Source organism: Chiloscyllium punctatum, chromosome 31, assembly GCF_047496795.1.
Source record: "Chiloscyllium punctatum isolate Juve2018m chromosome 31, sChiPun1.3, whole genome shotgun sequence".
NCBI classification, from domain to species: Eukaryota; Metazoa; Chordata; class Chondrichthyes; order Orectolobiformes; family Hemiscylliidae; genus Chiloscyllium; species Chiloscyllium punctatum.
Window position 1 is genome coordinate 33,012,599 of NC_092769.1, and position 72,089 is coordinate 33,084,687.

Genomic DNA, 72,089 nt, shown 5'->3' on the forward strand with positions numbered 1-72,089 from the left:
GTTTCAACCATCCATCCATCCCTTCTTCCAACTACCTCAATGATCTATCTCCCCTTCCTCTGTGGAATAGTGAAGTCCCGACGGTAACTCCCCTCTGTGAGAAGGAAACACACCGCAACTATACACCATGACCTATTGACATCAACAAAATATATAAAACCCAGGTGACTGGCCCTGACAACAAGGCAGTGTTTAACTGAGGATGGTATCAAGTAACCTGAAGAAAATTGAACATAATGGAAATGAAGGGTAACCTCCCCACAGATGGAGTGATTCAGCACAAAGAAGATGGTTGTGGTTCTTCGACATGTCCCACCTCAGTCTCGGGACATCTCTGCGGGAGATCCACAGCACAACCATCCTCATTTGCGCCTCGGTGTCTTCCCCCCATCAGAATCTCAGAAGTGGAGATGGTGACTGAAAATCATGTAAGGTTTAGAACAATGTGCACCCCCCTCACCTCCTGAAGCAGCCTGTGTCCATGTGCAGGAAGACCCGGACAACATTGAAATGTCGGTAACATTCATGTAACCGTCCTGCTGGATACTGTGCGTTACCAGATTAAAGAGAGGTGCTCATTCAGCACCTCAAGCTCACTTCACAGGAATGTGAGGAGGTCATTCTGCCCATCAATGTTATTGGATAAGAATAGGGATAGCCCATTCATTCTCTCCTGACTATTACACAGGAAGAGAAGGAGCCCAGTAAAATACATGAGCTGTTGAACAGAAAACACAGTTTGCCCAGTCAGGTTCTTGAGCGTCTCCCATGCCATCGGGGGTGGCCATTCAGCCGCTCAAGCCCATTGTTCAGAAATCAGACGATGTTATCTATGACCAAACAAGACAAACCAATGAAACAGAGACTGCACGGATAACCTGCTCTATGTCGTTCCTCCTGGCTCCATTGCTAATAGTACACAGTAGATACATTAATATGGTTCGTTGACGGGGAGGAGGGTGGACATCTCCGAGAAGGCAGACCGGTATTCCCAGTAGAGGTAGGAAGCTGTTGGGAACAATAAACATTTTAGGCATTGCAGCTGCTGATAGATTTGTGAACAATGTGACTTTCAGTGCAGGGTCACACACCAACTGCACATTGAGGCAATGAGAGTTCATTCAGAGCCTGAAGCTCTCTCCCAACCAACATAGGAGCTTCACAGAGGTACATAAACTAAAAAGAAGCATGTATCATGGGCAAAATGTAAGTTCCCATGCCATCAATGTTTTTCTCTGGACGTTTTGTGTGTTTGTTCATAATCTTCAAGGTTCAATGCAGTCAACTCTTATTCTCTCACGGTGCTGCAAATTAAACATCAATTTCCTTCACACTCTCTTCATGTTACCATCATCCCAGAGATTATTCTGATAAAACAACTTTGCACTGCCTCTGTGACAAGGAGATCACCGATTTATAAAGGTCAGAAAATCTGTCTACAATCACCTCAACAACTCTCCACAACTCCTACATATGATTCATTTTGTAAGAAGGCTGACATTTCATTTCCTGGATGCCCTGCATGAATTCTGTCCATGACGCGTGATCAAGGACGTTATGGTCCTTTTTGGCAAAAGCACTTCCCAACCTCGCACCTTCTAATAAATACAACATGAAAAGGAAAGTATATGTTAATAAAAAAAACAAAGAAAATGTACAGCCCAGGAACAGGCCCTTCGGACCTCCAAGCATGAGCCGATCCAAATGTACTGTCTAAATCTGTCGGTCAATTCCTAAGCATCTGTATCCCTCTGCTCTCCATCTACTGCATCTGTCCATACGCATCTTAAATGAATCTACCATACCTGCCTCTACCACCTCAGCTGGCAACGCATTCCAAACGGCCACCACCCTCTGTGTGAAGTACTTGCCACATGTATCCCCCTTAATCTTTCCACGTCTCACCTTGAAAGCGTGACCTCTCGTTATTGAATACTTCACACTGGGAAAAAGCTTGTCTCTATCTACCCTGTCTAAACCCTTCACGATTTTTTAAACCTCAATCAGGTGCCCCCTCAATCTCCTTTTTATTAATGAAAATAACCCTAACCTACTCAACCTTTCTTCATAGCTAGCACCTTCCATCCTCGTAAACCTTCTTTGCACCATCCAAAAGGCGTCTATATCCTTTTGACAATGTGGCGACCAGAAGTGTATACAGTATTCTAAGTGTGGCTGAACCAATGTCTTGTACAATTTTAATATGACCTGCCAGCTCGTATACTCAATACGCCGTCCAATGGAGGCAAGCAAACCATATACCTTCTTGACTACTCTATCCATCTGTGCAGCAACCTTCAGAGTACCATGGACCTGCACTCCCCGATCTCTCTGCCTAACAACTTTTCTCAAGGCTCTTCCGTTCATTGTATAATTCGCTCTAGAATTAGTCTTGCCTACATGCATTACCTCACATTTGTCTGGATTGAAAACCATCTGCCACTTTCCGCCCAAATCTCCAGTCCCTCTATATCCTCCTGAATTCTCTGACAGTCCCTTATGCTTTCTGCTACTCCAACAATCTTCGTGTCACCTGCAAACTTGCTGATCATACCAACAGTGTCCTCTTCCAGATCATTTATTTATATTACAAACAACAGTTGCCCCAACACTGACCCCTGTGGATCACCACTGGTCACCTTTCACCATTTCGAGAAACTCCCTTCAAATACTCCTCTCTGCCTCCTGTTTCTTAACCAGTTCTTTATCCACCTAGCGAGAATACCCTGCACACCATATGACTTTAATTTCTCCATTAGTCTACCATGGGGAATCTGATCAAACGCCTTACTAAAATCCATGTATATGACATGTACAGCCCTTCTTTCATCTAGCAAATTGCTCACTTCCTCAAAGAACTCAATTAAGTTGGTAAGGCACGATCTCCCCTGCACAAAACCATTTTGCCTATCACTGTAAACCCATTCTTTTCCCCTCTTGCCTCCCTCAGCAACGTGGGATAGATCCCATCCGGTCCTGGGGATTTATCCACCTTAATAACCACTAGCCTACCCAACACATCTTCGCTTCTTATGTCAGCGTTTTCAAGACTAATCAAACTTCTATCTCTAATCTCAACATTCATCATGTTCCTCTCCTCAGTGAACACTGATACAAAGTAATCATTCAGAATCTCACCCATTCTCTCAGGTTTGACACACAGCCTTCCTTCATCATCCTTTAGTGGACCAATCCTTTCTCTAGTTACTCTCTTGCTTCTTGTATAAGAATAAAATGCTTAGTGATTCTCCTTAATTCTGCTCGCTAAAAATATTCCATAACCCATTTAAGCCCACTTGATTCCTCATTTAAGACTTGTCCTACTTTTCCGATATTCTTCCAGGGCCCATTCTGTTCTTAGCTGCCTAGGCCTTATGTACACTTCCTTTTTCCTCTTTGCTAGTCGAAGAATTTCTCCTGTAACCCACGGTTCACGAATGTTGCCCTTCCTATCTTTTGCCTTCAACGGGACATGCCTATCTTGCACTATCTTTAACCTATCTTTCAAAGCCTCCCACGTCTCAAATGTGGACTTCCCTTCAAATAGCCGTGTCCATTCCACATTTCTGAGCTTCTGCCGAATTTTGATTTAATTGGTCTTGGCTCAGTTTAGTACTCTTCCCTTAGGATCACTCTCTTCTTTATCCATAATTATTCTAAAACTTACAGAATTGTGGTCACTGTTCCCAAAGAAATCCCACACCGCAACTTCTACCACCTGTCCTTGTTCCCCAGTACCAGGCACAATATGGCCTCTTCCATCGTCGGACTATTGACATACTGCAGTAGAAAACTCTCCTGGACATTTCTTACAAATTCTACCCCATCCAGACCTCTGACGCTAAGTATATCCCAGTCAATGTTGGGAAAATTAAAATCTCCCATCACCACTACCCTATGGCCTCGACATATTTCCATAATCTGTTTACCTATTTGTTCTTCTACCACATGCTCACTGTTGGGAGGCCTGTAATACAGCCCCAACAGTGTAACTGCACCCTTCTAATTTCTCTGCTCCACCCATAATGCTTCACTACCCAAGACTTCCATAGTGTGCTCCTTTAGCACAGCCGTGATATCGTCCTTGACCAGCAAAGCAACTCCACCCCTCCCCCTTTTACTTCCCTCCCTGTTCTGTTTGAAGCATCTATTTCCAGGGATGTTTACTTGCCAATCTTCATGCCCTTCCTTCAACCAACCGTCTGTGATTGCAACGACATGATGCTCCCAGACACCAATCCAAGCCCTAAGTTCATCTGCCTTTCACACTATACTCCTTGCATTAAATGACTATATGCATTTTAGGCTACCAATTTTTTTGTGCTCTGTCGACTCTTCCCTTTATGAATGCAATCTTCATAATTCTTACAGTCTGCACATCACTGCCTACTTGTTTTCTCTTCTGGTTCCCAGTCTCCTGCCACATTAGTTTAAATATTCCCAAATGCAGTAGCAAAAAACCCACTAAGGACATTGGTTCCAGTCTGGTTCAGATGTACGCCATCCATTTTGTAATAGTCCCACCTGCCCCAGAACTGGTCCCAATATCCAACAAATTGAGCCCCTCCTTTTTACACCATCTCTCAAGCCATGTGTTCAACCTGTCTTTTTTTTAAATTTCTACGCTGGTTAGCACGTGGCAATGGTAGTAATCCCGAGATCACTATCTTTGAGGTCCTCCTATTTAATTTCCCTCCTAGCTCCCTGAATTCTTCTTTGAGGACCTCATCGCATTTCCTACATATATCGTTGGTGTCCATAAGCACCAAGACAACTGACTGTTCACCCTCCCCTTTTAGAACGCTCTGCAGCTGATCGGTGGCATACCTGACCTGAGCACCTGTGAGGCAACATACCATCCAGAAGTCCCATTCCGGCCACAGAACCGCCTATCTACTCCCTTCACAAGAGAATTCCCTGTGACAATGGTCCTACAAGTCATTTTACCGCCCTTCTGAACAGCAGTGCCTGCCACGATGCCATGAACCATGCAACTGCTGTCCTCCCCTGGTAAGTAATCTGCCCCAACAGCATGCAAAATGGGATACCTGTATTGGAGGGAGATGATGGCAGGGGACACCTGCACTGTCTTCTTACTCTTTTTCTGTTTTTTGGTCACCCATTCACTGTCTCCCTCAGCAATTCGAAACTGTGTTGTGACCAGCTCACTAAATGTGCTATCCATGGCATCCTCAGCATTACCGATGCTCCACAGTGAGTCTATCCCCAGCTCCAGAGTCGTCATGCGGTCAAACAAGAGCTGCAGCTGGACACACTTCTTGCAAGTGTAAGAGTCAGGAGCGTCAGCCACATTCCTAAGCTCCCACATCAAGCAAGAGGCACAGGTCACGGGTCGGAGTCAACCATTGTTGTTTTGCAAAAAACGTTGACATAGTACAGTGGAAGTTTATAGTATCCATTTGCCTTACAGACATCTTCCATTTCATGATTTTCACATATCCATGGTGTGTGTCTGTGTGTGTGTGTGTGTGACAGAGAGAGGGGGGCTGACAAGAATCCTATTGTTATTTTGGTATACTCTGATTATATTCAGAGGTTCAGCCTTTTTTACATGAATGTTCATGACTTCGGTGTTTGGAACTGAGAATTAACCGGAGTTCACAATGGTTACGATCATATAACGTGAGCAGCTATTTAAAACAAATCTGAATCTGCTCAAATCTTCCAAGTATTGACTCACAGTCCATGACTCACGAAGGAATTAATATAAAGCTGACATGACAAAAGAAAGGTTAAAAAATAACTTCAGAGGACATTGGAGTGCTTTCGAGAAATGTAGGGTAAGTGAGTAGTCAAAGGCCTGACAAATAGAGTTTTACGTGGATAAAAGTGAAGTTGTCCATTTTGACTGGAAGAAAAGCATTTTTTTTAAATCGAGGGAGATTCCATAGCTGTGAGATGCAGTGGGATCAGAGTGTAACATTACCTGAATCACAAAGTGCTAGCAGTACGTAATTAGGAAAGCGAATAAATGTTTTCCTTTTATCGTGGGGCAATTTAAAGACAAAAGTAGAGAGCACTGTTGAGCTTGTATCTTGAATGCTCTAATTCTTATCGGTCACCCTGTTTACGGAAGGAAGTAAATTCATTGGAGGCAATTCGGAGAATGCTTACCAGAATAATACTTACAGAATGACTTGTCATACAAAGGGAATTCGGATAGGCTAGGCTTTTGTCAGTTTGTGGTGAGGAGAGGAAGAGACAAATTAATTGAAACAAGGTGTTTCCTCTTACAGAAGCGTAGAGAATGAAGGATTGCTGTCTAAATGTCAGTGGTTGCCCATTTGAAACACATCGAGATGATTTGTTTTCTCTCAAAATGTGGAAACTCTGACACGTTATTAAAGCAGAGCTATGGAATATTTTAAAGGTATAGATAAATAGTTTATTGTTAACAGAGGGGTGGTGAAAAATTTTCAGGGTAGGCAGGAATGTGGATTTAACGTTACAATTAATGAGACATACTCATGTTGAATATCGAACTCATCCCTGTTTGTATGGGATGTGGCAGGGTGATTAAACTGACAAATTGGAGTTTCAATGTAAAGATCCAACAAAGTTTATAATGCTGAAATCCTCCATCTTCAGAGCTTTTTCAATGGTTGAATTTTTCAAGTGTTTGTTTAAAATCACCTAATTTGTGCTGTAACACTAATTGCCGATATGGAAACTGTGAAGAGATTCCAGTAATGAATGCAGTGATCACAAAGAAAGTTTTAGTCCAATGTGTGACTTAATTAAGATTCATCTGAAACACAACAATGTGAAAGAAAATTAGTGTCACTTCCCAGAAGTTCTATGGAGGGGCTTCTGTCTGAGAACATGCCACAGCAATGCAACAAACGCCAGCTTATGTCAGTCACATTAACAAAGTTGCTTTAATATGTCTATAATGATTGCATTTTTCTGAGAGATTCGAGATTTTGTTTGCTTAAAAAATAGTTGCATCAATAAAAAACCTTCAAAAGTGGTCAGTGGAAAATTGCTTGCCCATTCAATATTCAGATCTCAATTTGTATTCGAATATTTAGATGGCTGAACTAGGAAGAAAGAATAAATATATTGAACGATTAGGGTTCCTATATCCTCTGCTCCCCTCATTCTGCCTGTGGTGTCTTTCAAAGCCCCTATGAAAGTTTTTAAGAAAAAACCTACTGTTTTCCATTGTCCCACTACCTCTGGATGTTGATCTACTTAATAAATCCAGTTGATCAAAGAATATAATACTGAATCCCTGAGCATCCAGCAATTTTATACCAGCCATCAGCCAATTGTGCATACAAGACCTAGCTTAAGATGTCTTCTTTCATGACTAATTTCAGCTGCGTATACTGTGAAGAACCAGGAAATCTATATTCTCCAGGGACAGTTGCAGAAAATAAGTTTGCTCCAGTTTGTGTATAAATGATATTTGATTCAGAATTCAAAGACGTGAAAGGATATTGCTGGATGCTGTTGTTTAGATTGTTCAGGGGCTGCCTATTGAAAGCATGTGACAGCAGTGCAACAAACACCTTTGCAGACCAGACCACAGCAATCGCACTAAATTTGCATCCCTAATGCTTACTTTGTTCCTACAGACTGAAGCTCTTATTTAACTAGAACAACAGAATCCATCCAAAGAAAACCCGAAAGAACTGTGAATGTTGTAAAACAGAAAGAAAAACAGAGTTGCTGGAAAAGCCATTGCTTTAAAATATCCAAATCTCTTCAGTGAAATGTTTCCCCTTCATCAGCCCGGTCCTGAACGCTCTCCCTCCCATTGAACTCTCTGGTCTATACTGCAGGGAAAATCCCTTCTCCCCGACATTCTCTGCCTCTTCCCCTACCTGTGCTCTGCTTTCTTGCAAACTAGTTATGTAAATTTGCCAAAAAAAAATCACCAAACCATGCAGTCATCCTTCTGCAGTGTGAACAGTTTTTAAAAAGCAGCTGAATAAGAGCTGCAATACTGAATCCAGATTTTTCAGCCATTCCAGCAGCTGGCACACCCTTGTAGATGGAGGCAAATGCTGATTTCAGTGACTAAACTTGTCTGTTCAGTTGCTAGCCTGGTAAACGTGACAGCCTAAACTGTGATGGAGATGGAAAACCATGCCTTCCAAATCGAAAGGGGTCATGACAAAGTATGTTTGATGCAATATGTGACCATGATTTTGCTTCATTCAGAGTACAAGAAAATGAAAGTAAATTGCTGGTGAACTGACAGTTACAGTAAGATAACATACAGACTCCTCATGAAAACAGCACACAGCAATGCAGAGAATACCATTCCCGACCATAGCAATCACATACTGCCTCTCCATTATCGACATTATTCTTCGGGTCGGAGAGTTTATTACAAAACAGACAGTTTTAGGAGAGGACATCAAGGAAGCTTGAATTCAAAATTACTTGCAAATTTGAGTTACTTATCCCTGATCATTTTAGTCTCTTAAAATGAATATATTCAGGAAATACGTATCCCACTCTCACCCTTATCACCAGCTATAATGTTCATCAAACCTGTGAAAGGGGTTGAAGAATGAAATCAGTATTGATTGCAGTATCCATCTGGATTGTAAGAAGTTGAACAAAAGCAGCTGAACGCAAGCTGCAGGACTGTATCCAGAGTCTTCAGCCATTCAAGCAGCTGGCACTCAATAGTAGCTGGAGGCAAATGCTAACTTCAGGATTTAATTTATCTTGTCTGACCAGTTACAGGCATCGTAAGGTTGACAATCCAAACTGCAAGGGATATGTAAAGTATAATTCTCCAAGATTGTTTGCATTAACTGGAAACTATGTTTGATCTTTTGTGTAATTCGTACTTCATTTGATATTATATTTTCCAAGGCAAATGCTGGAGAAGAAGCAGTTCCTGTGAAGTTATGTAGATATTTCCTTCTGCATCCAGGAACCATGTAGCAGGCCCTAGTTACCACAGTCAGCTTTAAACCCCAAAAGATGTATTACATCCAGAAGTTGGAAGATAGTGTTCTTTCTTCCAGGAGACTTTTGCAGTCATCATTTTATGAATTCTGGTGAAGCCCTGCTGGTTGAACTGAGAGCTTGAGTCAAACGTGATGGTTGGCAGTGCCAAGGGTGGCATGGTACTGACAGTAGGTAGTACAGAAGATGCTGCCTCGTCACAAACCATTATTGAAATGACATGATCCCAGGAGCTAACAGCAACAACAGAGTGAAGACAGAGCAGTGACCTGTCCTTTGCTCCCAGTAGTGGTGGATATTGCTGATCCTGTACTCAAGAGATTTGCAGGCCACGGCCCACTGCGGGAGTTGAGGAGCTCTCCTATTCACTACTCAGACAGACACGAGTGGTCCTCAATTGTTGACTTCATTTGCCCCCGCACGGACAGGATAATATAATGGGGCAGAAGGGAGTTGGGCTTTGCTCCTGACATCCCCTCCGCTTGGCCTAACTCATGAGAATCTTGGCAAATGCCAGTTGACCTGGAAAATGCAACCCTGCATGTGGAGACAGTACTAAAGGTCTTCATTGGAGATATTGCAAAATTGGTTGCCTAGTCTCCATTTGGGCCTGGAGCTCTTCCGCTGAGATATTTTGAGACGCTGCAACAAGTATAAAGTTTTGAAGAAATGAATTGGTTGCATCGTATCTCCCTTTCTTTGCTTCCACACTCCAACCTCATTAGCTTATCTTGCCAACAGTTAATGAGGGTTTTGAGGTAATAAATCTTGAACCAGTTTTATAAAACTAGCTGTCAATCGCTTGAAATATTTACTCAATTCTTCAGGTTTATTATGATGATTTTATTTTGGATGTAGATGTACGCTTAAAATGACTCAATAGCACTTTTCTGACTATTTGCAGATCACCTGACAGTCCAAAGTACAAGGTCGATGAAAAACTGTACACTCCAAAATCTATCATGAAAAAAGTAAGTTTGAAAACAATATGTGATTAATGTTTTGCTTCATTCAGAGGACACAAAATAGAAAGTAAATCACTTTCTGTGGACTTTTCAAGAAACATCACACAGCAGTGCAGGGAACACCACTGCAGGCAAGAGCATTTGCATTACTGTCTCTCTGTTATCTGCATTAGAATTAGGGATTCAGAATTTTGTTTCAAAAATATTGTATCAGGAGAGAACATCGAAGACACTTCATTGTAAGTTTGCTTACATTTTATTATTGATGTTTCTAAACTCTTAATATCAATACATTCAAGAACTTGCTCTCCCCTTTTTGTCTCTAATCATTATCACCAGCAAGAAAGGTTTTGAAGAACACATTCATCATTTATTGCTAAACATCACACAACACCAGGTTATAGTCCAACAGGTTTATTTGGAAAAGCACACTAGCTTTCGCAGTGTCGCTCCTTCATCAGGTGATAGCGGAGGGCTCAATCCTAACACACAGAATTAAAAGCAAACATTTACAGTGTGATGTAGCTGAATCATGAACATTTATTGCAGTCACCCATCTGGAGTATGGCCAGTTTCACTCATACGGCTGAATGCAGGCTGCAGTCCTGAATCCCGAATCTTCAGTCTTCCAAACAGCTGGCACACAATTGTGGGATGGAGGCAAATGCTCATTTAAATAACTTCATGTATCTTTTATCATCAATTGCAGGCATAGCAAGTGTAACAATCCAAACTGCAATGGAAATGAAACCTATAGTTGTCAGGAACAACTGAAGAAATTAAAGTGTCAGTTTGATCCAATGTGCAATTTAACTCCTGAATAATATTGTATTTGGAATAAAGGCTATTGCTGCAGAACCAGCAATTCTTGTGAAGTTATGTAGGTATTTCCTTCTGTATACATGCAAGTACAATGTCAAATATGCTGTTCCAGGCCACAGTTAGCACATTGTGGAAACAGCTGGGCTCTGCCTCCCAAGTGTGTATTTTTCCGAGAAGTTAGATTGTGGTGTTTTTTTATTTAAACAAGACTTTTGCAATAATAATGTTGTGAATTGTGGTGGAGTCCTGCTGCTTGGACTGAGAGCTGGAGCCAGCGCTGCTGTAGTGGATGACACCACCAAGGGCAGCATGCTGCTGATGTGGCCTGACCAAGAAGATATTGCTGGGTCACTATCCCAAGAATGAAATGGCCCAATCCAAAGAGCTGATGGTGAAATCGGAACGATAACAGAGTGGCAAATCTTTCTGTGCCACCAGTAATGTTTGCAATTGCTGAGCCAATACCCATTGATGAGAAAAAGTCAATTCTGTATTAGAACCAGTATCCAAAGCTCTTCACTGGAGAACTTGGGCAGTTAGTTGCCCTTCTATAATTGCCCCTAAGCTCTTTATTTGAGACTTTTCTGGACTGTGCAACTGTGAAGAAATAGGTTTGTAACGTTATTCATTTCCATGTTCCAGCCTGCCTGCCAGTGGCTTGAAATCCTGACACTCCGATTCAAGTTTCTAAAAATGTTTTTATTCTGAATGTAAATGTTTGCTAAAATTGACTTAATGGCACTTGATGACCATTTGCAGCACTGAAAACATCAACTGCTGAAAGTACAAGGAAGCTGGTGATTCTGGTTCTCCAGAAACTAAGAAGGTCATTGAAAAATAAGCTGAATACAATGTGTGACTGTCTACTAATAGCTAGCAGGTCTAGCTGCATCTGTGGAGTGAAAGCAGAGTTAATGTTTTTAGTTGAATGACTCATGTTCAGAACTTCAGACCTCTCTGAAGAAGGGTCACTTGACTCAAGGTGAACTCTGCTTTCTCTCCACAGATGCTTCAAAATATGTTGAGTTTCTTCAGCAACTTTTATATTTTTTTCAGATTGTCAACTTCCACAGTTTGTTTTCTTACATTAAAGAAATTATTGACTGGCGTATAATCTTTGCTCTATCGTTAATCTTGTAAAAAGACATTTTAGGTGGAAGCTTGCAGTGAATGCTGCAGACCTAATGCTGGGACTGAAACCTAGAGTTTTGGCGTATGCTAAGGATGGTATATTGCCAGCAGTGACCAATGAAGAGATTCTTCATTAATGAAGGGCCTTTGCCCGAAACAGCGATTTTCCTGCTCCTCAGATGCTGCCTGACCTGCTGTGCTTTTCCAGCTCCATTCTAATCTAAAATGAAGAGATTCCTGCCAGGGTTACTCATCAGTTGACAGTGCAGCTTAGTTTCAAGAGTTGCTACTCCAGTAAGAGGGACACATTTCTGAGCCCTACTGTTCATACTGATCATTGCTGAGGCTGCAACGGTGGGTACAATCAGGGATATGAGGGCGGCAGGACTGAGAGATCATGCAGAGTCAAGATGTCAAAGAGAACTGGTCTATGTCAGCATGGCTTAGCAATGAGAAGGTGCCAGACTCCCTACTGCCATTTTCCAAATTCGACCACCTCCCAGTTAAAAGCTAGTGAATAATTGAGTGAATAATGCATTAATACAAAGTCTTTCAATAATCATTTCCAGCCCTTCAATGTTCAGGCGTTCAGTTGTTCACTTCAAAGCACTGGACTGTACAATGAGGCTAAATATTTTGAAAACACATTGACTACCTAACTCTCTGCTTCCAGATACTATTACATTGGCCACCTCCCCTCACCCCATCTCTTCAAAAAGAACAGACTAAGGTGTCCTGCAAACCTCTGTGGAAGTTGAAAAAAGTCAGCATATATTGCAGTCATATCTTTTGAAAGTGGCCTTTTTTAACAGAATATAATAGAACATAGAACAATACAGCACAGAACAGGCCCTTTGGCCCACGATGTTGTGCCGAACATTTGCCCTAGCTTAAGTACCTATCCATGTACCTATCCAATTGCTGCTTAAAGGTCACCAATGATTCTGACTCTGCCACTCCCACAGGCAGCGCACTCCATGCCCCACCACTGTCTGGGTAAAGAACCTACCCCTGACATCCCCCCATAACTTCCACCATTCACCTTAAATTTATGTCTTTTGCATCCGGGGAAAAAGTCTCTGACTGCCTACACTATCTATTCTAATGTAAACAGGAATTTCTGGAGAGCATTAATTTCTGTAAGATTTATGGAGGAACTTCCTCTTGACAACATCTCTCAGTGTTATAGCAAACCCCACCATTCCAGACCACAGCCCCTCCCAATATTTGCATTACTCCCGGTTATTAGAGTGATTCCTCTCTTTTTTAAAAATATGCTGTATCAGCTCAATAGAGCCTTTTGATCTTCAGGGTTTATTTTCAAATGTTTGCAAGTCATTGATAAGTGTAAATCCTTTGTTTAATTTGTGCTTCACGATGACTTGTGGCTGGGGCCATTTTGACAGACCAGATTATCAGGAAGATGGGAATCAAAGTTTGCCAGAAATGAGGAAGCAAGTTTGATTTGATCTGATTTTGATGTGGTTTAATTATGCTTCATTTGGAATACAAGAATGTGAAAAGGGAACGTTGAAGAACCATTGATTCCTTCAAAATGTTTTGTGCAATGCAACGGATGCCAGTTCAGACAACAGCAGCTCCATTAAAGAGGCTGCTAGACTGCCTCCCAAGGAATTTAAGGTGAGTGACAGAGTTGTCTTAAACAGTAGTACCACCACCCTAAATGCTGAGATGGGAAATTGCTTGCTGATCAATATTGAGGTTCTGTTTCTGGACATCGGAGCTATAGTGAAAACACTGAAGAATTGTGTTCCTTTCCTTCACCCCACCTCATCGCTTCTTTTTGTTTCTCTTTCCTGCTCATCCTCACTCCCCCACCCCCGATTCCACACTAACTCCAAAATCATCGCAATGGTCTCCAGAGTTCGGTGACATTTGATGAAATATGGCTGCATATTTGAAGAAATATGGCTATGGATTGGGACCAGCTCCTGGTCTCCTCACCTTGGTCTATCTCCCATACAATGTCGCCATTGAATGCTTCGCACTTTTTATAATTTAAGTTGGCCAGAGGCACCTTCCCTAGTAATAGTTATTTGTTTGAATCAAGCTTATAAAGTGCTTTCATGGTGAATTCAATACAGGCAGCATCACATCCATACCGTTTCACTGACATCATCAACTAATAGAAGACTAAATACTGAGGGCAGTACAGTGCTCTGGGTCAGAGATCTGTAATTACTCCCGGGTTTATTATGGTCAGGTCTTTCAGTAAACTCTAAACGGATGAAGGAGCAGGAAAGGAAAAGGAATAAAATTCTCTTTTCAACAAAACAGCCAATACTGACTAATATGACATGAACATTCAGTGAATTTGAATAATGAGAAATTACTATATTCGGATTCTGAATCAAACATTGAGCTACAAATTGTGCTTGTAAGGGTTAAATTAGCCATAGTGTATAAAGGGCTTGAGTTACTTTTTCAGAGATAAAGAAGTTAAACTTGAATCCTTGCATTTGGGATGTTGTCCCTCTGTTCAAGTGCAGACAAGTCTTTATTTGACCTCTTTACTCCCCACCCACCAACTCCTACCCTCACAACCAAAACTTTCGATGTTAATAAGAAGTGCCAAACATTAATTTTGTGATCATGCACATATTTAAAATGATTTAACTGGTAATTTATAACCAGTTGCAGCTGTGAAAATGTTGACACCTCACATTGTGAATTAGGTGGAAACCTATGTTTGTCAGAAACTAAAGGGTACAAATTGGCAAGTAAGTTTGGTCTAATGTCAGATTTAAATCTGCTATATTAGGGATCCAATAATGTGAAAAGGAAGTGCTGGCAGTTGTTGTAAGATTATGTCAGGATTGCCTCACGAAGGCATCCCATGGCAGTGTGGTGAACACCAACACAGATGAGAACAATCACAGAAAACAGCTGCTTGACTGGTTCAGAAATGCTTGGCTTATTTCGAAAGACCAATCTTGAATCAGCCTAAAATATCCAAAGTTTTTCAATGGTCGGTTGAATTTTGCTTGTCTTTCAGTATGAAGGTCTTGCATAGACCAGAAATAGCTATAAACAATGGTGACATACTAAATAAATGGTTTTCTCTTCTTTTCACTCTGTACTGTCTCTTCCACACCCCAACCCCAGCATTCCCTCATTGTATTGTACTGTAGAGATCCTGTGAAAGTCAAAAGAACCCCATAACAACAGGACCAAGATGGTTTATGATGCATCTTGAAAACAAATAAAGTCCCAGCACCATTTTTTAGATCATAGAACAGCATTGTCAACACACTCCAGGGGGATGGGTGGTGAAGGCAGCAATAACTAGTTACATTAGCAAGATTACAAGACTGGGATTCAAGATATTCTGGTCTGTCATTACCCCCTCATTAACTTCACCATTACAAGGCTAAAATCGGGAGCATTGGAATCTTTACTGCTCACCTGGTGATTGGTTTATTTGCAATCATAGTCAAGAAGCTCAATATGATCAAAAAGAGAGCAGTTTGATTGACTGGCAAAAGAACTAATGAACCTAATCTCCACTCCCTTCACCATCACTGAGCTACGATGTTGGGCTACCTAGTACTTACACTCTACGGAATGAACTGCAGCAACTTATTAGCCTTACACCGAAAGAACCTTTCCTGTCTATAATCTCTATTTCTGAACAGAACAACGATCAGCTAAAGGTCTGTTACACCAGATTCTGACTTTGTATGGATATCTCTGTTCTGTTATTATCGCTATGGCAAAATAATGTGATTTATTAAAATTGCAGTCATTAACTAACTTAAGAAAACTAATCGATCAGGCTTGGAATATTGAATCGCAAGTCTGCGGTTTTTTTTGTTTAAATTGCTTTGGAATAAATTCTGCACAAGTTTACTGATACCAAATTACTTAATTTGTGCTCTTCGATGAATTGCAGTTCTGGAAACATTGTCAGTGCAAACAGTGAGGAAAATGGGAATGTAGGTTCTCCTGGATCAAGTGAAGTAATTGCAAAGTCAGTTTAGTTTCATGCATGACTGACGAAGTCGTTATTTCAGAATATGACCAACCATTAGGAAATAACTGGTGAGCTGGGAGTTTGTGCAATGTTATACAACGATCAGTGGTAACAACTCGGAGGCAATGATTTGATGAGCTCTCAAAGAGGAACTTGCCTGTGTTCACTCCCAAGTCCTTTTAGTATGTGATACTGCAAAACCTCTCCGTATGAAAATCGGAGATTCCCTTTGAAGACCTCAGTTGAAGCTGCCTCCACCACTACACTATTAGGCAGAACATTCCAGTTTCCGAACTATGCTTTTTTTTTTAAAAAGCATTCCTTGTAACCTTTGTTTTATTTTGCTGATCATCTTAAATCGGTGTCCTTTTCTTCTCAAGCCTTTTTCAAATAGAATCCGTACAGTATAGAAACAGGTCACTTGGCCCAACAAGTCGACACCAACCCTCCACAGAGTAACCAATCCAAATGTATTCTCCTCCCCTTTTACTCTACTCTATCCAAATCCCTCATGATTTTGAACACATGTAAAATGTCTTCTTCATCTTCTGTTCTCCATAAAGAGCAGCCCGAGCTTCTTCAAACTATCCACATAGTTCTCCAGTTGCTCATCTCTGGTACCATTTTTGTGTACCTTTTGTGCACATTCTCAAATCCCTTCCTGAAGCATGCTGCATAAATACTAAACATGTGGGAAAAGCAGGACTGTTTATAACTATTTGTCATAATTTCCTTATTTTGCATGCGACGGTCCTATTTCTAATGTTCAGAATCCTAATGATATCTTCAATCTGCACTGCCAACTTCATAATTTGTGTGCATACACACAATATGCATAAAATGCATTAAATATTATACCGGGATCATTTAAGAAAGCATTGATCATTGTATCAAAAGATTTTAGCTTGTTTATAAAATGAACAAAGAACAATCCAGAATAATTCTGAGTTGGCGGAGGGCTGAGTGCAATGGGGCAAGAGGGCATTTGTGCAAGGACATTTGAGCACAAATCTGGGCAACGTTCAGCTTCAGCTGTACAGTACAGCTTAACATTTCCACAAGCAGGAAATGGTGGCAAAAACAGTACTCTAATTCCCTGCATGATGTTGCAAAGGATATGGATTATTGTTAACTCCAGTGAGGACCATGCTAAATATAGACTGTTCAGAGGGGAAATAAAGAGTAAGGGAGACTGGCAGCTAACTTCAAAAGGGAATCCAAAAGTCATCATTAGTCACAAACAGTGAAAGGGTAGCAAAGGAATGAGTGGGGCCAATTATCATTCATCTCCTGTTTAAACGTCATAGGGGCAGGGGCCTGGCTGAGGTATTATGAAGAGGAAGTTGATGTCCAGTTCATGGTGAAACAAAATGTAGTTGAGACTTGGATGAGATGAAGTTTGACAGAATTTTAGAAAGGCTAAAATAAAACAAAATTGTAGATGCTGGAACTCTGAAACAAAAATGAAACTGCTGGAGAATCTCAGCAGGTTTGGCAGCATCTGTGGCGGGAAAGCAGAGTTTTAGTTTTCGAGTCCTGTGACCCATTGAGTATATCCAGCTCTTTCTTTTTCAATGAGAAAGGCTGATCATCATTGAGTGTTGTAACTGATAACAGCGAAATTGGAGATACCTGAGGATACAGAGGAAAGGAACATTCAAGCTGCAGTGGGAATATCCACAACAACCGAATCCTGTTCAAATAGAGGCATGGAATCAGAGACAGGAGAATCACAACATTTAAAATACTTTTGTTCAAAATTGTCTGGATAAATCCAGCAACCAGATTCATCTTAGTGGTAGGAAAGTTTCTAATGAAGTGTAATCACAGCTCAAGCAACAATACTTGGAGATCATATGGACTAAATTTATATGCTGACTAAAAATCTAATATGTAACCTGTTTACCTAAATCAACTGATGAAGGCTCATAATTCTGAATCTTCAGTTTTCTTGGAAATTTAATCCACTTTAGAAACATAGAAAATAGGGCAGGAGCAGGCCATGCAATCCTTCGAGCCTGCCCTGTCATTCATCATGATCATGGCTGATTGGAGTATGACCTTGTTTCATTAAATTCGTTGATCAAAGCTTGAAATGCAGCATTGTGAGACTTCTGCTTTTTTAATGCCTGGCAATAAATTATAGACCCAGACACCATTTTAGTTTGCTTTTAATTTTGATCAATTGCAATTTAACAGACAGAGCATTCAAAAAAATTATAGACTCAATTCTACAGAAAAAAAAGTGACGAAAAAGTAAGTTTGATTTGTCATGTGGCTAAATTGTATTTTTAATGTGGAATCGAACAACATGAGAGAAATTGCTGGAGAGAGTGGGCGGCACGGTGGCACAGTGGTTAGCACTGCTGCCTCCCACAGCGCCAGAGACCCGGGTTCAATTCCCGCCTGAGGCGACTGACTGTGTGGAGTTTGCACATTCTCCCCGTGTCTGCGTGGGTTTCCTCCGGGTGCTCCGGTTTCCTCCCACAGTCCAAAAATGTGCAGGTTAGGTGAATTGGCCACGCTAAATTGCCCGTAGTGTTAGATGTAGGGGTAAATGTAGGGGAAGGGGTATGGGTGGGTGCGCTTTGGCGGGTCGGTGTGGACTTGTTGGGCCAAAGGGCCTGTTTCCACACTGTAAGTAATCTAATCTAATATCCTGCAAAATAATGTAGAGACTTTCTCATGAAGACATGCCCCGAAAACCAGTCTACATTGTTTGTCCTTGAATTTTTCCAAAAAACTTTCAAGGATTATGATCAATATGTATGGTTGTCTCAGATACATTACTGGCAAATGTTGTAACGCCAATACCAAACTCAAGGTCTCTTTCTCAACTTTAAACGTTCCTCGGAGAAATTGAGGATGGCAGAGTCTGGAGATCAGAGATGAAAAATGTGTTGCTGCAAAAGCACAGCAGGTCAGGCAGCATCCAAGGAGCAGGGGAATCAATGTTTCGGGCATAAGCAATAGTCAGTAATTTCTATCAGTGTCCACCGTTACAGCTACAAAAAATCCTCTAATATCTCTCCTCAATGGGTCATTCTTCCCCTTTTAATGTGGGCAGTGAGCACTCAGCTCTATCTTTTTTTTTGGCAGCAAACGGCTACCTTCCTTCCAGCCTGCTCTCAACAAGAGGTTAACTTGCACTGTCAAAGTGTGGCAACACTGAGAACAATCCTCCCCATACATGACCCATGCTATGATCACAAGAGAGGGGCTTATGTCCAAAACGTCGACTCTCCTGCTCCTTGGATGTTGCCTGACCTGTCAAATATTCCTGTTGATGAATGTTTAGCTTCCTAAGAAACAACTGATAAGTCTTTTTATCTTCTTGATGCTTTCTGTAAGAGTATAGCACCAACACTTCTATCACTTGCATCGATAACTACATTGAATAGCTTTGGGTTATTAGTTGTCGCTAATATTGTGGCAGTAGTTAACACAACTTTCAGGCTGACAAATGCCTTCTGACAGTTTTCCATCCATTGAAACTTCCTGCATTTCTACGTAATTCAGTGAGTGAAGCAGCCACACTGCTAAGACTCCCTACAACTTTCTGATAAAACCCACTTGTAGTACTACCAAATGCAGAACAACCTCTGTTATATGAACGTCAATTATCCAAATTTCAGATTATCCGAACAAGACCTCAAGGTCCTTTGTTTGCAATCTGATCAGTTATCCGAGCAATGCGTTATCTGAACAATTAGTTATCCGAACAATTAGTTATCCCCACCCGTCCAATGTAGATAATCAAGATTGTTTTGTAATCGTACTGCTCTTTTGGTCGATGAGGACACCTGTCCATGTTCAATAACATAGTCCAGGAGAGTGATTTGTGTTTTCTTGAGTTCGCTGTCAGCCAGGTTTATCACCAAGCCTGCCTCTCAAAGTCGAGTGAATAATTTTGAAAAATTCTGCAAATTTTCCATCCATGTGTGACTAAAAACCAGGTCATCAATGTGTACCACGCAATTGGGGAACGAAGAAATTGCGTCATTGGTTAGTCTTTAAAATGTAGCTGGCACATTCTTCATACCACATGACATGGCTGTAAACTGTACAATGCATTTTGGTGTCACGAAAGCCGAAATTGTCTTCACCTTTTTGAATAGAAGTAGCTGAAGGGATCCTTTGAGTAAGTCGTAGAGAGAAATATAAATTACTAGTCCCATCTTCTCAATATGGTCTTCCAAACTTGATTTAGGACATGTATCAGATTTAGTAACTGCATGGATTATGCATAGGTCCACACATAATCATTGGATATTATCTGACTTTGGTACCACTGATGTAGGTGAACTCTATTCACTACGACAGATTTTGATTATATTGTCTTTCAGCAAGTGTTCAGTCTCTTTCTGAACCTGTGCCAAACTTCAAAGGTTAAATCTGTAGGATGTTATTTGATTGGAACAGCATTTCCTCAATCAATATTATGTGTAGTGAGATTAGTAATTCCCAGGTTATTCCCACATATCTCCCCATATGATTATACTATTTATTTTGGGTCATTTCGATTTTCATCTGCAAGGGAACTCAGCAGTTTATCCCAGTTTCCCAGAACTTCCTCATTGTTCAATTTAATTTGAGGAGACCAATTCACAATCATCTGAAATTATTTCGTCACTCTGTGTTGTAACCAGTACCACATTCTCTTTTGTTTTCCTATCAAAATAGCTTTTGAACAAAACACATCTCTTCAAGCCACAGAATGGTCACAGAAATAAGTGGAGCAGTAAGCCATTCAGCCCCTTAAGCATACACTGCTGTTCAAAATGACGGTGGCTGATTATTCAACTCAGTACCCTGTTCCATCATTCTTTCTGTAAGCTTTGATCCCTTTAGCCCGAAAAAAAACTATTACGTTTTGGACTCAATCAATTTCTATGACAGTGAATTCCCAAAAGTCACCACTGTCAGGGTGAAGAAAGGTTTCCTCATCTCAGTCCAAAATGCCCGAGCCAGTATCCTTAGACCGTGAGCCCTGGTTCTGGACTCCCCAGCCGTGCAGAACATCCTTCCCGATTATCTAATTCTGGACATAAACACAGACTTGTGCTACATCTTGTGATCTTAGCCTGGGTCAATATGGGGAGGGTTGTTCTCAGTATTGCCACACTTTGACAGTGCAAGTTAACCTCTTGCTGATAGCAGGCTGGAAGCAAGGTAGCCATTTGTTGCTAAGGAAGAGATAGGACTGAGTGCTCACTGCCCATATTCAAAAGGGAAGAATGACCTATTCAGGAGAGATATTAGAGGACTTTTTGTAGCTGTAACGGTGGACAGTGACAGAAATTACTGACTTCCGTAGAACTCACAGGGAATCAGCAAAGGTGACCCAAAGTGCTGATTCCTAATTACACATGTTGTACTTTCCAAATGACAACAGCCCATTGGTTGAAGAAGTTTTCCTTTATTTAAAATTAAAATGCCCATCGATGTATGATACACTTCTGGAGTAGGTGGGACAGGAAGATAAGCCTACTCAGTCTAACCTGGGAACTTAAGCTACTGATCGAGGGTAGGGAGACTACCATTCGACGATAAGAGGCCTGTTTGGCATCTCATACAGAATCGATGCAATTGCCCTTAATTGCTTCATTAATCCCTGGGGATGTAAGTAATAAGCCACTTGTCAGAGTGTTGTGTTTTGCTCAGGTGTCACTGAGTAGTGTGCTGATCTTTAAGTCTGAACGTTCAGGGTTCAAGATCTACCCTCGGGGTTAGACTAGACTAATTGATACTGCCACAGCAGTGCTGTCCTGAGATAATCCTACACATCAGACGTATATGAGGCATTAAACCAAAGCCACTCTGCCCGCTAAAGGGACCCTTATTATTTTGAACTAACGTGAGGAGATTATACTTGGTGTCCCGGCCAATATTTATTGCTCAATCCCGATGAGCAGATTATCCAGTCATTCATCTCCTTCTTGGTTTTCTCATGGCATACAAATTAAATATCACTTTTCTGACATGTGACTACATGATCAAAAGTACTTCGGTTGTTGTCTTGAATATCTCTGATTGAAAATTGATTTGTCAGAACCAGGATGTATTGTTACTCAACTTTGCTGTTCATTTTTTATTCTCTTCACTCTATGCTGTAAGAAAAAAATCCTTTCCAACTTCCACCAAAGGAGAATGAGACAAAGCTCAGTGCTATAATATTTCACTTTGTACGAACATCTGGATGAAACTAAAATACCATTCAATGCAAATATAAAACGAATTGAAACAGTTTTAAACATTTAAAACAAATTATATATTTCACCAAAGGAGTGTATTGAAATATTTCAATAGTTCTCATTGTGTCAAGTACCAGCAAACAGTGGAGTCTGTTCCAATCTATTTTATCTTGTCGAAAGAATAGGCTGGGGAAAAGAGCAGTGCATTATGGTCTCCTTCAATTTGAGAATGAGGAAAGGAGTAAAGTGTGGATCAGTGATTAACAGCAGGAACAGTATTCTCCAGGTTAGAATAGATGTGCAGTGGAATATACTAAAATGATAGAATGAGAGAAGCTGAAGTGGGATATTGTCAGCTGAATGTTTTATAAGCCTGTTCAAATCGGGTCAGTCAGGATCTTATTGAATGGTGGAGCAGGCTCGAAGGGCCAAGTGACCTATCCTCGTTCATTGTTCATACATCGAAACAATAATGTTAGTTACTCAAGTGGAAGTATTAAACACACATTTTAAACTGTTACATGGGTACATGCTGATATTTCCATCTATGACTCCCTGGGTTTGATAACATGTAATTGACAGTGGCCCCAGGGGTTCTGCACTTGTTTCAGAGGTCTGGAAATAGATGTATAGGATACTCTGAGGTTGCATTAAGATGTTATATAAATGCACAACTTTTCTACTTGTCTTCCTGCGAGGGTAGAGAGGGTTTTGCTCTTCATCAAACCTGTGCATCATTTGACTTCAATCTGCTTTTCTTTTTTGCATTATTGTGTGGAGTTTATTCTCTGAAGTCAATAGCCTGAGTTTTGCCCAAGGTTTAAGAGGTTTTTACTCACATTGGGGAGTTTCTGTATCCCATGAGGTAGATTCATTGCAATCAGTAATGGAAAATAGAGCAGATCAAATATATTGTTGTTAACTGTTATTAGGTCATTTAACAGGGATAACTATGTGCTGTTCTATGCCCCTCAGGATTTAAAAGCCTTTTCAGTGAGGCCATTGCTGATTTACCCAAGGCGCTATACTGGTGAAGGCACTGAGACTGAAACCTTTATAATCTGGGACAATGATGAAATACAAACTGACTGGAACTGCAACTTATCAGAAAAACTAGGGAACAGGGAGAGATTGGGGCCGAAGCTCAGAACACAGAGGCACTGTAAACCCAAGCACGCATTGACACAGCTTCTCGAGATGAGTTATGATGTGGTTCTGCACTATTCGCGTCTGATCTCTGATCAGAACCAATGCTTCTCTGTCAAACCTATGTGGTTTGTGGAAACAAATAATGTCTGCTAGGAGGCAACTACAAAGCTCTCCTGCAATAATGTGACACAGAATCAAGTGAAATTTGGAGTATCCCATTTTGGGGCTTCTTGCATCCTTTCAAGCTGAATTTGTTGATCAGGTATCAGTTACCATTGAATTGGATGAAATCTTGTTAGTGGTTCATTTATTTACATTTCCCTATCTCTGAGGTTTGCCCCATTTCTTTTTTAAAGAGCCAATGTGTGTTAGATCTCTTTAGTGCTGTCCATAGCAGAGCCGTGCTCCTGCCACTGTGCAACTTCATATTGATATCTGCCTTTAGAAACAATCTGAAACTATGGTCACATACTGGTGTCAGAACTGAGTAGGGCTCATAATAGAATGACCAACTCGACAACTGCTACAAACCAATGTGGGCTAGATTTTCCAACTGTCATTATCACAAGGGTCCTTTTGGTGCCACATTCACTATTCAGAATAACAACTGGTTTTTCTGCTCGTGCAGAATTTCTCTCTATTACTTTAAATAATAGTGTACGGTGTGTGGTTTGTTTCTGTTTATTTCTGTTCCTCAATGACTTTGAAATTCTTACTGTAAAAGGATCGAAGGCAAAGTAATGCCATTCTACTCTCTCCAGAAGTACATTGTTGCTGGTTTTCCTCTGAGGCCAGTGCAGAAGTCTACCAGTTCACTGTAGGCCCGATACATTATAGTTAAGTTTCACCTCTGCCAGCTGGAACAACGTGGAAATTTGAGTATTGATGAAAATAAAGATTTTTTTAAAATTTAAGTCTTTAGTATTGTACTTATCAGGACACAATCAAGAATACCAATGGGAAGGGAGAAGACATTTAATCTGTCTGGGTAATGAGCACTGATTGGTAAAGGCATGGAGAATGGACCAGGTGATGATTGGCAGTTAACTGCCAATGCTTGTTGTGATTCGACTAAATTGGTGATGGCCATTCTCTGATTCATTTGTCAGGGCAACACCTTGACCACTCAGGCAACCTGCCAATTGAAAACTTAACAAAGTTTAGCTGTTAACTGTCCGTCACCATCTGACCAGTCCATTTCCGTTGGGGCCATCTCGATCAATCATTGTGCACTTTCCAAAGCAGCAGAACTCTTTTCCTGTTCAGTGTAAACTGTTATTTCCCTTTACATCAAAATCCTTGCAGCTATGCTGATGCATGCAAGACAAAAAAAAGTATGTCCTATTTTACAGCAATACCCAATTTCTGTATTTGCAAACAACTGTTTGAAAATGGGAACTTTTTGCAAACGGAGGATCCAATATCCGGCTGATATGATTAAAATGGAGGAGAAAGTGAGGACTGCAGATGCTGGAAATCAGAGCTGAAAATGTGTTGCTGGAAAAGCGCAGCAGGTCAGGCAGCATCCAAGGAACAGGAGAATCGACTTTTCGGGCATAAGCCCTTCTTCAGAAGGGCTTATGCCCGAAACGTCGATTCCCATGTTTAAATGGAATCTAGTTTTCAAATTTGAAATAATTTAACCCCCTGACAAGCCCACTTTGTACATGCAGATCCTCTTTGAATATTGTATCAGTCTGGCTGTTGAAAGACAGCTTTGGAAAGTTGTTTATTTATGTTAACTTCAATTTAATGAATTGCTGAACCGGTGGAAAATACATTCTATTGCATTTACGAAACTAAGACATCTTGTGAAATCAGGAGATGTGCACAATGCAAATGAACATCCCATTTACTGCTGGCCTGGCATTTTTATGGCCTTTGGAACCTGTGGTGAAATTGTTAGTGACTGATGTAATTGTCTGAAATTTAAACTGGCGCTTATAGAGAAAAGACTGAGAACTTAACTGGCTCATTATCATCTAATGTATTGAGTTTAAACTTATGTCTGTCTGTAAATTCTTCAAGGCCTTGATCCATGCTGTCTCTTGTACATTTTATATACACACTCTGTTCTTTTGGTTCTCTGATTGCTTTATATCTTTTTGTCCACGAGTATGGTCAAGTCCCCTTAATTAGCTGTACTTTACTTATAAACTTCCTCAGATGCCCTCTTTACTCATTCTCTCTTTGAAAGCTTACTTAAAAGGCAGTTTCATGTTTCTGGTCATTGGTCCAAACTCTACTGATACATGCCAACCACCTTCTCCTGTTTGGCTTTCAGTGCATCCTTTTCCAGTTTGGAAGGTCGAACTCAAATACTGAATATAGGGTTAAATACAGGATTCTTGGCAGTGTGGATGAACAGAGGGATCTGGGTGTGCAAGTACATAGATCCCTCAAAGTTGCCACCCAAATGGATAGGGTTGTTAAGAAAGCATATGATGTTTAGGCTTTCATTTACAGGGAAATCGAGTTTGAGAGCCTCGAGGTTTTGCTTCAGCTCTACATGTCCCTGGTGAGACCACGATTGGAATATTGTGTCCAGTTCTGGTCACCCTGCTACAAGAAGTATATACAGGCTTTGGAGAGGGTGCAAAGAAGGCTTACCAGGATGCTGCCTGGACTGGAGGGCTTGCCTTATGAAGAAAGGTTGAATAAGCTCAGACTTTTCTCTCAGGAGAGAAGGAGGAAGCGAGGAGACCTGATTGAGGTGTCCAAAATAATGAGAGGAATAGATAAAATCAAAGCCAGAGAATTTTCCGCAGGGCAGAATTGACAGGTATAAGAGGGTCATAGTTTTAAGATATTAGGAGAAAGGTATAGAGGAGAGGTTCGAGTAGGTTCTTTACACAGAGAGGTGTGAATGCATGGAATACATTGCCAGCGGTGGTGGCGGAAGCAGAGTCATTAGGGACATTTAAGTGACTGCTGGACATGCACATGGTTAGCAGGGAGTTGAGGGATGTGTAGGTTGTTATTATATTTTACATTAGGATTAAAACTCGGCACACTGTCGTGGGTCTGAGGGCCTGTTCTGCGCTGTACTTTTCTATGTTCTACGTTAAAGCATCTCATAAATGTGAGTAATAATGTCCACTTTTGGCAGATTTAATTGGAATGTATCTGCCAAACCTTTAGCAAAACTGAATCCGCAAACAGCTTCAAACTGTGCGCACATCCATCACATCACATTGCTGCTCCTCGTTAACTCTTCAAATACACTGCTCCATTCCAAATAGCGGACCATCCCGTTCCCATTCAGAGAAATTTGTTCCTGATGGATGGAAGCGGTTGTTTCTGTACTTCTGCCATTTTTATTGAACTCATCTCAAGCTACACTTTAGAATTTGACAGTCAGGTCAAAACTGTTTGTGTTAAGCTTTATCAATTTTGACCAGTTTTCCAGCTCTTCATGTTCTTGAATATTGGAATGGGACTGGGGTCTATCAGGCCTCAAGGGACAGGCAGCAAGGTCATTAGGTAGATAATACAGTGGAAGATGACAAGGGAAGGAAGGAGTTTCAGTGGCTCTCATATTTCCACCTCCGTAGTATTTTATTGATCCCAAATTAGGGAAAAGATGACCACTCAGGTGGTCAATGTAGAGTCTGTTCCCGCCAGTACTGGCAGTTTATTAGCAGTAGGTGGGTCCTCTATTGCGTGGGAGACCTCCTCCTGCATCCTAGAGACACGCCTGCAGGATGTCCCTCCTAATGAAGTACCTCATGGCTCACAACAGGGTATCCCATCTGCATACTGGAACAGTCTCCTGTCCATGGTAGCGATCATTACGGGAACTGGAAATCAGAGTATGTGAGTGAAAGAAGCCGTGAGGGCTAGAGTGTTCACAACATTCCCAGGACCAGGTTGGCAGGTCCTACTGAAGCCATGAAAAAGTCATTAAGAACCCCCAATTGGTGCATGAACAATGGGTTCCTCCTACTCCTAGTACGAGTATTGTGATTAATGCTTTTTAGTGCTATTAAGCAAATAGTGAAGTGTGGCCATGTGATAAACTCATTTACATTCACTGCTGAATACTCGAGACTTTTTTGTGAGAAACTTTATAATTTTTCTAGCTGTTCTGAATACACTTTTTGTTTCATACAATGGAAATTTTATACATAGGGTTACAGAGGAAAAACAGACCATTTGGCACAATCAGTCCATGCCAGTGCTTATGTTCCACTCAAGGTGTTTCACATCTTTCCTCATCTAAATCGCCCATTGTAATTCTCTATTCCCATCCCTTCCAAGTGCTCGCCTAGTTTCCTTAAAATACATCTAAACTATTGATTTCAACTATTCCGTCTGGTCACATATTCCCCGTTCTCATCATTCTTTCAGTGAAGAGGTTTCTTCTGAATTCCCTTTTGGATTTCTTGAGGTACCGCCTTATATTGACAGCCTCTAGTTATGTTCTATCCCAAAGTGAAATGTTTTCTCTGTATCTTCTCCTTCAAAACCTTTCATAATTTTAGAACTGTCAGCCTTCTTTTCAAGAGAGAAGTGAACAGCACAACAATTCTTCCTTGATATGCACAGCCAGAAACTTGTGCAGCATTTTTATAAATCTTCTCTTCACTCTTTCTCATACATTCTTTAATATGTCAACTGGAACTGCAGGCAATACTCTTAATTATAGTCAACCAAATTTTTATAGGGACCCTACTTTCAAATCTATCCCTTTCGAGATAAAATTTAGAGATTTGTTTGCATTTTTATGGCCTTTGGAACCTGTGGTGAAATTGTTAGTGACTGATGTAATTGTCTGAAATCCCTTTGTTTGTCTCCCTCACTTAGATGTGCATCTTTGAATAAATGACCTGCACATTATTCCTACCACGATGTAACACCTTACGTTTATCTGTGTGGATCTTCATTTGCTAATTATTTGAACATACCGTAAATTAATTAATGATCGCTTGCAACCTCTTGTAGGCCTCAGAATTGGCTACATTTCAACATTCCTTTCCAATTTGGTATCATTGAATTGCTAACTTTTTTGTCGTAATTAGATACAATATTTAATTTGCAGTTTTACTTTATTTTGTTTTGAATTTTTAGAGACGTGCAGTAATCCACACGGTAACTATAACAACTAAATGTGGAATGACAGATAGATGAAAATTATTACAAACACAGGACTAATTAATAGACTCTATTAACTGCAAGGTCAAAACAGGGAATTATTTTTTACACGAATGATATGGTGAGATTATCCGTAGTGCAATAACTTTTTCTCCATTTTTTTTGTTGCAGTTTATTTCCTCAGGTCTTTCTGTGCTACTGGTATGAAATTGAAAAGGCACCCATCCTCCATTTTAAGCTAAATGATCATTTAAAAAAACAGCATTTATATAAAATGTAACATGATTTATGAAGTCATCCCTCTAGGCTTATACATATTCACAGCCATGTAGAGTTATATAGGGAGAGGCTGAATAGGCTGGAGCTGATTTCTCTGGAGCGTTGGAGACTGAGGCGTGACTTTATAAATGTTTATAAAATCATCAGAGGCATGGATACGGTGAATAGACAAGGTTTTTTCCCTGAGGTGGGTGGAGTCTCACCTAAACCTATACTCGTGAGTATAGGTTTAGAGTGAGAGGGGAAAAAGTTGAAAGTACCTAAGGAGTAACATGTTCATGCTGAGGATGGTGTGTAAAGAATGAACTGCCAGAGGAAGCGGTGGAGGCTGGTGCAATTTCAACATATAAAAGGCATCTGAATGTGTATACGAATAGGAAGGGTTTAGAGGGATATCGGACAAGTACTGGCAAATGGGACTAGATTAGTTTAGAATATCTGGTCAGCATGGGCAAGTGAGACTGAAAGACCTGTTTCCAAGTTGTAAATCTCTATGACTCTATGATCTACCCCTTTGCTCTTAATGTACTAGTCGAATCTCTTTGGATTATCTTTAACATTATCTCCCAAGGCTATCTCATTTTCCTTTCTTGCCCTCCTCATTTCCCTCTTTAGAATGTCCCTGCACCTCTTGGACTCTTCGAGATTCACTTGATCTCATTTATCTATATCTAATATATGATTCATTCTTAATCTGAACCAGAGCCTCAATATCTTTATTCCTCAAGTGTTCCCTCCTCTTACCAGCCTTATCTTCACACTAACAGGAAAATCACGCCTCTGAACTCTCGTTATCTTACTTCTGAAAGCTTCACTCTTGCCAGCCGTCCCTTGAGCTGCAAACAGTCTACTCCAACCAACCCTTGAAAGTTTTTTGTCTCATACTATCAAAATTTGCCCTAGTCCAATTCAGAATTTTAACTTATATATAATGCCAATCCTTTCCATAGATATTTTACAACTAATCGAATTATGACCCCGGCCCCAAAAAGCTCCCCTACTAACCATTCAGTCACTTGCCCTGCCTTGTATCACAAGAGTAGGTCAGGTTTGCTCCTTCTGTGATAGTTACATCTGCATATTAATGAAAAACATTTACTTTAGCACTTACCAAATTCCTCACCATCCAAGCTCTTAAGACCATGGCTGTCCCATGGTATGTTTGGAAGTTTATAATTTGCGATTGTTACAATCCTATTATTTTTACATATAAATAAGATCTTTCAACATATTTGTTGCTCAATTTCACTCTGACTACTGGGGGGACTATTACAATTGCATCTAAGTAATCATGCCCTTCTTATTTATGAGTTCTATCCACATAGCTTCACTGGACCATCCCTCAGAAATACCTTGTGTTAGAACAGCACTTATATTTCACCACAAGAAAAATTGACTCCAATCTCCTTCTAGCTCTTCCTATTTCTGCCGAACCTTTGATGGTGGGAGGGGCTTTGAACATAAATTATTCAATTTACAGGTGATGGTTCGTAGCTGAAAATAAAGATACCATGGGTGATTTGGGTGATGGGAAATAAAAGGTTACATTGTGTGGAAGGAACATTCTGGATATAAACAAGAATTTTACAAACCGATCTCCATTCTGTCTGCCCAGTTCTTGCCTACACCGCTGTACCTCCAGAGGACTTTCCTTTTATTTTGATGAGTTCAAGTTAATCTCAGCCACTGTTTTGTACTTGTCAACTATTTGTTAACGGGGGTTTGCCGTTTCAGAATGTAGGTTGCCTTATTGTGTACGTTCTCAGAGTTCAGTGTTTGGGGTCCTTGTTGGTTCACCCTGTGCTTTGGTATATAATGCAAAATTACAGAAAAATATTAATAGCAATTTAAGATAAAATGTTAGGATATTGGAAGAACAGCTAAGAGCATCAAGTTTGACAGAGGGTTGTGGGACAGGACATGGAAAGCAGCAGGGTTTCCAAAACTTCTCATCTCTGCCTTCCCTGATCGAAATCAACCTGTGATTTATCATTTTTGAGGATTGTTATTCATTAACATCGGTGTGTCAGATTGATCTCAGTCTCAGGGAGGTGTGACGTGCTTCTTTGTTTAGTGATGAACTCAGAGGAACATACAACAGTAAGGGTGTAAACCCAAAGGGGTGAAGGAGCAGAGGATCCCCCGTGTGTATGTGCACAAATCAGGGAACACGTGGACAGAAGAGCAAATAATCCCTACTTCATCAATAACGCCGTAGAGAACAAACACAAAGCAATTATATGAAACTCAAATAAAACAGTCTCTTGTCTCACCTGGGATGTTGCATCTTGTTTCCGGTGCCACGTTTTTGAAAAGATGCGAAGTTATGAGATTGAGTGCGTGACTGATTCACAACACTATTCCCGGGATGATACACCTCACCAACTCTGAGAAATTGGGACTGTTCTCCTCTGCTGATAGTTTCCAGACTCTGTAAACATTTGCTCTGATTGGTTCTCAATTCCGTCTTGCGTCACATAGATCCCAATGGCTGAATATTTCAAGTACTCACGAGCTCTGACTTGCCTGATCAACATTGACCTCTGATTTATTATTTGTGAGGGTTGCTGTTCAGTAATATCCCTGTGTCAGATAGATCTCAGTCTCATTCCCTGGGATTTGACAGGTGTGGTGTGTCAAATAGACCCCAGGAATTGTGCTCCATGAGATTTAGGTGTGAGAAAAACTCCAGTCCTGAGAATCTGCCCTTGGATTGTGGACGTTTTTTGTCTGAATACCGAACTGAACGTTGACATTTTCGGCTGATGAATGTTTCGTTGGGCGCTTTAGGTGGCGATTTCTGCATTACTAACCCAGGCTGTCCCCACATTGGGAGCACTTTTAGTTTAGACGGTGTAGAGTAAAGTTTCAAACTCCTTTGCCTGCCTTTTATAGGTTTCTGGTGGAGCAAAGCTCCTCATTTGTATCATTCGATGACGCGCGGTCGTGACCCTTTGTGCATAAGAGGAAATGTTCTCTAATCATTCTGCCTCTGGAGTGTTCCATCAGGCATATCGTGTGATAGATGTATTTACATTAGTGGGCTGCATGGTAGCGCATCATTAAACTAAATGACTGAATGAAACACAACCAAACAGAACAAGTGAAAGCATTTGGCTGGGAAAGGAGTAGGATGTGGGAAAATGTATTATTACTGACTGGCCTTGAAGAAAGAATTAAGTAAACTCAAGGTTAGTGCATATTCATTCGAGATTTATTAACAATTTCAGAAAGCATTTTTATCCAAAAAGTTGATGTAAAAGCTAACATAAGTGAATATAATGGCTGGATGCCACATTGAGATGAGAACACATGCGCTGTGAGCTGGGAATTTTCTGTACATCAGTAACAGTCACAAGAAAGAGAGTACAAAGGCTCATCAGAAAGGGTTACACCAGTAACAGTCACAAGAAAGGGAATACAAAGGCTCATCAGAAAGGGTTACATCAGTAACAGTCACAAGAAAGGGAGTACAAAGGCTCATCAGAAAGGGTTACATCAGTAACAGTCACAAGAAAGGGAGTACAAAGGCCCATCAGAAAGGTTAGACAACCATTCTGAGTAAGGAACTAATAAAACCAAAACAAATGGGCTTCAAACAACTGGGAAGCTACTATTTCTTCCAACCACAACCATCTCAAAGATATCAAAGTAAAAAGGAAAATCCATCAATAATTGTCTCAGTTACACGCTGATAAACTGAAGTAATCTCACTGTTAGAGTCAGCAACAGGACAGATTGTAGATTGGGAATTCAGAGACCTTGATAAGCAGATTAGGAAAATCAAGGGGGTCCACAATTCATTCACTTAACCTGGAAAAGAGAGATAAAGCAATGACGCAGATATTTATGATCAGAGACTTTCAGACTTAATGTTTATTCAATGGCACACTTAGAGATTTCACAAAACATATTGGGCTGCTTGTCGTGAGAAAGATGTGATTATTCTCACCTTCACCAGAGTCACGGCAGCGCTGTAGAAAATACTCAGGAAGAACAAGGTAATGAATGTGGAAGCAGTTGTCCAGATGTTGCTGTTATCATCCTCATAGTCTTCAATCCAAGTGCGATCTATTGAATCTATGAATATAAAGCCAAGAGAACGCATTTAGATTGTTTATTGATCCAGATCGATCTATCTGCATCCAAGTCATGTAATTAGAGACCATTACATCTTCATAAAGCAATCAGGTATTTCTCAAGGGCTCTTATCTGTATCTATTAGTGCATTATTGACTCTCAGCAAGAAATTACAAATACTAACTGCACATGTTCTTTCTTCACTGTCCATGTCAGAACGTTTTAAATTATTTTTCTTTCAATCTATTATTTAAGGATATTATTATTTGAGGAATGCTTATTATGAATGATTATTTTAATTATATCATTATATTTTAAATATAGGCTGTGACAGCATTTTGGTTGAAAATTGTGGCCATCACTGATTAAAAGTTCAAATGTGATTCTCATCTTTATGTATTGGTGACCAATTACTTGGCAAATCATGAATATAAGTGACATCACAGTCAGGACATTGCTTCATATTTTTGTTTGTAGGATCTGTACATTTAGGAATAAGTGTTTGTACATGTGACCCTTAATTTATTTGATGTACTGCTTGGTGTGTTTGGTTTTCCTTTAATGTTTGTGTATGTGGTTATGAGAGTCTCTTACTTCACTCTTGCCCATGTTGGAGTCTGTGCATGAATAAACATATTCCTGTTCCTTTACTGCTGGTGTGCTCATGTGTTTGTGTACCTAAATTTTGGTCTTTTCACATTGTGTAAGCATCATCATGCTAATATGCCACTTCGTTGCTGCCTATGCTTATCTTGCAATGTCTTTGTGAGTGTTCACTTTTCATTAGTGCTATCTAAAATGTGTGCTTATGTGTCTGTTTCAGATCCTACCTACATTAGGTTATTTTCATGTTTATGCTTAATAAATGTTAGCATGCAATGTTATATTTTGATGGATGTTTATATTTATATGATGATGTTTGCTTGTGTGGCAATCTTTCCCAAACCATCTCCTGATAAGCTTGTTTGTGTTATTGTTTGTGGATGCTTGCTGATGCTTGTGCCCATTATTCTTACTTAATAAACACCCCTCTATTTGTTGATCTATGCACTTGTGTGTCTGCATGTGAGACTCTGAATTTGTGTGTACGTGTGATATTGTATCCATGCTGATCAATGTGGTTTAAAAATAACTAATTAAGCTGCCTCTGTCATTGTATGTTTGTGATTCTGAAAATGGGAAAGTTATGATATTAATATTTATCTCTGTGCACTTAAATGCCTGTGTGAGTTGACAAGTGGGAGGACATTTTTCGGAATTTGTATCTGTGTTCATGCTTGTATGTCTGTACGCATTGTGCTGTATGAATGTAAATGTATTTGTGTGTTACCGTGTGTCTATGTTTCTCATGGTTATGTGTGAGTACCCCTGTTCATTTGTGCAAATGATTTTCATTCGGTGTATGTGAGGTTTTGTATGAGCTTAGAGAGTGTTCAAGTGCCACTTGCACGTGTGTCTCTGTGTGAGTATGCATGTGTGACATCTTATCTACATGCACATTTGAGTGTGCACATAAATATGTGCCTTCAGGTGAGAGCTCGGAAATGTGTCATTACGAGTGTATTTGTGATCATCTCTCTGTATCTGTTCTTATACCAGACTGCAATTTTTATTATTCTAAATTATTGTTCGAATTTTAATGGATTGCCCATAATTAGATCTGACCTTGGTGTTGTAGGAAACATTTCCCATCGTCATGGAGAGATAAGTGTTTCATGAGCAACACTTCTGTTGCAATGATAGAATTTCTGTCTCTGAGAGAAAAGTCTTGAGTTCAAATCCCCACTGCCCCAGAGATAACATTTCTGAATATATTTATTAGAAAATGTCTACTTGTGTTCTGTATGTGAAACAAAATGATATCAGGTATTCGAATACCAGAATTGATCCCATGTGCTCCAGAAAACTGAGACAAACCTATGGAATACAAACCGGGATGATGCAAACACCCGTTTTGGATTATGGGAATCAATGTTAATCATTTGTTAACAGAGCCAAGCATGTCCAACATGCTTCAAAGGTATTATTTTGCATGGAAATGTTAAATCTTTGGACAGTAAGCAAGAAGCTGACTGTTCCTGTTAGTAACTGGGTTACATTACAAAGGACATCTTCCATGAAAACTCTTCACAGGGAGCAAGAGGACAGACCATTCATCGTTCCCCTCCCCTCTGCTTTACGATAACTTATCTGTTGATTCTCTTTGGTGTGAAAGTGAAGATACATTCTGTTAACTCATGCGCTGGTGCAAGATCCCTGGCAGTTCCCCAGAAACAAAGGTTACATTCAAACTGTTCTGCACTATTTACGATTGGTATGTTCCTATCAAATTTAATTTTATCGTGTCTTAAATTTACATTTCCAATTGGTGCAATGTGGCACTTTAAAACTGATATGAATTTTGTAAGAGTGTCCACTCGGGGGAATCAAGAACACCAAGTTCAAAACTCGTGCTCTACCCTTGACATAAAATGGACATTGTCAGATTTTGTCACAGAGGGATTTACGATGGATAAGGTATTTGGCGGAATCCTGCAATGAGTGAGCTTTACTCTGTCTCTAACCCAGGGTGTATCTGAGCAGAGAACATTAACTGCACAAGACACTTGTCCTAGACCTGTTAATAATCCACTTTAACTACACAGATGGAATGGAAGTCATGGTGGGAAACAATTAATTTCGTATTTAACTCACAACTGGAGGGAAAAAAAACAATTCGATTACTTCTGTTGAATTTTTATTGACATGAGTTAACAGTGTCCATCAGTGCAAGCGAAATGTTTACAAAACTCGGTTTACCGCTGGATTTATCGACTGTTCTGTTGATGATCTTCAGTGGAATCGCTTCATGTCCCACCACACAGGAGTAAGAAGCACCGCTGGCCCACTCCTCCGCTGTAATGGATAACAGGCTGTACATGAAGAAGGAGATGTTGTCACTCTCCGCCATCACCTCGGTGTTCTTGTAGTTACTGGGATTCACCGGCTTGTCATTGTTTGTCCACTTCACGAAGATCTCTCGGGGGGAGAAACCTCTCACTAAACAGGTGAGGGAGAGAAACCTCTGAGCGGAGATTTCTTCTGTTGGTGGCAGGAGGACCGACACTGATGGCTCCAGCGGATTAATCACTGCAGAATATTTGAGACAAATATAAATCAACCAAAAAATCCTGAACCAATATCACAATTTCACTAAATATTAAAATATGCCATGTTTAATTTGGGATTTATTCACTTCCGTTTACTAAAGGAGCAGAATGGTACACATTCTGTCCATTAAAAAAAGTCGAGTTTAATGTGAAAGTTGCCTCCATGTTTCCAGCCCACAACAAGGACATTCTGTCCAACTGTCATTGCTGATGGTGACGTCACAACCCAGGCTTCTTCCCACTTTATCTGACTGAATCAGAATACAATATCCTTTGGTCCATCTTTTTCTTAATCAGCTACCTAGCTATCCTGCCTTCAGATGCATCATTAATACTCCCAATGGTGTTTGTTCATTACCAATCAAAGCCTGACATTGATGTAACTGGATCTGGATTACACATGGGATCCTTTGTGCTTTAATCTCACCACTCACCTTTCTCCTTGTGGATGGAGTCTCTCCGCGGAGTCGGTAGATTCTGATGGTACACCACACATTCAAAAGTAACGCCACTCAGCCAGGCTTCAGTAGAAATGTCTAATTTGCTGATCACGCTGTCGGTATTCTGTCCAGGCTGGTCAGCAATCTCTGTTTTCAGAGGCTTCTTTTCTTGTTTCCAGGTCACGTTGACTCCAGAAGGAAAATTGGACACAACACAGGTTAACGTCACCGTCGCCTCCAGTAAGACTTGTTCTACTGGCGGTGGGAGGATTTTAACGGTGTTAGGCTGGCACTTGGTATGTTCTATGAAACAAAAATCAAAGTCAATGAAAAATGCCCCTTTATGATACAAACAGCCAATCTTCAGATTACATCTTCACAGGGTGAAGACACCACCTTCAAAATGACAACTCCAACTATTGCTGAAACGATGCTTAATATTGTTGATGTATTTTGATTTGTGAAAGCATTTGTGATTACCTATAACATACCCTGTGTAATTACTCCTAAAGAACACTGGCTTTGAAACAAGTGAAACCTGAAAAAAAATAAAATAATCGAAGATACCATCATGTAACTCATGGAATTACCTTTCTTTCAGAGTCTGTCTCTCACTTAACACCATCTATAGATACTTGTGACAAGAGTAATCTCAATATAATGAGTTCATTTCCATGTTCATAATCCTTAGGTGCAAATGCTGCTGGTCATGCTGACTGCCAAATCACATCCTACATTTTAGACAAATGATAATAAATAATAATCATTCTCTTTGCAGAGTTCTAAAGTGTTACAGGAGCGGTGAACAGCCATGGAAATTCTGTTCATTATATTTAACGTGATCAAAAATACTTTGCGTTATTGGTGTGATGTCATTCTCTAATTTATGTCATTGTTCCTCGTGAGCTGTGTTTGGAGGAGATCAGAAAACAAGACATTGAGTACAGCATTGGATATCGAGAAGGACACCCATCTCCTTAAGTCTTTCCCTCCATTCAGTTTGTTCGTAACTGGTCTGTACTTTCACTTTATTTACGAAGGTGCGTTTTTTAATTTCTTCATAGAGTAGGGGAGAAAAAAAAACAAACAAAAGCGTCTTAAATTAATCTACAAACGCGATGGAAATGTGCACTAATTTTATAGACATCCATTACTCACTGTGTAAACATCGCTACCCCAAACCAGGCTAAATCAACCTGTCTCGAGTTCCTAGTTCATTCATCACTATTGGACCGTTCTTACCAGAATTTATTCTCCTGCCTCATCCACTAATTACAGAGAGCATCTTAAAGAAGCTCAGTGAGATCACGTTTATCCCAGTTGATGTGATACCCACTTGGTCTGGGGTCTGATCGCATAAATGAAGTTAAAGAGCTCAGTACCAGATAAAAATCGATGTTGTACAATGTCCAATGCCAACAGGTCATTCCTGAGCAGGGAATGAAGCATTGAACGCATTTTGATTTATTTTCAAGTAAGGGTCACTGCATATTTTAACCACGTGTTTTTAAGACCACAACATCATAAGATAGAGGATCAGAATAAGGCTGTACGGCCAATCCAGAGTTTAGATCAGAATGATGCTGGAAAAGCACAGCAGGTCAGGCAGCATCCGACGAGCAGGAAAATCGACGTTTCGGGCTACAGCCATTCTACTGTCTTCTCTAAACAAGACCCGATCTATCTCTGGCTTGAATACACACAATGGCCTGGCCTCCACAGCCCTCTGCAGCAACAAGTTCCACAGCCCCATCACCCTCTGGCTGAAGACATTTCTCCCCACATCTCAGTTCTAAACGGTGCCCCTTTAACCCTGAGCCTGTGCCGTTGGGTCCTCGTCTGGCCGACCAGTCAAAACATCTATTCCACGTTCACCCGACCTCAGTCTCTCAGTATTTTGTCTGTTTCAATCAGATATCTCTCCAATATCCCCCCTCCATCCCCAAACTTATCCTTGAAGCGGCCCTCTGAACGCCTCTCCAAGCATGGTCAGGCAATAAACTATTTAACAAAGCTCACTGTCTATATATCTATCTTCAAAAGAGAGGAAACATGCTTTTCTGACTTGCCAAAATGTTGAGTCATGAGCGATGCTAATGTAACACTCAAACTGAAATGCGATACGTGGCATGTTGGGAAACGAGAAGCTGTACCGTACTGTTTACTCCGCCTGATAAATGAGCGTGTTTGATTCACATCAGAGTTTAGAATGATTTGTAGCTCTCTCAGTGTGTGTCTCTTACCCTGGAGTGCGGTGATGTTTTTACTTTGAATGTTCTCTCCATGAGTGACCTGGCAGGTATAGACTGCGCTGTTGAACCATTCACCATAAGGGACCATCAGCCGACTCGTCACCGAGAAGTTCCCGTTTGCCTCACACACGGGAGACGTGAAGAAGCCAGAATCCAAGGGTCGGCCATTTTTCAACCAACTCACGGAGATTGACTTCGGATGGAAATCAATGATTGAACAGACGACGGTTGCAAACTTGCTGCTTGCGATTTCTTCACTGGAGCTCACAGTTAGGAGAAGAGTTGGTGGGAGAATACCTAGATCATTAGGAAACACATCGCATAAATTATCTGACGAATTTCAGAACAAATACAATCAGTTCTCATATATCAAGGTTTCTTATGGTTAATGGATACAAGATTCATAATTGTGCAGAGTGCTGGAGAAGCTGGGATCCACACAGAAAGATCAGCAGGACAATGTGAAAAGCTAAAATGATAGGACACAGCAAGGGAGTCAAGGAGGCATAAAAACTATAGGCCGGTAACATCAAAAGGGAGATAGCAATGTTGGATGGTATTCGTTTTAATGACAGAGTCTGATGAACAAGGCAGACAAATTACTGGCATAAATGAGGAAATGATGCGGTTGCTATCACAGAGACATATTGAGAGCCAGGCAGGAGTGGCTATTCAACATTCCAGGATTTAGTGCCTTCAGGCGAGACAGGGAAAGATGGAAAAGGATGAGGGCTGGGGGTGTGCAGTGCAGAATGTTGCTTCTGTCGCAATTCTGACAAGAGTATTTTAGGCTGTAAAGAGAAATGAAATCATGGATACCTCCTCAAACAAAGGCAAATGGACAGTTCTTCAAAACCAAAATACAGAAAACATAACTACTGGGAGAGCACGATAGACCTTACTATAGGTCCAAAAGAGCAAGTGAACATACATGGGCAAATTTCAGAGAAATGCAAATTAAATAGGGGAATGAGAAAAGAGGTTTTTAACTTCCTCAGCAGAGGCTTGGATATTCATTTTGTCAAACATTTAGAGGGAGCAGAATTCTGAAAATGCCCCCAGGAGAATATTTTAACAAAGTATGTGTTTAATACTGAGAATTTTAATCCAGACCTTGCAAGAGAGGGGTGAATCTGGACTTAACTTTAGGGAATGAAGTCGACCCAGTGGGTAAAACCTCAATGGTGGAGCACTTTGCAGACAGTGATCGTAAATCAGTTGGATTTCAGATTGTACTGCAAAGGAATAGAAATTGGCCCAAAGTTCTGAAAAAGGAAAGGACAATTTTAGTAAGATCAGGTAATGACTTGACCAGAGTTGACTGGAAGCTGACACTTATTGGTAAATCTGAGTCAGAGCAGTGTGACACATTTAAGAGAGAGATAAGAAAATCACAGGGAGGACATTTCCCAGGAAGCCACTGAGTGGGACCAAGAATGCAGTGGGCTCTGGACACCAAAGGGCATGAAGGGGGAGATAAAGAGAAACAAGGGAGGCTTCCGGTCTAAACTGAAATCTTAAAACAATTGGAATTAGTATGGAGTACAGAATGTGCAAGGGGGAGTTTGAAAGACAGAGGAATTAGAAGAGCAAAAGGGACCATGAGAAAATAATAGCAGTCAAAATAAAGGAAAATATTTTTAAAAGTTACACGCTCATTCATAATAAAAGAATTATTCGGGAAACAGTAATGCTCATTAAGTGTATTATTGGAGTGGAGCCGGAGGATTAGGTTGTGGTCAAAACGAACGTGTTGTGCCAGTGTTCAGTCGTAAGAGGGACAATGTTGGGACAGAAAACATGGAGGGGTGTTGTGATGTAGTTTTCAGAAATTAGGACACATTACGTGATGTTCTGTGTTGTCTTGCTGAATGAAAAGTCGTTATATTTCCAGGGCAGATGAAAAGTATACCGAGCTGTTGAGCGATGCAAAGGATGAAATAGTTGGGTCGCTGACAATAATTTAGAATTCCTGTCTGGCCACAGCACTTGTCCCAAGTGAGTGTAGATCAGTCAACGTTGCACTGTCATACAGGACGAAGGAAGGTATAAATAATGAAAACACAGATCTGTCAAGCTCATCTCAGTGGTAGGGAAACTATTGAGAAGTGAAATTAGTCTTCATTTGGAAGATAAATCAACAATTTTCAGCACGGTTTTATTGAGAGGAAGTCATGTGTAAGAATTTGATAGTAGTTTTCAGAGAGATAACTCGATGTCCAGATGATAGAAATAATCAGAGCCAATGGGATCGGAGTTAATTTGACAGATTGGATCTACAACTGGCTGAGTGGTGGGAGCAGGGGATAATAGTCATCAGGTGTCTGCGTGACTGGAAATCTATGTCTCCTGGTGCTCTGTAGGGATTGGTTTGATTTCCATGTTATTTCTCTTACATACTAATGATTAAGACTCAAATTTAGGAGGATTAACCAGTGAATTCACAGATGAAATGAAAACTATCACGTTGGTAAGTCGTGAGCATAATGGCTTTCGATTGCAGGAGGATATAAAAGGGTTGGTTGTATGTGAAGAGAAGTTGCAAATGAAAATTATTCTGCATAAACGTAAGGTGATGTAATTCGGTAGAAGAATCTGTGAGGTATGACGTTTTGAATGGTGGAACCCTGGAAAGGCCTGAAGATCTTTGGTGCATGTACCCACCAATCCCCTATAGTACTGTGTCGTCTGGATAAAGAGGCTAAGAAGGTGAGAGGATATTTGCTTTTATGAGCCGAGACATTGACAATGAAGAGTAGGGAGATGATACTGGAACTTAATAGAACACTGGTTAGGCCATACTGAGGCGTTGTATGCATGTTATCGAAGGAATGTGATTACACTGAAGGCAGTATTGATGAGATTTGCCAGGATCTTGCCTGGGTTGGAGGGTTTTAGTTATGAAACTAGTTTAGATAGACAGGGGTTTTCCTTGGAGCAGAGGAGAATTAGGGAGAAGATTATCATGATGTCTAGAATTATTTTAGGCATAGACAGGGTAAACTGGATGAAACCTTTCCCCTTGATGGAGAGAGAAGTTAAGGCCAGGAACTTCCAAGTGGATCTCAGGGGAAAACAAAATCAAACAGAGGGTGGTGTTAGCCTGGAGCTCAGCACCTCTAAGTCATGTAGAGACTGAGCCCCTCATAGTAGGTATGAAGTATTGCGATGCATCCTTGCAAGGGCAAGTCCCACAAGGCAATGGATCAGGTGCTGGCACATGAGACTGGAATAGTTAGTTGGCTGTTATTGATAGGCATGAACTGGATGGATCAAAGGGCCTTGTTCCTGTGCTGTATAAGGTGATTCTATGAAAACGGTTATAGATAATGCCTTCTTCATATTAATCCCAGATGCTCTGTTTATCTCAGTTCCCACAACACATACCTGAACATGGCATTTCTTTGATGTTGTGCGACCCGCTGTGTTGAACCTCACAGTAGATTTTGCTGGGGCAATCTGCCGCCGACTCGGGCAGGGTTAACTGGCTGCTCAGGGTGTAGGTTCCCTTCTTGTTTCTCACTGATGGGTAAGTCTTAAATCAAGTCGTGATTAACTCCCCACCTTTCTTCCAGGTTACCTTGGTGACGTCAGGGGAATAATCCATCGCCAAACAACCAAAGGTCGCAGAACCGGTGTCGTGCTCCTCACAGGAGGAGACCAGGCCATAAAGCGTGGGGAGAGATGGTGTCTCTACAATAGAATGACCAATTGAGCATGTTAGTTTCTGTTCATTTGACCTTATCAGTTACTCAAATGTATCCTCAGCTGTAAACGTTTACCAGTATGCTCCCACTGAGTCTACAACATAACTGGAGTTTATTTTTGTTTCCTACCAGTTGCTGATCATGATCATTGGTTCCTTCTTTAGAAACATGCCCTCGACCTTGACCATTGCCATATAATTTAGGAAGAAGAACATCCTGATCCCACCCCAGTAACTTTGAAGATCTCACCAACTGACACTTTCACTGGATTGCTGTGAAGAGCAAAGAAGTTTCACAAAATACAAACCAAGGAAATGCAGATTCATCGAAATTCTACACTGTGTGCAAACAGGCCATTTGGCCCAACAAGTCCACACCCACCCTCTGAAAAGTAACCCATCCAAACCTATTCCCCTACCCTATTAGGCTACAGTTAACCCTGACTAATGCACCTAACCTCCCAATCACTGAACACAACATTTGCAATTCCCCCAGCTTGCACATCTTTGGACTGTGGGAGGAAACGCACACAGACTTGGGGAGAAAGTGCCAACTCCACACAGACAGTCACCCGAGGCTGGAATGGAACCCGAGTCCCTAGCACTGTGAGGCAGCAGTGCTAACCACGGAACCAGCGTGCTGTCCCACTAGGTACTGTGCTGCTGGAAATATACAACCGCTGGCAGTACCCCCGGAGAGAAATCAGAGTGAATCATAGAACATAGAACATTACAGTGCAATACAGGCCCTTTGGCCCTTGATGTTGCGCCACCCTGTCATACTAATCTGAAGCCCATCCCATCTACACTATTCCATGTACGTCTGTATGCCGAGGTAAAAACAATGACTACAGATGCTGGAAATCCGATTCTGGATTATTGGTGCTGGAAGAGCACAGCAGTTCAGGCAGCATCCAAGCCTGTCCAATGATGACTTAATCTTGGCGAATCTACTACCGTTGCAGGCAAAGCATTCCATTCCCTGACTACTCAATGAGTAAAGAAATTACCTCTGACATCAGTTTTATACATATCTCCCCTCACTTTAAAGTTGTGTCCCCTCGTGTTTGCCGTCCCCATACTTGGAAATCAGGTCCAGTGAGCCTTCCTCACTTCTCAATGCAAGGCAGAATGTTCTCTCTGGGAGGAAGGTCACTGCAGCAGCAGCACAGGCAGGAGCTGAGCACTGGGACTGGGAGGAGGGCTGTCACGGCTGAACTCATGCCAATTGTCTGGAAGTTGAAACATCTAATTTACAATTATCTGAATTCTGGAGGCCTCTGAAAAATGGAGGACCATTAAGGTTCAGAGACTTTGGAGTGTTACAGCTGAGTATTTACGTAAATATGATTTGAGAAATGAACTGGTAATCTTTAACTTTAATAACTATCAAATTGACATGCAGTTCACCACCAAACCTCATCTTTCAGACTAACCACTGCACTTACTCTGTCTAGACCTAAATTTCCACTCACATTGACAAACCCAACCCATTCATGCCCGGAACACACAACCCCTATCACACAAAACACATCCAAGGCAATCCATATTGGTAGTATAGCTGAGAAGAGAGATCTCGGTGTCCATGTACATAGATCCCTAAAAGTTGCCAGCCAGTTTGATAAGAGTTATTAAGAAGGCATACTTTGTGTTGGCTTTCATCAATACAGGGACTGAGTTTCAGAACCACGAGGTTAGGCTGCAGCTGTACAAAACTCTAGTGTGGCCGTACTTGGGAGTATTGTGTACTGTTCTGGTCACCACATTATAGAGAGAATGTGGAAGCTTTGGAAGAGATCAGAGGAGGTTTACCAGGATGTTGTTTGGTATGGAGGGAAGGTTTAATGAGGAAAGGATGAGGGTCTTGAGGCTGTTTTTGTTTGAGAGAAGAAGCTTGAGAGGTGACTTAATTGAGACATAAAAGATAAACAGAGGGTGGACAGTGAAAGTCTTTTTCCTTGAATAGTGATGGCTAGCAGGAGAGGACATAGATGATAGATGTCAGAGGTTGTTTCTTTACTCAGAGAGGAGTAGGGGCATGGAGCGCACTGCCTGCAACAATAGTACACTCGCCAACTTTAAGGGCATTTAAAAGGTCATTCGATAAATTTATTGATGAAAATGGAATAGTGTAGGACAGATAGGCTTCAGATTGGTTCCACAGGTCAGCACAACTTTGAGGGCTGAAGAGCCTGTTATGCACTGTTATGTTCTATATTCTATATTCCAGATGGACATATGATCTCAATTCCTTTCACTCATTTACACTCCTGCCGCCCTGCACCTGGCCCATGGTGAATCTGGCCCTGACTGGACATGGCACCATCATTTTCACAACCTCTGACAAAAGCCCACTACCCAAGACATGACCTCAGCCCTTGATCACTGACCTCTCATCTTACCCAAGTCAACCTGTGCACATTGCATCCTACCTCCTTTCGCATCTGTGCTTTACAACCTACCATTTTGCCAGACTCCGAGCTTTGCATTTTGACAACACGTCCACCTGTCACTTCATTACAGTGACCTTCCACCCTGAAACATCCTGGCACTCTGCCCGCCGCTACACTAACCAGCCTGGCATCCTGCCCACCTCTCCATAAACCTGTCTGGCAAAGACAGACCTCCTGCATTTCAGCTCAAACTACCTGCATTTCAGCTCAAACTACCCCTCACCTACCAAGCACAATTTGAACAAATTATCCTGTGACCATTACCATTTACCTTGATGCCACCTTGCCAGACAGAGTGCATGCAAGCTTACCCAGCAGCCAGCCAACACCTCACAGCCTACCAGCCCAAACTCTCCCACATGCCCAATCTAGCCCCTCACTTGCTCACCACCTTCCAACTTTGAGCCTATTCCAATATAAAGTCAGTGAGTCATAAAGTCGTACAGCACAGAAACAGTTCCTTTGGTCCAGCTCATCCATGCTGACCAGAGTTCCCAAATTAAACTAATTCCACTTGCCTGCCTTTGACCCATATCCATCCAGACCTATCCTGTTCCTGTAGCTGTTCAAATATCTTCTAAATGTTGGACCTATCTCTGCATTTACCACTTCCTCTGGCAGTTCATTCCAATGTTTTGGACAGTTACAACATGAAGCCCTAACTCCTGCACTCAGTGCTCTGACCAATGAAGGTACATGTGCAAAACACCTTCAACACACTAGGTACCTGAGACAACGCTTTCAAGAATATATGAGTCTGAACCCTCAGGTTCCTCAGTGTTCAACATCACTATCCAGTGCCCTACCATTAACTCTGTAAGACTCTATGAGTCTGGACCCTCAAGGCCCTGTGTTTAAACATCACTATCCAATGCCCTACCATTAACTCTGTAAGTTGTGACCTGATTTATCTTCTCAAAATGCACCACGTCGTATTCATTTAAATTAAACTCCTTCTGCCACTCCTCAGCCCATTGGCCCAGTTGATCAAGATCTCATTGTACATTTAGATAACTTTCACTGCCAATTATACCACCAATGTTGGCATTACATGCAAACTTACAAACCTACAAACCATGTCCCATTCAATGTTTTCATGGCTTTCAACCAATATTGTAGCCTGTTTCCCTTTCTCCCACATATCTGTAGCATTTTTTTAAGGATTGAAGGAATCTATCTCCTTATTGAAATCATTTAATGTTTTGTCCTCAATCAATTTCTGTGGTGGAGAATTCCAAAGGTTCACCATTCTTTTGCTGAATAGTAAACAATCAGGTTCAATGTTATCGAGTGTTGGGAAAATTGGTGAGCAGCAAGATTAATGATGATCCCATGAATGGAATAGCCTTCTCGAGGGGCCAAGGTGCCTTCTTCAACTTCCATTTTGCATGCTGTCATGTCCCTTCGGCAGCATGTTCCAAAACTGTGACCCTTGAGGATAAGGGCGCACATGTATGTAAATACGTCTCCTGAAAGCTTTCCTCCAAATCAGACTTCAACTTGACTCACAACTATTTCCCTGCCCGTTTCCTCTTCCTCAATCACAGCTATGGGACTCACTTCCTACCAGCGCTGTGAATGTGCTAATACCACACCAACTTCAGCAATTCAAATAGACTGATGACAACTGGTTTCTCAAGGCGATATAAAAAGTCTGACACTTCCACACCGGTCTAGAGATTCAAACAACCACTGGAAGAATTGTAAATTATTTGAGGCACTTGTGTGTCTACACAAGATGACATGGTTTCCTTTTGTGTGATTTGACTGTGTTTTCACTGAAGGAACAGAGCTATTTCTTAATCATATAATAGGAATCAAGCATCCCTCATTTTTAGCAAGGCAATCACATATTATATTTTTTTATTCCAGGGAAGTATAGTGTTAAATTTATGAAATATGATGATTGGGATGTTTCAATTGGAAATAGTCAGAGATTTAAAGTTTACTTTCATGAGCAATTAATTCCAGCCTCATTGTTTCACAGTACTCACAGGAATGTCTTTCAAAAATGGTGACTCCCTTTGTTTACTGAATCAGTAAATCTAGGATAGTTTTTGCTTGTTAATCAAAGGTATTAAAGAGTTTTAGCCAAAGGGAGACCTGCGAATTTAGCTCACAGATACTCCATTATCTAAGTAAGTGGTGGAACAGCTCGAGGGGCTGAGTGCACTCCTCTTGCTCCTACCTTCCTATCATTGTGTCATTCGTTAAGCTAGCACTGGCGGTGAACACTTTTTATTAAAATATTTCAACAAATTAATTGTTTCACACATGCTTTAAAAAAATTCTGTTGATTATTTGGAAAAAGATCATTGACATTCTCTATTTGAGTGATCAAAATAATTTCCACCCAATTACAGCAGCCACTGCACTCTGGAGTGGGTTGTTACTTCACAATAGTTTCTTGTGAAACTCCAGCTCGAGATCAGGGCGCTCAAATTCAATGATTCTCTGATATTTAATATCTCTGAACATTCGCAATTTGTTCAAATGCATCTTTTCTCTGAAGAACGTGTTTAATCGAACAGAACTTTTTTCAATGAAACAACAAACTTTAAATGCTAGAAAACCAAAATAAAAGACAGAAATTTCTGAAGAAACTCAGCAGGTCTAGCAGCTCCTGTGGAGAGAAGGCAAGGTTAACCTTTCACATCCAGAGACCCCCTCTTCACCAAATTGTTTTCATGTTTTTGACACAAGAGCTCACACATGTTGAGATAAACAGTGATTACGTTGGCTTGACTCCTGTTGGAGAAAGGATTCTTAGCAGAGGTACTGGATGGTCGGAGTTAGCAATTGAAGACCATCTGAAAAGCTACCTCCATCTGCTGCAAGTGTTGGATTCAGCGGAACTCCCACTGGACTGAACAATCAAATTCAGCTACAGCACTGGTTTAATATAAAGGTGAGCACTTACTCTATTAACACCATCTAGCGAAGCCCAAACGCTTGTGAACAAATATTGATCTGGAAAAAGCTGCTAACTGCCAAAATTCTGTTTAATATCTAAGAGAGACAAGTCAGGACAGCGATTGAATAGATTTCACTGGCCTCTGTGAGTGGAATTCCAACAAACACCCAAACATCTCAATCTGCTTTCTTGCACTGAAGTAACCTGATAAGAGATGGTGTTACATACCTCTCTAACAGGTTGTAAGTGAACACAGGCCACCTGGCACAGAATCAGGGACACTACTACAACATCACAACAGACCTGAACACAATGAGCTCGACACTATCACAGAGAACACAGCCCACCTGTTTTGACAGTACATAAACCATGTTAGTTATTAACACCTTCCAACAACCAGGAATTGTTTCAGAATGTTTGTACAATGAAAGTAACATTTCAACATTTATCCAAGAATACTTTGATAGCAGCTCCGAATTGTTCAAACTCTATGGGAACTACAGAGGAATAAAACTAGGAATTGCATTGCCATCAATTCACTGTCACTGGATTCCAACCTCGAACTCCCTTCCTCTTTCCCCTGTGAATGTTGCTGCACCAGATGGTCTACTTAGTCTGAAAAAGATTAAAATGTTTTGAAGTGTAATATGACCATTGCCAGTGACATTAAAAGCTGATAATAGGTTTTCAAATAATAAGATGCAAAAAAATTCTGATTCTACATTGTGCCACGAAACATGTCCTGCATAACTGAGGCACAAAGAAAGTATACAGCATATTTCCATCTGCCTCGCTCAATCAAATATCTCTCGTTGCCAACAACCAATTTCAAAACTCTTGCTATCTGCTTTTTGTTCCTGAAACGCTCGTTCAGATTGGAACAACTTAGTCAGGGCTCTCAATTCTGAGGCACCTAATCGAATATTGTATTTCTGGCCGATAAAAATGGTTTTGAAGCGCGAGATGAAATTGAACTGTCTGAGATTCAGGGATCCGAATTGGACAATTTACAAAATGGTCAGGACCGTTGACAAGTTAGTCAGAGATAGCACTGAAACAAACTGTACAACAGACTTAATCCTAGAGGATACATTGCACAACTCCTCACGTCAAATATATTCACTGTACTTGAACATTCATCAGTGGAACTAACCAGTGGATTAATGTGAACGAGAATGTGTTCACAATGAACATAAATAACCACTGAGTTAATAAACTTCATAAGTCATTGTATTTAATAAAATGATTGAGGTGGGAAATATCGCCAATTAAAGCACAGATCCGGAGGCAATGGATTATTCTGTAAATTATTTTTACATATTCTTAAAACGGTCCATGAACTGGGGAGATTTTGCATGCACTGCATTAAGTCAATACTGCATTCCAGTGTGGAAAGCATTTCTGTTGAAGGAATCAGGGCAAGGTCATTTTCTTGTTAACTGCTTTTAATGAACGAAAATGTTTAAAAAGGTATGAATTCAAAACATGCTTCTGTCTGGAGTTGCCCGCTTTAACAGATGTCTAAGTAAATGTGGGCACTGCTGCCTCACAGATCCTTGTCCCCAGGCTCGGTTCCAGCCTTGGGTGACTGCCTATGTGGAGTTTACACAATCTCCCCTGTGTCTGTGTGGATTTCCTCCCACAATCCAAAGATGTGCATGTCAGGTCAACTGGTCATGCTATATTGTCTATAGTGTTAGGTGCATTAGTCAGGTGTAAATATAGTGTCGTGGAATGGGTCTGGGTGGGTTACTCTTCAGACGGTCGGTGTGGACTTGTTGGGCCAAATGGCCCGATACATACTGCAGGAAATCTAATCTGAACGATTGTCACACTTAACAAATGTGAGCAGATTCCTTCGGATCGCTACATTGCAATAAATCGGTCAAGTATATTAATTAAAATAAATATTACTCTATTTTCAGAGTCTGAATAAACAACGTGCTCCGTTATCCTCTAGTTCATGTCTTCTGCAAATTTGTGAACTCTGCATATGTCTGAACACATCGATGTAAAATGCATTCTCTGCGTTTGCAGCAAGTACTCCCATGGTTTTAAGAATAGAGTTCCTACAGTATGGAAACAGGCCATTTGGCCCAAAAATTCCACATTGACCCTCTGAACAGTAAGTAGCCCAACCAGACCCATTCCCCATAATTTATATTTACCCCTGACTAATGCACTCTAACCTAGACATCCCTGAACACTATGGCTGTGCTAAATTGCACAAATCACCTGACCTGCACATCTTTTGGACTGTGGTAGGAAACCAGAGCACCCGAAGGAAACCCACGCAGACACAGGGAGAATGTGCAAACTCTACACAGGCAGTCACCAGAGGGTGGAATCGAATTTGGGATCTTGGCGCTGTGAGGTAGTCGTGCCAACCACTGAGCCACCATGCTGCCCTGCGAGTTCATGAGTGAATTATTTTAATTAATTCAAAATTTGTCCTTCGTCACATAATTCACGATAGCAGATATTTCCGAAAGAATAACTCTTCAGTTGATTTTTTTTGTAAAATGTAACTATTTAATTAAAATGCACAGATTGGGAACACATAAAGCACTGTGCAGATTAAATAATTCAGTTAATGTTTTATTTTTATCCTGCAAATCCAGTTTAATCAGGGACATAACAATGAATTAACTCAAGTTACATATGAAACTGATCAAAACAGTGAAACTGATCTGTTATTCATAGAATTGTGCAGAATTTCCAAATGGTCTTTGTCAATGATCTTTTCCAGTCAGAAAAATATGTATGTAGTGTACAGCGGAATTGAAAGGTGTTTCTTGATCAATTATAACACAGTCATGGCATTTTTGCTCAAGAGCAAGAACTATGAGAACATTAGACTTTTGAAATGCTATTTATATTTCTCTATGACTTGTAAACTGTTTAAAGACAGACCTTGTGATTGAACTAGACAGTGGAGTTCTGAATTTGGATTGGAAAGCATGGATTAGATTAATCCTTAATTATTACTTTTAAGTAAAAATGGTGCCCGAAGGTATCTGTTTTCACTTCATTTCTAAAACCTTTGCGATTTGCCTTTCACTTAATAATAGGCTTTATGAAATTTCAACTCGCATGCTGATTGCATTGAATGAGGAACCTGGAGCGGTTCACTGTCACCAACCGTGTTAACATTGCCAAACAATGTTGAAACCAGAAACAGTTTCCCAAATATAACACACTTAATGTTACCCAAGCACAGTCCTTCCTCAACAGATGAACGATCACCAGATCACAACATGGTGTGTTTGCAGCAGAACTGGCTCTGCAAACATTTTCAACAGAACCAAGAACATGATGTAACCTCACAAAAAAAAAACAAATTGAAATCTAACAAAGCTGCACAGAATCCAGCAAACTAATGATTATATTGGATGGAAATAACAAGTCATAACAACAACCTTGTTTGTGAGGGGACTTAACACTTAAAGCTGTAACGTTTCTGGCAACAGTTCAATTTATTTCCAACCTGCACACCCTTCTTGATCATGACAATCTTGTGAAGAGTACAGTAGAGCGGTTGAAGGCATATATTGATTAATCACTTCATCGTCAAAACAAAATTATTTGAATTGACAAATTTTACCACATTATAATTTTAAGTTAGTTTCAATTACATAATCTGATCAATTCTGCAGTTTCAGATTTTAGTCCCAAATTTTATTTTGAATGAGGCTACTCAAAACAAAATTCAGCTAGTTTACAATTAGAACTGAGTTTTTTTTTTAAAAAGTCAATACATTAAAAACTTGTTTTTTTCATTTCTCACACTTCCGGGTTTCTTCCTTAAGTTTGTTTTCAGTTACAAATGGATGTAATGTTTTCAATCAAGCAGAGAAAAATGTGTCCTATAAGTTTAACAAATGCAGAAATGATAAATGAAAAACAAAATAACTTCACAAATATTGGTAATGAACAATAATCCAGAGAGTCAATCTCCTCACCAGAAAGAAAACACCAATTACAGAAAGCATGACAACGCTGATCAATTTCACAAACTGAATAAGAATTCAATCAACTCTCTTCAACAGAATCAAGGAAAATAAAATCAGAATCCAATCAACTCAAAACAACAGATTTAAATGAAAGATAATCAGAATCCAACCAATTCAATTCAACAGAATCAAATAAAACAATTTCAAAAGCCAATCAACACAATTCAACAAAACCGAGTAAAATCAAAATTCAGAATCCAATTAACACAGTTCAAACTGAATCAACGAAAGCAAAGCCAAACTCCAATCAACTCAATTCAACAGAATCAAGTAAAACAAACTCAATCTAATGCAATATAGCACCGCAAGAAAATTGTATGAGTTTCTAACCTGCTTGTCATCAACAAAAATAACAAAATAAATGAGATAATATAATCATGGTAAGAACATATATTCAAGAAATGAATAATGATATTTTAGCATATTTTAATCATGTTTGGTAATATCTTGAACATCTTTGAATTCTTAGCATTTGTTGTTGATAATAAAACTCACAGTCAGGGTGTCACTAACATTAAACATTATTTATAGCTGACAGATTAAGAGACATTAGGTGTTTCAAGTAACCCAGCCACACAGAATGCCCATCTGATAAAAAAAAGAGATACACTGAGCAACTGACTCTATCATCACCATTTTAACTATTTGCTGAGCCTTAACTGAAGTCTATAATCAGTCTGAACAAAAATCAATCCGAACTAAACCAAACTCAGCACAGAATCTGAGTTTCATTTAATTCAGAAATTAATCACATGAATAGAAAGTTTTTAAAAATTAACTAAGAAAGTTCAAAGTTCTTATCTGAAGTCACTGTCACCATGGTCCCTTGGCCCCAGTATTCAAGATAGTCACAGTGTTACATTCTCTGGACTGGGTCACACAATAACTAGCTCTACATAAAACAAATCAAAAATCTACCATCATTTTAAATTTTCAGAACCACAGGCAAAATAAAGTCAGGATAAATCTGCATCACATAATTGCGCTAGTGAATTCTGATCATTCTTGATAAACTTTAATACTGTTTTATCCTTCACAGAGTAACACATGAGCTGATTCTCAAAATTCCCAACGGTGTATTGATAATTACCCAACACTTTTACAAATTAAATAATGATACTGGCATTAAACCGCACAGAACTAATACTGCACTGCAAGTTAACGCAGTTTGTAGAAGTAATCACTGACTAGTTTCAAACAGTGGAGGCTGAATAGGTTTTTGTATTGATCATAATTGCAGTGTCACCCAGTATCACAATGATGTAGACCAGTACACTCATTCTCTGTTCTTTACTCTAGGTCTCAATTTTCATTTGAAAGAGCCATTTAGTCCTGATCATGTTTAGAATTAATGCCATAGTTGACATAACAATTAGCAGTGATTTCCTGAGCTGTCAGATATATTAAAACTAACATTTTGTCCGAGCATTTAATTGATGGAAGTGTTAGCAGTACATATGACATGCCCAAAACATTGTCCCATTGTGTCACCAGTTTGCCAGTTTAAATGGTACATTTCCTCTTTGATAGTTTTGTAAGAGGCAGCCTGAGGTCTGCGTCAGATCGCAGTTGGTATAATTACATTTAAAACTCGTACTGACCGTCAGTTTATGATGGAATTGACAAAATGTTCACTCGAGCTGTTTTTGAATGGGTCCAGCCCTGGTTCCTCTCGCTGTGGTATCTTGCACAGTAATAGATGGCGGTGTCTTCGATCTTCAGGTTCCCCATGTCCAACGTGAAAATGTTGTTTGAATTGTCTTTGGACGCAGTAAATCGATTCTTAATCGCTGGTGCATAGTTACTGTCGGATGAACTATAGTACTGAAGCAGCCACTCCAGACCCTGTCCGGGAACCTGTCGGACCCAGTACATGTAGCTGCTGCTAAGATCGAAGCCGCTGGTTTTACAGGTCAGTTTCAGGCTGCCTCCGGGACGGCCAGACTCTGCCTCTGGCTGGGTCAACACAATCTCCGATTGGACACCTTTAAAAAAGAAAACAAATAAACAATGAGCATTAATTCTGATGAAATGATGGCTGAGTCTTTTACATTCCTGCGGTAGACTAACATTGAGACAGTGACAAAGACAGACTTGAACAAAAAACACTCACATGATAAGAAAGTTAGGAATATACTGAGAAAAATTGTCGAAACAATCATTCTGATAACTTGTGGGAAGCGGTTCTGTCAAGATCTTTCTAAACAGAGACGACCCAGGAGTGTTGAATTACGGTCTGGTGCCCAGGATTTATATGGCCATCGGAAAGGGCCGGCTTACAGCTTCCGCCTGTTGGTTTCCTGCTGGAGGCTCAGACTGGATCCTGGTCTCAGCTTGTACAGCCCGAACACATGGGATCATGGATTTACGAGGTTATGCTGAAACATGGACATATACACATCTTGGGATATTTATTTTGCTGAATAGCTTCTTTGGGAGTGTTTTTATTTAAATGGTGGAAGTAAAATTGAGTAGCTTCTGTTCTGTTTCACATGATAGTTGCAAGTATTTTGTTTAAAAAAAAACAAATTCATTCGGATGTTAGCTCCCTTTATCTCTACATTCATTCACAAGCAGATAAAACTAAAATCAAAGTTCAAACATATTACCAGCTAGTAAAACAATTGAGCTTGTTTTCCCAGGACACTGCCAGTCTCTGTCCCAATACAAAATAACATGTAATTCACACTAAACATTTCAAAATTCATTTTAGAGAACTGAACACAGAGCTTGTCCAAAGTGATTATATTTAGAATATTCAATTAGAAGTTAACTCCCTTTAATTCTACATTCCACCACAAGCAGATAAAGCTAAAAAGAACTTCAATAATATTATTAACCAACAAAATTAGTGACCTTATTTTTGCTGTCACTCAAAGTCTCTCTCACTTTACAAATTAACATACCATTTTTAATCTGCGTTTCTAAATTCAGTTTAGGCAACCTAATATGGAGCATGTCTGAAGTGATTATGTTCAGAAGGTGAGTGTATGTCACTAAACAGTTTGGACTCGGAGATTAGAAGCACCTCCTTACATTGCAGAATGTCTCTCCCTGCATCTTTTTTTTCAAATTGCTCTGACCCTAAAATGCATAGTAAAGGAAAGCTGTGTGCCTGAGAAACAAAAAAAAATGAGTTGGCAGTGATACATAACACCTAGGTAAACTTTTGAAAGAGCATCTAATGAACTAGAACAGGACAGTCCATACATCCATATCTAACAGTCTGGGTGCATCAGGAATGTTTAGTTAAATTAGAGAGTATTAAAATAATCATTACCACAGATGTAAGTTATAAACAGTACATGTCTCTGCTCACTGATAGCTCTGACAGGGGCACATAACTCATAAAAATCAGTAAAAATTCGCTGTTACACGACACCAGTGTTAACCATGTATAAAGGGCCCACTCAGGTTTAATGAGATGCATGAATCAGAGAATGGTGTAACAAGTGATGTGAGTTTGAACCAATTCAATGTTGTTAATTTACTTTGAGATGATAACAAATGTTACTGCAATGTGGGATTTTGGATCCATTAACTTCATATTCAGGAGCTTTAAAGATACTCAATAAACAGGCTGAACTAACCAGAACGTCATTGCATTCAATGTCATGTTTTCTGACAGTCACACAGTGAATGCTGTATTTAGTGACTTTCCTTTTTAAAGAAGAAATGCCAAGTGAAATGTATCCATTGAGAATCAATGGGAAAATATCGTTTGTTTGGTAGGATTTTACTTTAGTTGATTCATTTTCTCTGTATTAGGCCAGATACAATAGTTGGCAGCAATTAAACTGACTGCAGAAAAGGTCCTTGAGTTCCCAGTTTCATTTACTGGAAGCAGGTGGAGATTCTGCAGTGGATCAAAGATATTTTGTTTCACTGTTGACCAGTTGGTGGAAAGCAAACTGCAAACCATAACCACCGCCTCCTCAGAAACAAATCCACTCAGCAACAATGCTGGAGGAAAGTTTATTTTTCAGTTATGTAACTTGGAGAACTAGTCACTCCTCTCATTGAAGGAAATATTCGCAGAGTCTCAGACACAACCTTAACATCAACAGTTCATTTGAGGATCACTACAGCACTGTTTAATATTGAGAAAAATTGATATATAGTCAGAGAGTCATGTAGTGATACAGCATGGTTACAGATACTTCGGTCCAACCAGTCCATGCCAGTCATAATCCCAAACTAAACTAATCCCACCTGTGTGTACTTGGCCCATATCGTTCCAAACATTTGATATTCATTTACTTATCCAAATGTCTTCTGAAGGTTGTAAGACCATCCCACACAAAAACCATTCTCTGTGTAAAAAGTTGTCTCTGATATGTTTTTTTTAATTTTTCTCCTCTCATTGTAAAAACATGTTCCCTATTGTTGAAATCTCCCACCATAGGGAAAATTCGCCAATGTCTTAGTCAAAAATTGAAAACAATCCCAGCTCCAAACAATTACAAAATATCACTATGGATCTTCCTCGAGTCCAAAAAAGATTGTCCCCTTTGATCAATGATTTGTAAAATTTACTCGTGTATCTACTGTGATAGACGTTTTCAAATAACTTCTTAAATGCAAATGGTTCACATCAATCGGATTAAAGTAACATTTTGTGCACTACCCCACACACAAAAAAAAAACTAGTTTGTTAACATGATTTGCTCTGAGGAAGTCTACGATGGATTCTTTTATCAAACAAAATCATTTCCACTGTTGTGAGCGCTCGGCTATCTTCTGTGCAATGGTCTGAATTTTAAGTTGTGTCTGACTGCAGATGAAACTGGCTGATCTGGGTAAAAGTACAGTTTGTGCCTTTCACATTGTTGATGTATATTGCTGACTTTAGTTGAATAAAGAGGTGTTGTCTCAGGCATCGTCTGGCACTATTAATTAGACCATTAATTTCCACATCACTAGCCAGATTATCAGGTGGAGTTTATTGATATGTGATATTTTTGAAATGAAAGCTTCGTACATTTCCAGTACAAATCATGTCAATTAGAGCCATTCACCTTTCCACTCATGGCTTGATAAACCTATATGAGGTCGCCCTCCCGAACTCTCACCCTCCAGTGATAAAGGTTCCAGTCTATCTGGAATTCCAACGGTGGTTCTGTTCCCTCACATTCTGCTGTTTAAGATCCTCCTGCCACCCCAGGTCCACAGACAGTGTCCCTTGATACCAGTTCAAAGAAATGAAAGGACCTTGTCCCACCATATTTTTCAATTTTCTTTGGCTTCAAACACCATCAAAAATAAATGTTTGTGTAATTGCTGATTTATGGGAGAATGCCGTGTACACAATATCTGCTGAAATACCTGCCATACCATCCTGAATCTGGTTCGCAGGTTCATCTGTTGCTCACAAATGCAACCAGACATCAGGTAACAATGAACATCGCCCACACCCAACCCTCCACCATTCCCCTCTGTACTTTGCACTTTGTGAAATCCGTGTTGTCAATAATCAGTTAAAAGAAAGTTTTTTTTTAAACTTTCTTAATTCATGTTGCTGATCTTGGCTGAGTAAAGGTATGTTGCTGTCAGCATTTCTGGGGAACATGTCTGCATTTTTTCCATGTCAGTTTACAATGATATTAAGTCAAGAATTGTCAAAATGTCCTGAGAAACAACGTTTAGAAATGGGCCTATTATCTCCTCAGGGCTGTACCAACTGTTTGAATATTGATACAGTTCTGCCCCTACGTTTTCCCCATAAACCATGATTTACAGCATTGGAGGTCATATCTATGTTGATAATGGATTAGACCCTACACAATGTTCCCGAATGTTTACAGTGCTATCACCTGCAGGGTTATGGACAACATGCTATAAATTGGGTGTTGGCTGGAAGGCTCTGTCTTCACGTGATACAGGTGCGATGGGCGAAGTGATCTCTCTCTGTCGTGAAAATTTCTGCTACTCTAAATTCATCTTTCCTACTTTGTCTCGTTCAGAGGCTCTTCATACCAGAAATATTCCAAGCATTCGTTTCAATGAGATCAATACACTCCACCTGATAGTCTGGCTCGTGATGTGGAAATTAATGGTCTAATTAATGGTGCCAGATGATGCCTGGGACAACATCACTTTATTCAACTAAAGTCAGCAATATACATCAACAATGTGAAAGGCACAAGCTGTACTATATCCAGATCAGCCAGTGTCATCTGCAGTCAGACCAAAATTCAGACCATTACACAGAAGATAGATGAGTCCTCACAACATTGGAAATGATTTTGTTTGATAAAACAGTCCATCATAGACTTGCTTTGAGCAACTCGTGAATATTGCTTGATTTTTTTTTCCGTGGGGTAACACATGAAATTAGATTACTTACAGTGTGGAAACAGGCCCTTCAGCCCAACAAGTCCACATCGCCCCGCCGAAGCGCAACCCACCCATACCCCTACATCTACCCCTGACCTAACACTACGGGCAATTTAGCATGGCCAATTCACCTGACCTGCACATCTTTGGACTGTGGGAGGAAACCGGAGCACCTGGAGGAAACCCACGCAGACACGGGGAGAATGTGCAAACTCCACACAGTCGCCTGAGGTGGGAATTGAACCCGGGTCTCTGGCGCTGTGAGGCAACAGTGCTAACCACTGTGCCACTGTATTCCGACTGATGTGAACCATTTGTACTTCAAGTTATTTGAAAATGTCCTTTATAACAGATATGTGAGTAAATTTTAGAAATCATTGATCAAAGGGACATTTTTTTTGGATTCAAGGAAGATCCATAGTGATATTTTGAAAATGTTTGGAGCTGTGATTGCTTATATTTTTAACTAAGACATTGGCATACAGTGCACAACTTCACAATTTGCTGTAACATGAAATTCGTAACCACTGTGAACCTGGAAGGTGATGGTTCAGAATTTAACAAGGACCTAACAAGGTTCGTGAATGGACCAACGAATGATTCATGAAATTTAACAAAGGCATTTCTGAAATGATTAATTTAGCTAGGATGAATGTAGACACACAAATTCACATCTCTGTTTGCATTTCAATATACTATAAATCACTTTTCTATTATATCCTAAAATACCTGCGTCTTCGTTCATATTTAATAAACTCTATCTTGTTCCAGTGTTATGATAGTTTCTTTATTTACTTCACTCAAGACTGTATGCTGTATTCTTGCCTCAGTATTGACCAAACTCAGTTTGGTGCCAGCTTATATCACTTGAGCTGCTTTTTCAGGAAGTGAATCTCTCCACCTGTTATGTCAAAATAATCTGTTCATGCTTAGTTTGAAATTAATCCTGTTAATATCATCCCAAATTCAGGCTCGGTTATTTTGTATTTATTCATTGGAAATGAACAGAATATGACTGATCTGTTCTTGGTGGAGTGGGAGAGGGAGTTAAAGTGTTCAGCCACGGGGCCGTGGGGTTGGTTTGCACTGGTGTCCCAGAGATGATCTCTGAAATGATCAGCAAGTTAGTGTCCGGTCTCCCAGATGTAGAGGAGACCATGTCAGGTGGAACAGACACAGCAGATGACATTTGTTGAAGTATAAATAAATTTCTCTGGATCATTTGGGGCCTTGTCGGAGGTGAGGGGGAGGTGTGGGCGCAGATTTTGCACTTCCTGTGGTGGCAAAGGAAGGTGATAGGGGTGGGAAGTGGGCTGGTGGAGGGGCATGGACCTGACGAGGGAGTCGCAGAGGGAATGGTGCCACCAGAATGCAGATAGGGGTAGGGAGCGAAATATACCCGAGTGATGGGGTCTGTTTACAGGCGGTGGAAGCAGCGGAGGATGATATGATGTATGCAAGGTCGGTGCATTGGAAGTTGAGGACCAGGAGGGCTCCCTGTTGAGGTTGGAGGAACGGGGTTCAAGGGCATCGTCGACAACGTGGGAGGGGAAATTGCAATTTTTGAAAAAGGAGGTTATCTGGGATGTTTTATGGTGGAACTGGTCCTCCTGGGAGCAGGTGCGGTGGAGGCAGAGGAATTGACAATAAAGGGATGGCATTTTTACGGGAGGTCAGGTGGGAGGAGTGTAGTCCAGGTAGCTGTGGGAGTCAGAAGGCTTGTAGTAAATGTTTAGTTGGTCACTGGAGATAGAGGTGGAGAGGTCTCGGAAAGGGAGCGAGGTGTCCGAGATGGTCCCTCTGAAGTTTAGGTCAGGGTGGAAGGTCTTATTAAAGTTGATGAACTGTTCAACCTCCTAGTGGTAGCATGAGGTGGCATTGATACAGTCATCAATGTAGCGGTGGTAAAGGTGGGCAATGGTACCAGTGTAGCTGTGCAAGATTGACTGTTCCACATATCTGACGAAGAGGCAGGCATAGCTGGGGTCTTTCCAGGTGTCCATGGCTACCCCTTTGGTTTGGAGGAAGTGGGAGGATTGAAAGGAAATGTAGTTGAGGTTGAGCATGTACTGCTTGGGTTGGCGTGACAGGAAGAAACGGAGATCTTCGAGGCCTACATCATGGCGTTTGGATGTGAACAGGGCCTGGACATTCTGTTCATTCTGGGGCTTATCAATTGCTTGCAGTTATTATGGAACTGCAAGGACAATGGCTGGGAACTCGGAGAAACCAATGATTAGGTCTTCTGCTTGAAGCAAATTTTGACCAGAACATTTAAACACCACAAAGCTCGCTGTAGGAAATGCCAGTGCTGCAACTTTTAATAATATTTGAAACTTTGTTAAAAATAGGGATTTTTAGTCATAGTTTCTGAAATAATCAAGAAAATAATTAACCGTTAGAACAAGCTCATTCAAAGAGAGAGGATTTGCAAAGTTTGAATCCATACAGTGCTGTGGTTTATTTGAATTCAATGTCGGTCAGAGTTAGATACTGACAAGGTGATCTCTCCATATATTGATTCTGTTAATCTGACAGACCGACATACCTGTCTGTACAAAACTGTATTATTTGTTTAGTTGATCAAAATTTAGAAAACAGATCAAACAGAATGTATTCGGCTGGGGAGGTGATGGATACAGAAGGCAGAATCAAAAACTGGGAACATTAAATCTGAAGAGAGAGTAACAAGGAGTACAAGATCAAAGACATGACAAGGTGCATGTCGATATGTTCCAGACGTTAGTGAATCGAATGAGCTTGTTCGATGGTCGAGAGACTCGTCCGATGATGTCCTGGACTCAGACCATGAAACAGAGATCGAAATGTCGATTTGCAAATGTCACTTCGATGTGATCGCTTCACACTCTGTGTCCTGATATAGGCCACATTGACAGATGTTTCCGCCAGATTGCATCCCCTGGGTTTATTTTCTGATCAGAAGTGAGATGTGTGGCTTGCTGCTGGCACATAGAAACAGGAAGTTGCGCGCCAGCTGAGAATGATCCATCAGGCGCTACTTTCCGTATTATCAGCACAAACAGTCTTCCTCCCTCTGAGGGTGAACACACACTGACAGGGTCAAGAACAAGCGGACAGATTGCTGTAGGTCTCAACATTGTATTCAATTCCATTCCCATTTCCCAGAATGAAACAGAAGAGACACAAGATTATTTCAGCTAGAGTAAATTATCTGTCAGAGAGATAAGAAGAGTTACCATCAGGTGAAAGGAGCTAAATGACAATACGTAGTTTCGCTCATAAACCTGTGCTTAAAAGTAGAAGGCTTGAGGGAAGTTAATAAGTAAATCTAAGAGACAGCATCAATTAAAATTTGGGAAAGTAAAGTTTAAGCAATAAAATTCAGCATGGTAACTCTTCTTATCTCTCTGACAGATAATTTAATCTAGCTGAAATAATCTTGTGTCGCTTCTGTTTCATTGTGGAAAATGGGAATGGAATTATATACAATGTTGAGACCTACAGCAATCTGTCCGTTTGTTCTTGACACTGTGGAAGTGATATCATATCGGAAGTGGTTGATTCTGTTTTCCGGAGAGGCAATAAGATGTGACATCGGGTGTAAAAAGTGGATGTAATGCTTCTTGACTTCAATCAGGTTTTTAACCAGATCTTGCATCTTCAAAAAGGTAAGGGTTCATGGGATCTGGTGCAGTTTGGCAAATGCATCGAAGGTTTATTTGTTGGCAGAAGGTGATGTTTGAAGGTAGTCATTGTGAAGACATCTTGTGTCCAGTGGCTTATTATCTGACTTGGTGCTGGATCCTTTGATGTTTGCAGAGTATATGAACGGTCTAGTCAAGAATGGAGCCATTTTGATTAGTAAGTTCAAAGATGAGGTGAAAAACATTTGGTTTTGCAATTAGTGAGGAGGAAAGCCAGTGTGACATCGATGACCCTGCCTGTCGGAGAGAAGATTTGAAAACAGAACATTATATCCTAAAGTCTGTGAAGTAAAGCATTTTCGAGACTAACAATTTAAGTGAATATATGATGTATTGTTGGAATCTACAAAATACAAAGGATAAGCGATCTTCAGGAATCCTGAAGAAGGGCTCATACACGAAACGTCAATTCTCCTGCTCCTTGGATGCTGCCTGACCTGCTGCGCTTTTCCAGCAACACATTTTCAGCTCTGATCTCCAGCATCTGCAGTCCTCACTATCTCCTCGATATTGTGGCTAGACCATTAATTCAGGAAGCTGGGGTCTGAGCCCACAGTGCTGCCACATCAAGTCGTGAATTAAGGTTGATAATTAAACAACTCATTGAAGGAATAAGCTCCACAAATATTCCCTTGCTCTGCTTTGGAAAGAACAACACATCAGCGCAAAAGTTAAGGCTGAAGCATTCACAGCAACCTTCAGCCAGATGTGCCAATTGTCTGATCCATCTCAGCATCTTCCATAGATCACCAATGTTACAGATACCTGTCAGCAGGGAATTCGCTTCGCTCCACGTGAACTCAAGACACTGTTGGGCGAGTGGCACTGGTTACTGCAAATGCTATGGAGCCTGACAAAATTCTGGCAATAATACTGATGACTTGTGCTAGCCAAGCACTCCCGGTACAGCTACAACACTGGCATGGACAATCTGGAAAATAGGCCAGGTATGTCCTGGGCACAGAAAACAGGTCAAACCACCCTGGTGAATTACTGCCCCATCAGTCCATGCTCAATCATGAGTTAGGTATCGGAAAGTGCTTTCCACAGTGCTATCAAGCAGTACTAGCTCAGCAATAACCTGCATAAATGTGGGTCATGCAAGGCCTACTCAGCTCATGACTGAATTACAGACTTGATTTAAACATGGACAAAGAACTGAATTCCAGAAATGAGGGGAGAGTGACAGCCCTTCACATTAAAGTCACATTCGACAGAGTGTGATATTATGGAGTCCTAGCAAAACTAGATTCAATGGGTATCAGTTGACAAACTCCCTGCTGCCTGCAGTCAGACCTCCCACATTGGAAGATGGCTCTGCTTGTTAGAGGTCAGTCGTCTCAGCCAAAGCAAATCTCTGTTGGAGTTCCTAAAGAAAGTGTTCTTGGCCCAATCATGTTCCGCTGCTTCAGCAATGACCTTCCCTCCATCAGAAGGTCAGAGGTGAAATGTGCATTGATCTAGCACTTTTTCTGTGACTCCTCAGTCCACATTCAAACGCAACAAAATCTGGACAATATCCAGACTTGAGCTGACAAGTGACAAATAGCATTCACACCACAAAACTGCGAGACAAAGACCATTGACAATAGGAGTGAAGCTAACCAAAACCCCTTGACATTCAATAGTGTTACCTTCACTGAATCCCTCATCATCGACATCCTGGGTTTTATTGTTCATTAGAAATTGAGCTGGACACTCCATATAAATACAATGTTTGTAACAACAGGACAGAGGTGAGGAATACTGCAGCGAGTAACTCACCCTTCTGACTTGCAAAGACAATTGACTATAAGAGACAGAAGTCAGGAGAGTAATAGCACAGCTCACCCCTTGACTGGATAGGAGCACCTTCAACTGCACTCAAGAAGTTAGGCATTGTCCAGGACAAAGCATCCCACTTGATCAGCAGCACATCCACAAGCGTCCATTGCCTCCATATCTGATGCTTAGTACCAGCCGTATGCTGAAAAATGAGTTGCTGGAAAAGCGCAGCAGGTTAGGCAGCATCCAAGGAGCAGGAGAATCAACGTTTCGGGCATAAGCCCTTCTTCAGGCATACCTGCCATATGCACTATCTAAAATACTGCACTGCAGAAACTTAGCCACTTCCTTAGACAGTACCTTCACACTACCACTTGCATCTCGATGGACAAGAATAGCAGATACATGGGAACAGCACCACTGTAAGCTCCTCTCGAAACCACTCCTGACATGGAAATATATCATCGATCCTTTACTGTAACTGGGTCAAAATCTGGAACTCCCTTCCTCAGGCCATTTTGGAACATGTTATTTCAGAAAGGCAGCTTACTGCCATCTTCTGAAGGACACCTGCAGACAACTGAAAGCAACCACCGTGTTCCATGAGTCAATAAAAAAAATCATTCAAGCTAACATGACAGTTTGAGAAAGTGGTTGAGGAGGCACTATGGGTATTTAATAAGCAATCAAAAGGTTTGGAGCAAAGTTCCAGAATCAATCTCTACCATGGTAGCTTCAATTCATGAAAGAGTATGAAAAGAAAATGCTGGGGTAATGAATGATAATCACAGACCTACCAAAGTTTTGAAACATGTTACATGGTTCAGTATTGTCCTTCAGAGGAGGATGTGTGACTTTCCTACCTGGCCTGCCTACCTGTTCAACAAAAAGGCGATGGTTCCTTTCCTGTGCCGAACCTGACTAAGAAAGTGAGGACTGCAGGTGCTGGAGACCAGAGTTGAGAGTGTAGTGCTGGAAAAGCACGGCAGGTCAGGCAGCATCCAAGGAGCAGGAGAATCAACGTTCCAGGCATAACAACTTCATCAGGTATCTTAATGAAGGCCTCATGCCCGAAACCCCGATTCTCCTGTTCCGGATGCTGCCTGACCTGCTGTGCTTTTCCAGCACTACAGTCTCGACTGAGAAGCCATTTGGTTGTAATAAAGCTTAAGAAAGTTCAACCATAATTAGCCGAGCAAGATGGCAGACCTTCAAAAAGGCAGCTGATGACTACCTTCTTGGGATATGTGACTAACTTTTTCATAAGTCAGTGCAGAATTCAAAAATGCAAATTATGGTGAGTCAGGCTGTTCAGACAGAGCCCGGTACACATTTAAGATTGATGATTGGATGCAAAGTCTCCTGTGGTGTTGCTGTGAACAGCAAGAGAGTTCTTGCCAGTATTGCACTCCAATATTTGTTCATGAAGTAAAGTGTCAGATTTATTGCATTTCTGTGCTTTCTGTGCATTTCCCACATTAGGATCACAGTGGTGATATCATGAGACCAGGATTCTCGAACTCCAGTTTGATGTTGAATGGCCAGGGTTTGGAATACCATCGTTTGCCCAGGGTGAAATTTGAATTTAAAGAAATCCTGGAATCAGAAAGAAAGCCAAATGGTGACCATGTAGCCCGAGTCAATGGAAAAATACAAAAACAGCTGCTGCACGAATGCCAAGGCATCTGTCACCTTTCCATGGTCTGGCCGACATGAGATTCCAGACCCACTGGGAAGTAATTGACTGTGTTCTGAAGTGGCTTTAGCAAGTTATTCAATGGGCAATTGGGGATAGGGACTCATCGCTGACCCTAACCAGAAAGTAAACGTGTAACAAAACCTCACAACAACTATATCAATTAAATGTAATTGTTGCGGCAGTTCCTGATGTCATTTCAAGTATTTCATGTGAATGTTCTAACACACACTTTGAGTGATGTTGCACCGTCTAAACGGACTACAATATAAATCATTGGTCATTCAGAGAAGATCAGTTCAACATTTAAGTTTAATTGTAGAATTTTCAGCACTGAATTTTTAACCTAAATAAAAGTTTTCAATCAATAAAATCTGTTGCAATTCGTCTTCATAAATTTGTATTCACTTCTACAAATGGTCAATATTCTTAAAACATACTTGTTTCGATTTGAATCTTACCAACAAATCACTTTGTTCATCTGGCTTTGCTGTCATCATCACTTCCTTGAAGCCAATTAAGCATTTATGTAAATAGACACAGAAATAGAATTCTCAGAATAGATTACAGAACCACAAAACCCTAATTTATATTTCCCCACAAGCACAGCACACGAATTGTGGAAAAAATGCAAATAACTCAATGGATTCCAATACTAATTGATGTTAGGACTTTTTAATACATAAGTTGTATGATTGTTGAATGACAGAAGTATCAGTTCTCATATTTAGTCAAAAATCTATAATTCAGAGATACATTGGCACAGCTAATATTTCTGTCTCTATTTTTCTCTCTTCCCCTCCTGCCTTCTCCCCTTTTTTCTTTATATCTGATGCCGTGTTTTGCCTCTCCACAATCGGACGATGTTTTCCTTAATAACCTGATCCAACACCTCACCAACATATCCTCTCAGCCACATTCATCCATGTCATTAGAGAGATTTGAGTCAAGATTTTCTCAAAAATCTGTCTGAGTATTGAGTGATCTGGAAATGCTTGATAGGAATGAGGCTGCAAGACTGTGATAGCGTTTTCATTGTATCTCAGCAGTATTATTCTTGGCTGAGGAATGTTTAATGGTTCAGGGCAATGCTTATTCAGACTATAATTAACCTTTACTGCACATCTCATGGAATGTTTAATATTGTCGAGGTCGATTTATTCTGTATCGACTCTGTGTTGTACCTACTCTGGGAGGGTTTTTTTTAGGGAATCCTGGACGCAGCTCTATTCTATGTCTAAACCAAAATATATTTGACATGATTGCATTGGACAGCACAATATAGAGGGAGATTTACCCAGCCCATTACATGAGCTGTACAATCACAGAAAACATTTGATGTAGCCGTGTAAAGGGGCTTGGACTCCTACCCACTGTCTTTCTGGTTTTGAAATGCTTGATACCAGAATAAAAAGGGAACAACACTATGCACCGAAACTTTGTTATACAAGCAGATTATCATCTACAGGCACATACGCAAATCATCTATGAACAACCCTTGCAGTGTTTAATGGATGAGTGCTGAGAGAGCTTTAATATGCAATTCGTGTCTATTCCATGCAACACATGCTGACAGTGTGCTTGATATGGTAGTTTAAATGTAGTTTTGATTTGTCTTTAACCTTTTCTGTGACAGTCGTGGTTGTGTTTGACAAATATTCAACAGAACTGGAGGACTCTATGGCTATAAATGCGGTCACTGCATTCAAGGCAGAATGCAATGCCATCAAACAGGGAGAAAGATGATCCCTGTCTTTTTTCATGATGAGGAGAGATTGAAGCAGCTGGGCTTCAAACATGAAATTTAAATGTGGCCTATATAATTCTGAAAAGAGTAACTTAGAGCAAAGGTCAATGACAGGGAACCAGAAGCAGCTTGTTCAGCCAATGGAGTTTGGTCTTCCAAACAATGACATCATGGCTGAACTGATAATCCTCACCTTCACTTTCCATCGTTTTAACTGTAAGCATTGATTCAATTACCAGATCAAAATCTGTCCATTTCAGCCTTCGAAATACTGAATGACCCAATCTCGACAGTCTTCTGTGGAAATGAATTCCACAGATTCACTACATTCTGGGAGACAAAATTCTGTTCTGCCTGAAATTTGTGACCTCTAATTCAGAGATTCTACTCCCTGGTCCGAAACTCTCCCACAAGGGGAAACAACATTTCTGCATTTACACCATCAAGTTTCCTGAAAATAATCGATGTTTCAGAATGTCACCACTGAATCTTCTATGTTCCATTGAGTATAGGCCCAAATGACTCAATCTCTACTCTCAAGACAGTCCCTGTATTCTCAGGATCAGTCGACTAAACCTCGTGTGGATTGTCTCACATTCCAGTGTACCATTTCTTTGTGATTTGAGTCCAAAGAACAATTCACAGTATTCCAGCTGTGGTAAGAATAGAGGTTTTTTTCAGTTTTAACAAAGATTATAGTCATACAGACATCCAGCAAAGAAACATACCCTTCGGTCCAACTGCACTGACCAGACATCCCAATCTGAGTGAGTACCATTTGCCAAACATTTGGCCTATCTTCCTCTAAATGTTACCTGTTCATACACCCATCCAAGTGCCTTTTAAATGCAGTAATTGAACCCGCCTCCACCACTACCACTGGCAGCTTTAACCATACATACACGTGAAAAGGTTACCCCTCAGGTTCTTTTCAAACGTTTCTCCTCTCACCTTAATCCGCTGTCCTCTAGTTTTGGACTCTCTCACTCGAGGAAAAAGGCCTGGGCTATTCACCATATCAATGCCCCACATGATTTTATAGGTCTTGTTCAGGCCACTCCTCAGCCTCCTTTCCTCTCACTGCAGGGAAGAGAAAAGCCCCAGCCGATTCAGCCTCACCTTATACCTTAAATACTCCAGTTCCAGCATCATTCTTGGAAATCTTTTCCACACCCTCTCAAGTTTCACAAAATCCTTGATAGAAATGGTCAGCAGGATTTGTCTGTAATAATTCTAAATGTGGCCTCACAAAATGTTCCGTACAGCTGAGACATGACATCTCGACTCCTCCACTTAATGTTATGACCGATGAAGGAAAGCATGCCAAACACCATCTTCCCCACTCTGTCTCCCTGCAACTCCACTTTCAAGGAATGATGCATCTGCACCCTTTGGTTTCTTTGCTCAGCAAAACTCCCCAAGGCCCAGCCATTAATTATATAAGTCCTGCCCTGGTTTGCCTGACAAAAATGCAACACCTACATTGATTTAATGAAGCATGGGTTCATGAAAGGCAAGTCATCTTTAACTGATTTATTGGAATTCTTTGAGGTTATAACGAGCATGGTAGACAATGGGGAACTGGTGAATCTGGTGTATCCTGATTTCCAAAAGGCATTCAGCAAGTTGCTGCACAAAAGGCTGCTGCATAAGATAAAGATGGACAGTGTTACGGGCAATGCATTAGCATGGACAGAAGAATGGTTAACTAACAAAAGGCAAAAATTGGGGATAAATGGGTGTTTTTCTGGTTGACAATCAGTGGCTAGTGATGTGTCTCAGGGATCAGTGTTGAGAATGCAATTGGTTACAATTGTTGGGACTGCAATTGTTTACAATTCAGGTAGATTGCTTCGAGTTAGAGACCAAGTGTAGTGTGTTGTAGTTCGCAGAAGCCACTTAAATGAGTGATAGGCCAAAGTGTGCAGAAGGATATAGACAGGTTAAGGGAGTGGGCAAGGGTCTGGCAGATGGAGTACAATGTTAATAAACGTGAAGTCATCCATTTTGGTAGGAACTATAACAAAGTGGTCTACTTTAAAATGGTGAAAAATTACAGAATGCTGCTGTGCAGGGGGACCTGGGTGTTCTTGTGCATGAAACACAAAAGTATGGTTTGCGAGCACAGCAGCTAATTTGGAAGACAAATGGAATAATGTCCTTCATTGCCAGTGGATAGAGTTTAAAATTAGGAGCTGCAGCTGTATCGGGCGCTGGTGTGGCCACACCTGGAGTACTCTGTACATTCTTCATCGCCTTACATGAGATGGCACTGGGGTGGGGTTTGCTGAGGAGTTTGACTACGTTGATTCTGGAAATGAGGGGGTTGGCTTATGAGGAGAGATTGAGCAGACTGGGATTATACTCGTTGGAATTCAGAAGAATGTGGGAGGGGATTGTAAAATTATAAATGGGATAGATAAGAGAGAAACAGGGGGGCTCAAAGTTTGTGAGAAGATTTGTAGCTCAGGTGCTCATTGTTGTGGTTCTGTTCACCGAGCTGGGAATTTGTGTTGCAAATGTTTCATCCCCTGTCTAGGTGACATCCTCAGTGCTTGGGAGCCTCCTGTGAAGCGCTTCTATGATGTTTTCTCCGGCATTTATAGTGATTTGTATCTGCTGCTTCCGCTTGTCAGTTCCAACTGTCCGCTGCAGTGGCCGGTATATTGGGTCCAGGTCGATGTACTTATTGATTGAATCAGTGGATGAGTGCCATGTCTCTAGGAATTCCCTGGCTGTTCTCTGTTTGGCTTGTCCTATAATAGTAGTGTTGACCCAGTCGAACTCATGTTGCTTGTCATCTGCATGTGTGGCTACAAAGGATAGCTGGTCAAGCCAAAGTCTTCACCCAAAGGGTTGTGAATCTCTGGAATCCCCTGCCTAGTGAAGCATCTGAGGCGAACCTGCTGAATGTTTTAAAGGTGAAGATAGATTTGTGAAGAGTAAAGGAATGAAGGGTTATCGTGAGGGGTGGGTAAGTGGAGTCTCAGTCCATTGAAAGATGATCCACGATATTATTGAAAGGCAGGGCTGACTCATGGAGTCAGATGGCCTACTCCTGATTGTATTTCTTATGTTTGGATGTTGTTATGTTCCAACAGACCTCCAATTCAATACGTAATGCTCTCTAACTACTAAATAAAAACTGAAAGAACTGTGAATGCTGTGTATCAGAAACAAAAGCAGAAACTGCTGGAAATGCTCAGAAGGTCTGGCAGCATCTCTGGGGTGAAAGGCTCACCAGTTTATGGTTCCCTGGCTTTTCCATCCAACTTTCTTCAATAATGCTGCCCCATTAGTCACTCTCCAGTCTTCTGGCATCTCATCTATGATTATCAACGATACAAATATCTCAGCAAAGTGTCCAGGAATCTCTTCCCTAGCTTCCCACAAAGTTCTGGGAAATACCTAATCAGGTCTCTAGGATTTATTTCCATTTTTCTACTTTAGACCTCTAACACCTCCGTTTCTGTAAAATGAACTCATTTTAAGATCACATTATTTATTTCCCAAGTTTCTTCGCTTCCATGCTCCTGTCTACTGTAAATATTGATGCAATATACTTGCTTAGAGTTTCTGCCATCTCCTGTGGTTCCATGCATGGAAAGCCATGTTGATCTTTAAGGGCTGTATTCTCTCCTTAGTTATTCTTTTAACCTTCAAATAATTTTAGAATCTTTTCGGATTCTCCTTCATTCTATTTGCCACAGCAATTTTATGTCCTCTTTTTTACCTCATGATTTCCTGTTTAAGTATACTCCGACTGCCCTTATACCCTTTTCAGGATTCACTCAATCCCAATTGTCTATATCGGATGAATTCCCCCTTCTTTTTCTTGACAGGAGTTACAATTTCCCTCATCATTGAGCTTTCCCCATGCCTTGCCCTTCACACAAACAGAAACATACCATCACTGAACTCTCATTGTCTCATTCTTAAAGGCCTCCCACTTGTCAGCCGTCCCTTTACCTGTGAATAACCTCCCCCAACCAACTTCTCAAAGTCTGATACCATCGAAACTGGCCACACTCGTATTTGAAACTTTTCATTTTTAAATCAATTCTGTCCTTTCTCATCATTATTATTAAACCAATAGAATTATGATCACTTTCCCTGAAGTGTGCCCCTGTGGACACCTCAGTCACTTGCCCTGCCTTGGTTCCCAACAGAAGGTCAAGTATTGTGAACTGTCTAGTAGGTGCATCCACATATTGAATAACAACATTTTCTTGTTCACACTTAACCAATTTCTCCGCATTCCAAGATCTTAACACTACCCCAAACTCTGTTTCGAAAGTTAAAATTCACTACCATTATCCGTTTTTTCTTACAGATAGCATAATCGCTTGTAAATTTCCCACTAACTATTAGGAGGCCCATTTTACAATCCCAGCAAGGTCATCACCTCTTTCTTATTTTTATGTTTCATCCATATAACTTCACTGGGTAGTCTCCAAGACATATCCTCTCTACATCCAGCTTTGATGTTCTTTCTAACCAAAAACACCACTCCATCTCCTCTCTTGCTCCTCTGTCTATACATTCTATAGCATCTATATCCTGGAACATTAAGCTGCCAGTCCTGTTCATCCCTGAGCCACATTTCTGTAATGGTAATGATATCCTTGTCCCACATTCCCATCTATGCCCTATGTTCATCTGTCTCATATATCAGGCCTCTTGCATCAAAGTAAATGCAGTTTCACAGCCTTCCCTCGCTCTTGCCAAACTGTTATCTGCCTTGACCCCTAGAACTGCTCACCATATCACACCTCAAACATTTCTCTTTTCTCACGATCTTGTTGGTTCCCACCATCCCCCTTACTGGTTTAAAACCTTCAGCATACTGCTAGCAAATTTCCCCACAAGAATATCGGTCCCCTTCCAATTCAGATCCCTCTTATACAGGTCATTTCTATCCCTGAAGAGATCCCAATGATTGAAAAATGGGAATCCTAACACCTGCAGCAGCTCCTCAGCTACACATTAGCTGCTCTATCTGACTGTTCCTAATCTCAATATTCCATTAGTTTTTAAACAAATCCCAACATGACATTTGCCATCTTTATTGACAGTTGAAATTAAAAGCTAACTTTTTGTGGTTTGGAGATGCAGACTCCCTGTAGATTTCTGAACACAATCTCTATCTTGCCTGTTAAAATACATAACTTCACGGTTTATGTCTGTTCTCATTTATTTCATCCACATTACATTATTATGCAAAGCTCCTTGTTCACTCTCTTGTCCTATCTGTATCCCTCCGCAAACTTCTT

At 40.6% G+C, this 72,089-nt stretch overlaps 2 gene segments (V, D, J or C); both read right to left on the reverse strand.

Moving 5' to 3' along the window:
* Nucleotides 1-31,772: 31,772 nt before the first annotated feature.
* LOC140456933 (Ig heavy chain C region, membrane-bound form-like) lies at nt 31,773-41,993 on the reverse strand. The segment is given in 6 exon segments: nt 31,773-32,393; nt 32,533-32,660; nt 35,460-35,789; nt 36,244-36,552; nt 38,493-38,798; nt 41,889-41,993. Coding segments are annotated over 6 exon segments (1,095 nt in total).
* Nucleotides 41,994-44,422: 2,429 nt separating this feature from the next.
* On the reverse strand, nt 44,423-53,802 carry LOC140456934 (Ig heavy chain V region-like). The segment is given in 3 exon segments: nt 44,423-52,479; nt 53,189-53,572; nt 53,701-53,802. Coding segments are annotated over 2 exon segments (426 nt in total).
* Between the last annotated feature and the right edge of the window lie 18,287 nt (nt 53,803-72,089).